This window comes from Mustela nivalis (genome assembly GCF_964662115.1).
Source record: "Mustela nivalis genome assembly, chromosome: 14".
In the NCBI taxonomy this organism is placed as follows: domain Eukaryota; kingdom Metazoa; phylum Chordata; class Mammalia; order Carnivora; family Mustelidae; genus Mustela; species Mustela nivalis.
The window spans coordinates 80,190,459-80,262,547 of NC_139033.1; the positions used below are offsets into that span (position 1 = coordinate 80,190,459).

At 39.8% G+C, this 72,089-nt stretch overlaps 1 protein-coding gene across 1 annotated transcript; it reads right to left on the reverse strand.

Moving 5' to 3' along the window:
- Positions 1-37,852: 37,852 nt before the first annotated feature.
- MC2R (melanocortin 2 receptor) lies at positions 37,853-38,746 on the reverse strand (the record flags this gene model as incomplete). Its single annotated transcript, XM_082698248.1, has 1 exon — positions 37,853-38,746. The coding sequence occupies one exon, from the start codon at positions 38,744-38,746 to the stop codon at positions 37,853-37,855; it is 894 nt and encodes a 297-aa protein (XP_082554374.1).
- Positions 38,747-72,089: the final 33,343 nt, after the last annotated feature.

A 72,089-nucleotide genomic window follows, 5' to 3' on the forward strand; every position in this document is an offset into this window, starting at 1 on the left:
GTGGATCTTGGAGCACCGAAAAAATAAAATTAAAAAAAGAAACAAATTATTGTAACTGTAGCTTTTTTTAATATTTCTGTCCTTTAACCTTTATACCAGAGTTAAGTGAGTACAGTACTGGTGTATTCTGCATTTGACTATATAGTTATTGCTACCAGTGCTTCTATATTTTCATATGAGTTTATATTACTAATTTGTGTTTTTTATTTAATTAAAAAACTCCTTTCAGCATTTCTTGTAAAGCAGGTCCAATTGTTACGAACTCCCCGAGCTTTGTTTGCCTTTATCTTTCCTTCATTTCCAATGTACAACTTTGTTGGATAAAGTATTCTTGGTTGGCAGCTTTTTTTTTTTTCTTTCAGTATTTCAAAAATATTATCTTGGTCTCTCCTGATCTACAAGTTTCTACAGAGAAATCTGCAGATAGCCTTATATGTAAGTATAACATTCTTTTTTCTCACTGCTTTTAAGACTCTGTCTTTGATTTTTGAGTTTTGCTATAAAAGGTCTTAGAAAAGATCTTTCTCAGTTGAAATTGGGGACCTCTGAGATTTGTGAATTTGGGTGTTCAATCTCTCCCAGATTTGGAAAGTTCTCAGCTATTATTTTTTTTAATTATTTTTTATTAACATATAATGTATGATTTGTCCCAAGGGTACAGGTCTGTGAATCATCAGGCTTACATATTTCACAGCACTTACCATAGCACATACCCTCCCCAATGTCCATAACCCAGCCACCCTATCCCTACACACCCTCCAGCAAACTTCAGTTTGTTTTGTGTGATTAAGAATCTCTTATGGTTTTTGCACCACACCCAGTGCTCTATGCAATCCGTGCCCTCTCTACTGTTATGCTGAAAATTAAAAAAAAAAAAAAAAGATATTGGCATAAAAGGAAAAAAAAGAAAGAAAGTGTTGGAAAGGACTGAAAATAGAGAAAAACAGATTACCATGAACATTGATAATAGAAATGAAGAAAATAAAATCACTTATGCTTAAAAAAAAAAAAATCTCTTATGGTTTGTCTCTCTCCCAATCCCATCTTGTTTCATTTTTTCCTTCCTATCCCCTATAACTCCCTACTCTGCCTTTCAAATTCCTCATATCAGAGAGATCATATGATAATTGTCTTTCTCTGATTGACTTATTTCATTCAGCATAATACCCTCTAGTTCCATCTGCATCATTGCAAGTGGCAAGATTTCATTTCTTTTGATGTCAGCCATTATTTCTTTAAATATCTTTTCTACCCCTTTCTCCATCTCTTTTCATTCCAAGACTCTAATAATGCATAAATTGTTTTTCTTAATGGTATCCCATAAGTCCTGTAGGCTTTCTCCATTCTTTTTTCTATTTCATCATCTGAATATTATTAAAAATTTTATTTTATTTTTATTTATTTTAGAAAGAGAGAGAGAGAGTGAGCGTGGAGTAGTGGCAGAAGGAGAGGGAGAGAGAGAATCTCAAGCAGACTCCATGCTGTATATGGAGTCCTAGGCGGGGTATGATCCCATGACCATGAGATCATGACATGAGCTGAAATAAGGATTTGGATGCTTAACTGACTGAACCACCCTGGAGCTCCTTGAATGGATAATTTTTTATAAAGATTTTATTTATGTATTTGATAGAGAGAGATCACAAGTAGGCAGAGAGGCAGGCAGAGTGAGAGAGAGAGAGAGGGAAGCAGGCCCCCTGCTGAGCAGAGAGCCCAATGCGGGACTTGATCCCAGGACCCTGAGATCATGACCTGAGCCGAAGGCAGAGGCTTAACCCACTGAGCCACCCAGGTGCCCCTGAATGGATAATTTTAAATGATCTGTCTTCAAGCTCACTGATTCTCTCCTTTTCTAGATCCAGTCTCCTGCTGAAGATCATTATTGAATTCCTCAGTTCAGTCATTATATTCTTTAGCTCTGAAATTTTTTGGTTATTTTCTTTTCTCTTTGTTGAACTTCTCATTTTGTTCTTGTATTGTTTTCCTGGTTTCTTTAAATGCTTTATCTGTGTTCTTTTGTATCTCTCTGAGCATCTTTAAAACAATTTAATTCTTTTTTGGAAGATTTTATTTATTTATTTATTTATGTGACAGGAGAGGTAGAGCCAGAGAGCACAAGTGGAGATGGGGATGGGAGCAGATGGCAAAGGAAGGAGAAGCAGACTTCTTGCTCAGGGAGCTTGATGCAGGGCTTGATCCCAGGATCCTGGGATCATGACTTGAGCCAAAGGCAGGCTTAAGTGACTGAGCACTCCAAAAACAATTTAATCATTTGTTATACAATTCAAATATGTCCACTTCTTTGGTCAGTTACTGAAAGGTTACTGTATTCCTTTGGTGGTGTCATGTTTCCCTGATTCTTCATGATCTCTCTAACCTTGTGTAGGTATCTGTGCATTTGAAGAAGTAGGCACTTCTACCCACGTTTATGGACTGAATTTGATAAGAAAAGAACTTCTGCTGGTAGTGGCATGCTGTGGCATGTTGTGATCCTGAGTGTAGTGGTATAGAGTGCCAAATGTGAAGGCATGTGGCAACTCTTATTCCAGGAGTGTGTGATACCTTATTAGTTTAAATTTCAGGGCCTTGCAATATTGACAAGTGTGTGATCCTTGGTGAGAGCTATGTGGATGGAAAATGTACAGTGGCTGCAAAAACAGCTGGAGACTTCACTGGTGGTACCAGGTCAAGTAGCTAGGGACCAGGGCAGCTAGTGGTGGTGGCCAGAACTAGTGGTGTGTGCAAATGCTTGCTTGTGGGGGTTGGCTGCTGGTGTCTGTATAGTGGAAGGACCAGCTGCCAATACACATATAGTAGCAAGGGCCAGGGCCAGCAACAGGGTTCATGGCCAACTCTTGGTGCACTGACAGCTACAACCCCTGACTATCAGTGATAACTCACGCAGCTGCAGAGTCTTCCTATAGGTGCATGCACAGAAGTGAAAGCTGGTGACAGGAGTTCGGGTGCAGATACATAGTTGCAAGGGTTAGCTGCAGGTGAGTTCAGCAGTGCAGTCCAATGAAAGGAGTTGGGACCCACAACAACTGTGAGGACCTTGGTTGTCAGCATGCATTCCTGTGGCTTCCATCTGCTTTTGTGTATAACTTAGTTGGAGGAAAGCAATTACGTGGAAGTGACCTATTTTTTCCTGTCAAAAAAAAAAAAATATATGTTCTACTCTTTAGATTGGGTGTCTGATTTGCCTCACCAGACAACCCCACTGAGCTAGAAATTGTGTGTTTATAGTCATGTATTAATTGTGTGCATGCTGATATCTGATCTGCAGACTAAGTAGACTTCTGGTTTGTCCTGTTGACCTATAAGCTGCCCACATTCTTTTGGCTTCTCCGCCGGGGCCAGCACAAAACAGAGACAAGGGTCACAATCAAACCTCTCAATTTTTCAACTCATGGGCCTCCCCTTTTTTAGATTGTTTCTGAAGTTTATTTCTATTGACTCTTGTTCAGGATAGCAGGTCACCCTGGTATGCCCAGATTATCCTGGTTTTAGCATTAAAATTCCATCATCCTGGGAAACCCCTCATTCCTGGACAAACCTGGACAACTGCTCATCCAGCTTTTATATTCCACTGCTATTGATAATAAAAAGTGGTCTATATACTTGATTCCTGGAAGTGAATTCCTACCTCGCCTGAGTTATAAACATGCTATATCCCTGACTCTTCCTCATATTTTGCAATTTATGCCATATTTTGTTTTTAACTAATGCTGAAATGTTGCTTACCTGTGGTTTTATCTTGGTGGCTGTTTGTATTTCTTTTAGTGTCCACCTGTGTCATTCTTTTTACTCTTGTTTTTATTTTTATTTTTTTACAAATTAGGGACAATCTTCTCTTACCTTACCTTTCATAACACCACATATGGATTGACTAATTCTTTTAGAGGAAAGCTTTATAAGATACATTTTGGGGTGGTATTATTTAGATAAGGGTTTCCTTTGGGAACTAAAAGTTTCACTTGGATGGTAAATTGCTCTGGGCAGCATAGACATTTTAACAATATTTGTTCTTCCAATCCATGAACATAGAATGTCTTTTCATCTCTTTGTGTCTTCTTCAATTTCTTTCAGAAGTGTTCTGTGTTTTCTGGAGCACAGATCCTTTTACTGTTTGGATAGGTTTATTTCTAGGTATTGTATGGTTTTTGGTGCTGTTGTAAATAAAATCGATTCCTTAATTTATCTTTCTTCAGTCTCATTGTTAGTGTATAGAATTCCAACTGATTTCTGTGCATTGATTTTTTTTTAAAATCCCACCATGTTGCTGAATTCCTGTATGAGTTCTAGAAATTTGGGGGTGAAGTCTTTTGGGATTTCCACATAAAGTATCATATCATCTGTGAAAAAAGAAAGTTGAATTTTTCTTTGACAATTTGGAAGCATTTTATTTCATTCTGTTGTCTGATTCTTGAGGCTAGGACTTTGGTACTACTTTCAATAATAATAGTGAGAGTGGGCATTTCTGTCATGTTCCTGACCTCACGAGAAAAGCTCTCAGTTTTTCTCCATTGAGAATAATATTTGCTGTGGGCTTTTTATAGATGGCTTTTTAAAAACTGTCAGTCACCATACAGTACATCATTAGTTTTTGATGTAATGTTCCAAGATTCATTGTTCATGTATAACACCCAGTGCTCCATGTAATACATGCACTCCTTAATACTGACCACCAGGCTCACCAACCCCACACGCCCTCCCTTCTAAAACTCTTAGTTTGTTCCTTGGAGTCCACAGTCTCTGATGGTTCATCTCCTCCTCCGATTTCCCACCCCACCCAGCCCTTCACTTTTCCTTTCCTTCTCCTAATGTCCTCCATGTTATTCCCTTTGTTCCACAAGTGAAACCATATGATGGCTTTTATGATATTGAGGTATGCTCCCTCTATCCTTAGACTTTGAAGACTTTTTAAAAATTTATTTCTTTATTTCTTAAATTTTTTTAATGTACCAGAATTCATTGTTTATGTACCACACCCAGTGTTCCATGCAATACATGCCCTCCATAATACCCATCACCAGACTCACCCAACCTCCCACCACCTACCCCTTCAAAACCCTCAGATTGTTTTTCAGAGTCCATAGTCTCTCATGGTTCTTCACCCTCTCCAATTTCCCACAACTCCCTTCTCCTTTCCATCTCCTACAGCAATTCAGTAACATGGCAGGATACAAAGTCAATGTACACAAATCAGTGGCTTTGTTATACACTAACAATGAAAATACAGAAAGGGAAATTAGAGAATTGATTCCATTTACTATAGCACCAAGAACCATAACATACCTGGGAATAAACCTAACCAAAGAGGTAAATGATCTGTACTTGAGGAACTACAGAACACTATGAAAGAAATTGAAGAAGACACAAAAAGATGGAAAACCATTCCATGCTCTTGGATCAGAAGAATAAACATTGTTAAAATGTCTATACTGCCTAGAGCAATCTATACTTTTAATGCCATTCTGATCAAAATTCCACCGGTATTCTTCAAAGAGCTGGAACAAATAATCCAAAAATTTGTATGGAATCAGAAGAGACCCCGAATCGCTAAGGAAATGTTGAAAAACAAAACTAAAATGGGGGGCATCATGTTACCTGATTTCAAGCTTTACTACAAAGCTGTTATCACCAAAACAGCATGGTACTGGCATAAAAACAGACACATAGACCAGTGGAACAAAGTAGAGACCCCAGATATGGACCCTCAACTCTATGGGCAAATAATCTTCGACAAAACAGGAAAAAATATACAGTGGAAAAAAGATAGTCTCTTCAATAAATGGTGTTGGGAAAACTGGACAGCTTTATGCAGAAGAATAAAACTCAACAATTCTCTTACACTGTACACAAAGATAAACTCAAAATGGATAAAAGACCTCAATGTGAGACAGAATCCATCAGAATCCTAGAGGAGAACATAGGCAGTAATCTCTTCGATATCAGCCACAGCAACTTCTTTCAAGATATGTCTCCAAAGGCAAAAGAAACAAAAGCCAAAATAAACTTTTGGGACTTCATCAAAATCAAAAGCTTCTGCACAGCAAAGGAAACAGTAAAAAAAAAACAAAGAGGCAACCCACGGAATGGGAGAAGATATTTGCAAATGACAGTACAGACAAAAGGTTGATATCCAGGATCTATAATGAACTCCTCAAACTCAACACACACGAAACAGGCAAACATATCAAAAAATGGGCAGAAGATATGAACAGACACTTCTCCAATCAAGACATCCAAATGGCTATCAGACACATGAAAAAATGTTCATCATCACTAGCCATCAGGGAGATTCAAATTAAAACTACATTGAGATATCACCTTACACCAGTTAGAATGGCCAAAATTAACAAAAGAGGAAATAACATGTGTTGGAGAGGATGTGGAGAAAGGGGAACCCTCTTCCACTGTTGGTGGGAATGCTAGTTGGTGCAGCCTCTTTGGAGAACAGTGTGAAGATTCCTCAAGAAACTAAAAATAGAACTTCCCTATGACCCTGCAATTGCACTCCTGGGTATTTACCCCAAAGATACAGATGTTGTGAAAAGAAGGGCCATCTGTATACCCCAATGTTTATAGCAGCAATGGCCACGGTCACCAAACTGTGGAAAGTACCAAGATGCCCTTCAATGGACGAATGGATAAGGAAGATGTGGTCCATATACACTATGGAGTATTATGCCTCCATCAGAAAGGATGAATACCCAACTTTTGTAGCAACATGGATGGGACTGGAAGAGATTAGGCTGAGTGAAATAAGTCAAGCAGAGAGAGTCAATTTTCATATGGTTTCACTTATTTGTGGAGCACAACAAATATCATGGAGGACAAGGAGTGTTAGAGAGGAGAAGGGAGTTGGGATAAATTGGAAGGGGAGGTGAATCATGAGAGACTATGGACTCTGAAAAACAATCTGAGGGGTTTGACGTGGTGGGGGGGTGGGAGGTTGGGGTACCAGGTGGTGGGTATTGTAGAGGGCACAAATTGCATGGAGCACTGGGTGTGGTGAAAAAATAATGAATACTGTTTTTCTAAAAATAAATAGATTGAAAAAAAAAAAGTGAGGGAAGAGGCAAGATGGCAGAATTGTAGGGGACCTGAAAGAAGGTCCCTACAATCCCACCACTTTCTCAACTAATGTATCTGTAATGTTTTATTGTCTTAGAAAATATAAAGCAGACATAGAAGAGGTTACAATTTGATAAGTCTGGGTGGCATCTATATCAGTTTTGTATTCTCTATCCTGTGTAGATTTGAGATATTTAATTAATAGATATATTAAATAAAAATAAATCAGCACCAGATTATGTCCCATAGTTGGAAAGATTTAATTCTGTACCTTTTACATTTCTGCCCCCCTAAAAATGTTATTTGCAGAAAAAGAATTTCATTATAGTCATGTCCAGAGAGAGATGGTAACTGAGTCTGAATATATGTGTATTGGAATGATAAGATAAAAGACATTGTTATGCTCAAGGGGTGAAAATTAATTTAATATTAGCTTTAGTACCAAATTAGTTAAGGCAGAAACTGGGTTATTGTTGGAATAAAATTGCACAACATATTTCAAGTCAAAAGAGATATGTATTATTTTGAATTATACATGCCATTGCTATTTCCATTTGAAGTACTTGGTATATCACTAAATCTTAAAATACTATTTGTGATAGGTTTCAGACTTTCATAGCAGAGAGGCACTCAATAGGATCATTTGGCAGAGTTTATCTCCTTTAAAAGGGAATGCATCAGTAGCATTTTAGCAAGAAAATCTTTATTTGGCAAAAAAGAATTAGAAATAATTTGAGCAGTAGATATATTAAAAATTTGCTTATTTGGGGGTAGATATCTGAATTTTAAAAGACTATATTTTGAATAGTTGCAATCTATTTTTATAAAATATCAGTTGTGATGTAAAGCAGTGGCTTGTCTGTGTCTCACCATGGGAGGTCTGAATGGACCAGAGCAGCACCAGGTACAGAAAGAAAACAGTGAGGGTGGTGCCAGAGCAACAGGATGCCCGGTACTTCTAAGATCTCACCACTATCCTGAAGACAAGTTGATGGGTAATTACAAAGTCTTACTAGAAATGCATCTAAATATTATTTGTCATATGTCATATATATTATATTAAGAATGTTAGATATTGACAAATGTTGACCTCTGTATTCTAATACAGAGGTTTGGATATGGCCATTTCTTCTCTGACTCTTGGGGGGGGGGTGTGTGGAAAGCCATGGGAGAAAGCTTCCAATCAACAAAAGCCCCCAAAAACAGATTGTCACTGAGCCCATCCCTCTCCAAGGGGGCAGGGTAACTGCCCAAACAGGGTTGCCTGAATAAAAGCACAGCAGACCTCTCCCCCAGAAGACATGATGGAAGAATAAGAGGCCAACAACCCTAAGGTCCCTATAAAACAAGTACATCCTGCTTGGGTTGTGGTCAATAATTTGGACTCTCTACATTCCCTCAATCACCCCTCAAGAGAATGACTAAGGGGAGGAACCTGCAACATAGGAAAAACTCAAAGACTGTGACCTCTGCCACAGAACTAATGGATATGGATATAAGCAAGGTGTCAGAAATAGACTTCAGGGTAAGAGTTATGCAGACAATAGCGAGGGTGGGGAAAACTAATAATGGTAACATAGATCCTCTAAGGGAAGAAATGAGAGCGGATCTGGCAGAACTTAAAAATGTTATCAATACAATCCAATCTAATCTAGATACTTTAACAGCTAAGGTAAACAAGGTAGAAGAACAAATTTGTGATTTAGAAGACAAACTGATAGAAAAAAAGGAACAGGAGGAGGCCTGGACCAAACAGCTTAAAATCCATGAAAACAAAATTGGAGAAATAAATGATGGCACAAAACATTCCAATGTCAGAATTATTGGGAACCCTGAGGGGGTGGAGAGAAAGAGAGGATAGAAGATATAGTTGAGCAAATTGTACCTGAGAACTTCCCTACTCTGGAGAATGAAACAAGCATTTGTGTACTTGAGGCAGAGGGCCCCCTCTCAAAATCAAGGTAAACAGACCAATGCCCTAGCATGTAACGGTAAATCTTGCAAAATCTTAGCACCAAGGAAGCCATACTAAGGGCAGTTAGAGGGAAGAGATTACTCATGTACAGAGGAACAACAGAATAACATCAAACCTGTCCACAGAGACCTGGCAAGCCAGAAAGGACTAGCAAGATATATTCGGGGCACTAAATGAGAAGAATGCACAGCCAAGAATACTTTATCTGGAAAAGCTGTCATTCACAATGGATGTATAGACAAGGAACTTCCAGAACTGGCAGAAACTGAAAGAATATGTGACCGCTAAGCCAATCGGGTAAGAAATAATAAGGAAGGTTCTGTAAACGGAGGAAGACCCCAAGAGTGATACAGAACAGAAATATGCAGAGAAAATCTGTAAAAACAAGGACTTCACAGCCAACACGATGACAATAAAATCATATCTTTCAATAATCACTCTTAATGTGAATGGCCTAAATGCTCCCATAAAATGGCACAGGGTGGTAGAATGGATAAAACGACAGGATTCATCCATCTGCTGTCTATAAGAGACTCATTTTGAACCTAAAGACACATCTAGATGGAAAGCAAAAGGTAAGCTGAGGTAGCAACTCTTATATCAGATGAACTAGATTTTAAGTTAAGGCTGTAGTTAGGGGGAGGTGCCTGGGTGGCTCAGTGGGTTAAAGCCTCTGCCTTCAGCTCAGGTCATGATCCCAGGGTCCTGGGATCGAGCCCCACATCGGGCTCTCTGCTCGGTGGGGAGCCTGCTTACTCCTCCCCTCTCTATCTGCCTGCCTTTCTGCCTACTTGTGATCTCTGTCTGTCAAATAAATAAATAAAATCTCTAAACAAAAATGCATTGACATACCACCTTACACCAATTAGAATGGCAAAAATTGAGAAGGCAAGAAACAACAAATGTTGGAGAGGTTGTAGAGAAAGTAGAGCCCTCTTACACTGTTGGTAGAAATGCAGTTGCTACAATCACTTTGGAAAATAGTGTGGAGGTTCCTCAAAAAAGTTCAAACAGAAGATGGTAGAGAAGTAGCAGGCTGAGATGACATCAGGTAGATAGCTTATCAAACTATTCCAAACACCTACAAATCCAACAGGGGATCAAAGAGAAGAAGAGCAGCAATTCTAGAAACAAAATTGACCACTTTCTGAAAGGTAGGACTGGTGGAGAAGTGAATCCAAAGTGACAGGAAGATCAACTGTGAGGGGAGGGGCTGGCTCCCAGCAAGCACAAAATCAGGACTTTTAAAAGTCTGCTCCACTGAGGGACATCACTCCAGAGGCTAAACTGGAGTGAAGCCCCCACACGGACAGCATGGCCTCAGGTCCCGCAGGGTCACAGAGGTTGCAGGTATTAAAGTGGGGAAGCCCGGTACAGAGACAGAGCCAAGGAGTGAGCTCTCAGCTCAGGGTTACCTTGAACTCTAATCCATGGCATAGGCCACTGCTCTGTGAGTGGGGTCCCCACAAAATCTAGGGTGGGGAAGAGCGCAGGGATCTGTGGGGTTCAGAGACTCCAGGAGAAACTGTGTGCCAGAGACAGAAATGCTTGGTCACAGGCTGGGTGACCTCGGAGCACAGCCGGAGGCCAGGGAGACAGGAGTGATTGAGCGCTTTTCTCCAAGTACGGCCAGAGGCCGGAGAGACAGGATTCATTGAGAGCTTTTCTCTGAGGGTGCACTGAGGAGTGGGACCCCGAGCTCTCGGCTCCTCTGGGCTGGAGATTGGGAGGCTGCCATTTTCATTCCTGTCCTCCGGAACTCTACAGAAAGTGTTTGGGGAACAAAAGCTCCCAAAAGCGGATGCAGCAAGCAGATTACTTAGCCCGGCCCCTGGTAAGGGCAGGGCAATTCAGCCTCAGGCAAAGACACTTGAGAATCACTAGGAACAAGCCCCTCGCTCAGAAAATCAACAAGAAATCCAGCCAAGACCATGTTCACTTACCAAAGAGAACAGTGGAATTCCAGAGGAGGAGAAAACAAAGCATGGAATTCATGGCTTTCTCCCCATGATTCCTTAGTCTTGCAAAGTTAATTACTTTTTTTAATTTTATTTTTTTTCTGCTAAATTCTTTTTAACTTTTACCCTTTCCTCTTTTAACATTTTTTAACTAGTGTATCTTAACAATACCTTTCACAAAAAAAATAATAATTTTTTGAACTTTCGTTATTATAGTCATATTTTATCCTTCATTGTATCTAACTTTATTATTTGTATACACATAGGGTTTTTTTCTTCTAAAAAATTTGGGGTACAACTTTGTCTAATAAATCAAAATACACCCTAAATCTAGCACCGGGCTTGTTCTAGTCTCCAGCCCAAGCAAATTCTCTCCACCTTCTTTTTCTTTATTCTCCCAAACAACTTTCCTTATCAACTCCTTTTTTAGAAATGAAAAAAAAATTTTCATCTTTTTAGTCATATTCCATCCTTCATTGTGTTTACCCTTATATATATTTTTCATTATTTAAAATTTGGGAGGTAGTTTCTTCTAAAAGACCAAAATATTACCCAAATTAAGTAGGTGACCCTGTTCTAGTCACCAGTCTAATATATATGTATATATATTTTCTTTATTATAATTTTCTTTATTTGTTATCTTTAAAAAAAAATTTTTTTTCTGAACTTCTTTTTACCCACTTTCTCCCTACCAAGATTTGGGATCTCTTCTGATTTGGTTAAAGCACATTTTCCTGGGGTCTTTGCCACCCTTTTAGTATTTTGTTTGCTCCTTCATATATTCTTATCTGGAAAAAATGACAAGGTGGAAAAATCACCACAAAAAAAAGAACAAAAGGGAGTACCAAAGGCTAGAGACCTAATCAATAAGGACATGGGTAATACATCAGATCTAGAGTTCAGAATGATGATTCTCAAGGTTCTAGCCAGGTTCAAAAAAGGCATGGAAGATATTAGAGAAACCCTGTCCAGAGAAAAAAAAGCCCTGTCTGGAAAAATAAAGAACTAAGATCTAACCAAGCTGAAATTTAAAAAGCTATTAATGAGATACCATAAAAATGGAGGCTCTTACAGCTAGGATATATAAGGCAGAATAAAGAATTAGTAATATAGAAGACTAAATGACAGAGAATAAAGAAGCTGAGCAAAAGAGAGACAAACAACTACTGGACCACAAGAAAAGAATTCAAGAGATAAGTGATACCACAAGACCAAACAACATTAGAATAATTGGGATTCCGGAAGAAGAAGAAAAAGAGAGGGGAGCAGAAGGAGAGAGAATATTGGAGAGAATTATTGTAGAGAATTTCCCTAATATGGCAAAGAGAACAAGCATCTAAATCCAGGAGGTGCAGAGAACCCTCCTCAAAATCAGTAAGAATAGGTCCACACCCCATCATCTAATGGTAAAATCTACAAGTCTTAGCGACAAAGAGAAAATCCTGATAGCAGCCCAGGACAAGAGTCTGTAATGTACAATGGTAAAAATATTAGATTGGCAGTGGACTTACCACAGAGACCTGTCAGGCCAGAAAGAACTGGCATAATATATTCAGAGCACCAAACGAGAAAAACACGCAGCCAAGAATACTATATCCAGCTAGGCTATCATTGAAAATAGAAGGAGAGATAAAAAGCATCCAGGACAAACAAAAGTGAAAGAATTTGCAAATGCCAAACCAGCTCTACAGGAAATATTGAAAAGGGTTTTCTAAGCAAGGAGACACCCTAAAAGTAGTAGACCAGAAAGGATCAGAGACAATATACAGTAATAGTCACCTTACAGGCAATACAATGGCACTAAATTCATATCTCTCAATAGTTACCCTGAATGTAAATGGGCTAAATGCCCCAATCAAAAGACATGGGGGTATCAGAAAGGATAAAAAAACAAAACCCATCAATATGCTGCCTACAAGAAACTCATTTTAGACCCGAAGACACCTCCAGATTTAAATTGAAGGGGTGGAAAACAATTTATCATGCTAATGAACATCAAAAGAAAGCTGGGGTGGAAATCCTTATATCAGATTAATTAGATTTTAAGCCAAAGACTATAATAAGAGATGAGGAAGGACACTATATCATGATCAAAGGGTCTGTCCAACAAGAAGATCTAACAAACTGAGGGGTATGAAGCAGCGAGGGGTGAGAGGTTGGGGGAACCAGGTGGTGGGTATTAGAGAGGGCACAGATTGCATGGAGCACTGGGTGTGGTGCAAAAACAATGAATACTGTTATACTGAAAACTAATTAATTAATTAATTAATTTTAAAAAGATCTAACAATTTTAAATATCTATGCCCCTAACATGGGAGCAGCCAACTATATAAACCAATTAATAACAAAATCAAAGAAACACATCAACAATAATAAAATAATAGTAGGGGACTTTAACAACTCTCACTGAAATGGACAGATCATCCAAGCAAGAGATCAACAAGGAAATAAAGGCCTTAAATGACACACTTGCCCAGATGGACATCACAGATATATTCAGAACATTCAATCCCAAAGCAACAGATCTCTAGCGCACAAGAAACATTCTCCAGAATAGACCACATCCTGGGTCATAAATCAGGTCTCAACTGGTATCAAAAGTTTGGGATCATTCCCTGCATATTTTCAGACCACAATGCTCTGAAGCTAGAACTCAATCACAAGAGGAAATTTGGAAAGAACCCAAATACATGGAACTAAAGAGCATCCTTCTAAAGAATGAATGGTTCAACCAGGAAATTAAAGAAGAATTGAAAAAATCCATGGAAACAAATGATAATGAAAACAGAATGGTTCAAAATCTTTGGGACACAGCAAAGGCATTCCTGAGAGGAAAATATATAGTGATGTTTCTTGTTCCTCAAGAAACAAAATGGTCTCAAATACACGTGTAACACTACACCTAAAGGAGCTGGAGTAAGAACAACAAAGGAAGCCTAAACCCAGAAGGAGAAGAGAAATAATAAAGATCAGAGCAGAAATCAATAAAATAGAAACCAAAAGGGAAAGAGTCAAGATGGCGGAGAAGTAGCAAGCTGAGACTGCTTCAGCTAGCCGGAGATCAGCTAGATAGCTTATCTAAAGATTGCAAACACCTGAAAATCCATCGGCAGACCGAAGAGAAGAAGAACAGCAATTCTGGAAACAGAAAAACAACCACTTTCTGAAAGGTAGGACCGGTGGAGAAGTGAATCCAAAGGGACGGGAAGATAGACCCCGGGGGGAGGGGCCGGCTCCCGGCAAGCGGCGGAGCAACCGCGCACAAAATCAGGACTTTTAAAAGTCTGTTCCGCTGAGGGACATCAGTCCAGAGGCTAAACCGGGGCGAAGCCCACGCGGGGTCAGCGTGGCCTCAGGTCCCGCAGGGTCACAGAAGGATCGGGGGTGTCTGAGTGTCGCAGAGCTTGCGGGTATTGGAACGGGAAAGCCGGCTACAGAAACAGAGCCGACAGTAAGCTCACAGCTCGGTGTTACCTTGAACCGATCGCAGGCTCGGTGAGCTCGGAGCGCGGCCAGAGGTCAGGCAGACGGGAGTAACTGGGCGCTGTTCTCTGAGGGCGCACTGAGGAGTGGGGCCCTGGGCTCTCGGCTCCTCCGGGCCGGAGACCAGGAGGCCGCCATTTGTATTCCCGTCCTCCGGAACTCTATGGAAAGCGCTCAGGGAACAAAAGCTCCTGAAAGCAAACCCGAGCGGATTACTCACCCCGGCCCCGGGTAAGGGCGGTGTAATTCCGCCTGGGGCAAAGACACTTGAGAATCACTACAACAGGCCCCTCCCCCAGAAGATCAACAAGAAATCCAGCCGAGACCAAGTTCACCTACCAAGGAGTGCGGTTTCAATACCAAGGAGAGCAGCAGAATTCCAGAGGAGGAGAAAGCCAAGCACGGAACTCATGGCTTTTTTCCTGTGATTTTTTTTTAGTCTTGCAGTTAATTTAATTTTTTCTTTTTCATTTTTTTTTTCTTTTTTTCTTTTTCTTCTCGCCTTCGGGTAAAATTTTTTTTTTTAACTGTTACCTTTTTCTTTTTTAACGATTTTTTACTAGTTTATCTAATATATATATTTTTTCTTTTTTACATTTTTCTCAGGTGTTTTCTTTTTTTAAAAAAATTTTTTTTTCTTTTCTTTTTTTTTCTTTCTTCCTTTTTGAACCTCTTTTTATCCCCTTTCTCCCCACTCACGATTTTGGATCTCTTCTAATTTAGTTAAAGCATATTTTCCTGGGGTTGTTGCCACCCTTTTAGTATTTTACTTGCCCCTTCATTTACTCTTATCTGGCCAAAATGACAAGACGTAAAAATTCAACGCAAAAAAAAGAACAAGAGGCAGTACCAAAGGCTAGGGACCTAATCAATACAAACATCGGTAATATGTCAGATCTAGAGTTCAGAATGACAATTCTCAAGGTTCTAGCCGGGCTCGAAAAAGGCATGGAAGATATTAGAGAAACCCTCTCGAGAGATATAAAAGCCCTTTCTGGAGAAATAAAAGAACTAAAATCTAACCAAGTTGAAATCAAAAAAGCTATTAATGAGGTGCAATCAAAAATGGAGGCTCTCACTGCTAGGATAAATGAGGCAGAAGAAAGAATTAGTGATATAGAAGACCAAATGACAGAGAATAAAGAAGCTGAGCAAAAGAGGGACAAACAGCTACTGGACCACGAGGGGAGAATTCGAGAATTAAGTGACACCATAAGACGAAACAACATTAGAATAATTGGGATTCCAGAAGAAGAAGAAAGAGAGAGGGGAGCAGAAGGTATACTGGAGAGAATTATTGGGGAGAATTTCCCCAATATGGCAAAGGGAACGAGCATCAAAATTCAGGAGGTTCAGAGAACGCCCCTCAAAATCAATAAGAATAGGCCCACACCCCGTCACCTAATAGTAAAATTTACAAGTCTCAGTGACAAAGAGAAAATCCTGAAAGCAGCCCGGGAAAAGAAGTCTGTAACATACAATGGTAAAAATATTAGATTGGCAGCTGACTTATCCACAGAGACCTGGCAGGCCAGAAAGAGCTGGCATGATAATTTTAGAGCACTAAACGAGAAAAACATGCAGCCCAGAATACTATATCCAGCTAGGCTATCATTGAAAATAGAAGGAGAGATTAAAAGCTTCCAGGACAAACAACAACTGAAAGAATTTGCAAATACCAAACCAGCTCTACAGGAAATATTGAAAGGGGTCCTCTAGGCAAAGAGAGAGCCTACAAGTGGTAGATCAGAAAGGAACAGAGACCATATACAATAACAGTCACCTTACAGGCAATACAATGGCACTAAATTCATATGTCTCAATAGTTACCCTGAATGTGAATGGGCTAAATGCCCCTGTCAAAAGACACAGGGTATCAGAATGGATAAAAAAACAAAACCCATCTATATGTTGCCTCCAAGAAACTCATTTTAAACCCGAAGACACCTCCAGATTTAAAGTGAGGGGGTGGAAAAGAATTTACCATGCTAATGGACATCAGAAGAAAGCAGGAGTGGCAATCCTTATATCAGATCAATTAGATTTTAAGCCAAAGACTATAATAAGAGATGAGGAAGGACACTATATCATACTCAAAGGGTCTGTCCAACAAGAAGATTTAACAATTTTAAATATCTATGCCCCCAACGTGGGAGCAGCCAACTATATAAACCAATTAATAACAAAATCAAAGAAACACATCAACAACAATACAATAATAGTAGGGGACTTTAACACTCCCCTCACTGAAATGGACAGGTCATCCAAGCAAAAGATCAGCAAGGAAATAAAGGCCTTAAACGACACACTGGACCAGATGGACATCACAGATATATTCAGAATATTTCATCCCAAAGCAACAGAATACACATTCTTCTCTAGTGCACATGGAACATTCTCCAGAATAGATCACATCCTCGGTCCTAAATCAGGACTCAACCGGTATCAAAAGATTGGGATCATTCCCTGCATATTTTCAGACCACAATGCTCTAAAGCTAGAACTCAACCACAAAAGGAAGTTTGGAAAGAACCCAAATACATGGAGACTAAACAGCATCCTTCTAAAGAATGAATGGGTCAACCGGGAAATTAAAGAAGAATTGAAAAAAATCATGGAAACAAATGATAATGAAAATACAACGGTTCAAAATCTGTGGGACACAACAAAGGCAGTCCTGAGAGGAAAATATATAGCGGTACAAGCCTTTCTCAAGAAACAAGAAAGGTCTCAGGTACACAACCTAACCCTACACCTAAAGGAGCTGGAGAAAGAACAAGAAAGAAACCCTAAGCCCAGCAGGAGAAGAGAAATCATAAAGATTAGAGCAGAAATCAATGAAATAGAAACCAAAAAAACAATAGAAAAAATCAACGAAAGTAGGAGCTGGTTCTTTGAAAGAATTAATAAAATTGATAAACCCCTGGCCCGACTTATCAAAAAGAAAAGAGAAAGGACCCAAATAAATAAAATCATGAATGAAAGAGGAGAGATCACAACTAACACCAAAGAAATACAAACTATTATAAGAACATACTATGAGCAACTCTACGGCAATAAATTTGACAATCTGGAAGAAATGGATGCATTCCTAGAAACATATAAACTACCACAACTGAACCAGGAAGAAATAGAAAGCCTGAACAGACCCATAACCAGTAAGGAGATTGAAACAGTCATTAAAAATCTCCAAACAAACAAAAGCCCAGGGCCAGATGGCTTCCCGGGGGAATTCTACCAAACATTTAAAGAAGAACTAATTCCTATTCTCCTGAAACTGTTCCAAAAAATAGAAATGGAAGGAAAACTTCCAAACTCATTTTATAAGGCCAGCATCACCTTGATCCCAAAACCAGACAAGGATCCCACCAAAAAAGAGAGCTATAGACCGATATCCTTGATGAACACAGATGCAAAAATACTCAACAAAATACTAGCCAATAGGATTCAACAGTACATTAAAAAGATTATTCACCACGACCAAGTGGGATTTATTCCAGGGCTGCAAGGTTGGTTCAACATCCGCAAATCAGTCAATGTGATACAACACATCAATAAAAGAAAGAACAAGAACCATATGATACTTTCAATAGATGCTGAAAAAGCATTTGACAAAGTACAGCATCCCTTCCTGATCAAAACTCTTCAAAGTGTAGGGATAGAGGGCACATACCTCAATATCATCAAAACCATCTATGAAAAACCCACCGCAAATATCATTCTCAATGGAGAAAAACTGAAAGCTTTTCCACTAAGGTCAGGAACACGGCAGGGATGTCCATTATCACCACTGCTATTCAACATAGTACTAGAGGTCCTAGCCTCAGCAATCAGACAACAAAAGGAAATTAAAGGCATCCAAATCGGCAAAGAAGAAGTCAAATTATCACTCTTCGCAGATGATATGATACTATATGTGGAAAACCCAAAAGACTCCACTCCAAAACTGCTAGAACTTATACAGGAATTCAGTAAAGTGTCAGGATATAAAATCAATGCACAGAAATCAGTTGCATTTCTCTACACCAACAGCAAGACAGAAGAAAGAGATATTAAGGAGTCAATCCCATTTACAATTGCATCCAAAACCATAAGATACCTAGGAATAAACCTAACCAAAGAGACACAGAATCTATACTCAGAAAACTATAAAGTACTCATGAAAGAAATTGAGGAAGACACAAAGAAATGGAAAAATGTTCCATGCTCCTGGATTGGAAGAATAAATATTGTGAAAATGTCTATGCTACCTAAAGCAATCTACACATTTAATGCAATTCCTATCAAAGTACCATCCATCTTTTTCAAAGAAATGGAACAAATAATGCTAAAATTTATATGGAACCAGAAAAGACCTCGAATAGCCAAAGGGATATTGAAAAAGAAAGCCAACGTTGGTGGCATCACAATTCCGGACTTCAAGCTCTATTACAAAGCTGTCATCATCAAGACAGCATGGTACTGGCACAAAAACAGACACATAGATCAATGGAACAGAATAGAGAGCCCAGAAATAGACCCTCAAATCTATGTCAACTCATCTTCGACAAAGCAGGAAAGAATGTCCAATGGAAAAAAGACAGCCTCTTCAATAAATGGTGCTGGGAAAATTGGACAGCCACATGCAGAAAAATGAAATTGGACCATTTCCTTACACCACACACAAAAATAGACTCAAAATGGATGAAGGACCTCAATGTGCGAAAGGAATCCATCAAAATCCTTGAGGAGAACACAGGCAGCAACCTCTTCGACCTCTGCCGCAGCAACATCTTCCTAGGAACAACGCAAAAGGCAAGGGAAGCAAGGGAAAAAATGAACTATTGGGATTTCATCAAGATCAAAAGCTTTTGCACAGCAAAGGAAACAGTTAACAAAATCAAAAGACAACTGACAGAATGGGAGAAGATATTTGCAAACGACATATCAGATAAAGGACTAGTGTCCAGAATCTATAAAGAACTTAGCAAACTCAACAGCCAAAGAACAAATAATCCAATCAAGAAATGGGCAGAGGACATGAACAGACATTTCTGCAAAGAAGACATCCAGATGGCCAACAGACACATGAAAAAGTGCTCCATATCACTCGGCATCAGGGAAATACAAATCAAAACCACAATGAGATATCACCTCACACCAGTCAGAATGGCTAAAATCAACAAGTCAGGAAATGACAGATGCTGGCGAGGATGTGGAGAAAGGGGAACCCTCCTACACTGTTGGTGGGAATGCAAGCTGGTGCAGCCACTCTGGAAAACAGCATGGAGGTTCCTCAGAATGTTGAAAATAGAACTGCCCTATGACCCAGCAATTGCACTATTGGGTATTTACCCTAAAGATACAAATGTAGTGATCCAAAGGGGCACATGCACCCGAATGTTTATAGCAGCAATGTCCACAATAGCCAAACTATGGAAAGAACCTAGATGTCCATCCACAGATGAATGGATCAAGAAGATGTGGTATATATACACAATGGAATACTATGCAGCCATCAAAAGAAATGAAGTCTTGCCATTTGCGACAACATGGATGGAACTAGAGCGTATCATGCTTAGCGAAATTAGTCAAGCAGAGAAAGACAACTATCATATGATCTCCCTGATATGAGGAAGTGGTGATTCAACATGGAGGCTTAAGTGGGTAGGAGAAGAATAAATGAAACAAGATGGGATTGGGAGGGAGACAAACCATAAGTGACTCTTAATCTCACAAAACAAACTGAGGGTTGCTGGGGGGAGGGGGTTTGGGAGAAGGGGGTGGTATTATGGACATTGGGGAGGGTATGTGCTTTGGTGAGTGCTGTGAAGTGTGTAAACCTGGTGATTCACAGACCTGTACCCCTGGGGATAAAAATATATGTTTATAAAAAAAAAAAAAAAGAAAGGACCAATACCCAACTTTTGTAGCAACATGGACGGGACTGGAAGAGATTATTATGCTGAGTGAAATAAGTCAAGCAGAGAAAGTCAATTATCATATGGTTTCACTTATTTGTGGAGCATAACAAATAGCATGGAGGACATGGGGAGTTAGAGAGGAGAAGGGAGTTGGGGGAAATTGGAAGGGGAGGTGAACCATGAGAGACTATGGACTCTGAAAAACAATCTGAGGGTTTTGAAGGGGTGGGGGGTGAGAGGTTGGGGTACTAGGTGGTGGGTATTATAAAGGGCACGAATTGCATGGAGCACTGGGTGTGGTGAAAAATAATGAATAATGTTATGCTGAAAATAAAAAATAAATTAAAAAAAAAATAGAAACAAACAAACAAACAAAAAACAATAGAACAAATCAACAAAACTAGAAACTGGTTCTTTGAAAGAATTAATAAGATTGATAAACCCCTGGCCAGACTTATCAAAATGAAAAGAGAAAGGACCCAAATAAATAAAATCATGAATGAAAGAGGAGAGATCACAACCAACACCAAAGAAATACAAACAATTATAAGAACATATTATAAGTAACTCTATGCTAGCAAATTTGACAATCTGGAAGAAATGGATGCATTCCTAGAGACATATAAACTACTACAGCTGAACCAGGAAGAAAGAGAAAACCTGAACAGACCCATAACCAGTAAGGAGATTGAAACAGTCATCAAAAAGCTCCAAACAAACAAGAGCTGAGGGCCAGATGGCTTCCCAGGGGAATTCTACCAAACATTTAAAGAAGAATTAATTCCTATTCTCCTGAAACTGTTCCAAAAAATAGAAATGGAAGGAAAACTTCCAAACTCATTTTATAAGGCCAGCATCACCTTGATCCCAAAACCAGACAAGAATCCCATCAGAAAAGAGAATTACAGACCCATATCTTTGATGAACACAGATGTGAAAATTCTCATCAAAATACTAGCCAATAGGATCCAACAGTATATTAAAAGGATTATTCACCACTACCAAGTGGGATTTATTCCAGGGATGCAAGGTTGGTTCAACAGCCGCAAATCAATCAATGTGATACAATACATTACTAAAAGAAAGAACAAGAACCATATGATACTCTCAGTAGATGCTGAAAAAGCATTTGACAAAGTACAGCATCCCTTCCTGATCAAAACTCTTCAAAGTGTAGGGATAGAAGGCACATACCTCAATATTATCAAAGCCATCTATGAAAAACCCACCGCAAATAACATTCTCAATAGAGAAAAACTGAGAGCTTTTCCACTAAGGTCAGGAACATGGCAGGGATGTTCATTATCACCACTCCTATTCAACATAGTATTAGAAATCCTAGCCTCAGCAATCAGAAAACAAAAGAAAATTAAAGGCGTCCAAATCGGCAAAGAAGAAGTCAAACTATCACTCTTCGCAGATGATATGATACTATATGTGGAAAACCCAAAAGAGTTCATTCCAAATCTGCTAGAACTTGTACAGAAATTCAGTAAACTGTCAGGATATTAAATCAATGCACAGAAATCTGTTGCATTTCTTTACACCAACAACAAGACAGAAGAAAGAGAAATTAAGGAGTCAATCCCATTTACAATTACACCCCAAACCATAAGATACCTAGGAATAAACCTAACCAAAGAAGCAAAGAATCTATACTCAGAAAACTATAAAGTGTTGATGAAAGAAATTGAGGAAGACACAAAGAAATGGAAAAATGTTCCATGCTCATGGATTAGAAGAACAAATATTGTGAAAATGTCTATGCTGCCTACAGCGATCTAAACATTTAATGCAATCCCTATCAAAATACCATCCATATTTTCACAGAAATGGAACAAATAACCCTAAAATATATATGGAACCAGAAAAGACCTCAAATAGCCAAAGGAATATTAAAAAAAGAAAGCCATGTGTCACTAGTCATTAGGGAGACTCAAATTAAAACCACATTGAGATACCACCTTACACCAGTTAGAATGGCCAAAATTAACAAGACAGGAAACAACGTGTGTTGGAGAGGATGTGGAGAAAGGGGAACCCTCTTACACTGTTGGTGGGAATGCAAGTTGGTGCAGCCACTTTGGAAAACAGTGTGGAGATTCCTCAAGAAATTAAAAATAGAGCTTCCCTATGACCCTGCATACCCCAAAGATACAGATGGAGTGAAAAGGAGGGCCATCTGTACCCCAGGGTTTATAGCAGCAATGGCCATGGTCACCAAACTGTGGAAAGAACCAAGATGCCCTTTAATGGATGAATGGATAAGGAAGATGTGGTCCATATACACTATGGAGTATTATGCCTCCATCAGAAAGGATGAATACCCACCTTTTGTAGCAACATGGACGGGCCTGGAAGAGATTATGCTGAGTGAAATAAGTCAAGCAGAGAGAGTCAATTATCATATGGGTTCACCTATTTGTGGTGCATAACAAATAACATGGAGGACATGGGGAGATGGAGAGGAGAAGGGAGTTGGGGGGAAATTGGAAGGGGAGGGGAACCATGAGAGGCTATGGACTCTGAAAAGCGATCTGAGGGTTTTGAAGGGGCCAGCAGTGGGAGGTTGGGGGAGCCAGGTGTTTGGTATTAAGGAGGGCACATATTGCATGGAGCACTGGGTGTGATGCAAAAACAATAAATACTGTTACGCTGAAAAAAAATTTTTTTTAAATGCAAAAAAAAAAAAAAATCCGAAATAAATAAATAAATAAGAAAGAAAAATAGAGCCAAAGTTGGTGGCATCACAATTCCGGACTTCAAGCTCTATCACAAAGCTATCATCATCAAGACAGTATGGTACTGGCACAAAAACAGACACATAGATCAATGGAACAGAATAGAGAGCCCAGAAATAAACCCTCAACTCTATGGTCAACTAATCTACAAAGCAGGGAAGAATGTCCAATGGAAAAAAGACAGCCTCTACAACAAATGGTGTTAGGAAAATTGGACAGCCACATGCAGAAAAATGAATTTGGACCATTTCCTTACACCACACATGAAAATAGACTCAAAATGGATGAAGGACCTCAATGTGAGAAAGCAACCCATCAAAATCCTTGAGGAGAACACAGGCAGCAACCTCTTCAACCTCAGCCGCAGCAACTTCTTCCTAGGAACATCGCCAAAGGCAAGGGAAGAAAAGACAAAAATAATTGGGACCTCATCAAGATCCAAAGCTTTTGCATAGCAGAGGAAACAGTTAACAAAACCAAAAGACCACTGACAGAATGGGAGAAGATATTTGCAAATGACATATCAGATAAAGGGCTAGTATCAAAAATCTATAAAGGACTTATCAAACTCAACACCCAAAGAACAAATAATCCAATCAAGAAATGGGCAGAATACATTTCTGCAAAGAAGATATCCAGATGGCCAATAGAGACATGAAAAAGTGCTCCACATCACTCAGCATCAGGGAAACACAAGTCAAAACCACAATGAGATACCACCTCACAACGGTCAGAATGGCTAAAATTAACACGTCAGGAAATGACAGATGCTGGCAAGGATGTGGAGAAAGGGGAACCCTCCTACACTATTGGTGGGAATACAAGCCTGTGCAACCACTCTGTAAAACAGCATGGAGGCTCCTCCAAAAATTGAAAATAGAGCTACCTTACAACCCAGAAATTGCAGTAGTGGGTATTTACCCTAAAGATACAAACGTAGTGATCCGAAGGGGCACGTACACCTGAATGTTTATAGAAGCAATGTCCACAATAGCCAAACTATGGAAAGAACCTAGATGTCCACCAACAGATGAATGGATCAAGAAGATGTGGTATATACAATGGAATAATATGCAGCCATCAAAAGAAATGAGATCTTGCCATTTGTGACAACGTGGCTGGAACTAGAGGGTATTATGCTTCGCGAAATAAGTCAATGGGAGAAAGACAGCTATCATATGATCTCCCTGATATGAGGAAGTGGAGATGCAACATGCGGGGTTGGGGGGGTAGGAAAAGAATAAATGAAACAAGATGGTATTGGGAGGGAGACAAACCATAAGGGACTCTTCATGTCACTAAACAAACTGAGGGTGGGCAGGGGAGGGGGTAGGGAGAGGGTAGTGGGGTTATGGACATTGGGGAGAGTATGTGATATGGTGAGTGCTGTGAAGTATGTAAACTTGGTGATTCACAGACCTGTACCCCTGGGGCTAGTAATACATTATATGTTTATTAAAAAATTAAAAAAGAAAAGAAAGAAAAGTTCAAACAGAGCTACACTATGACCTGGCAATTGCACTACTGGGTATTTACCCCAAAGATAGAGATGTAGTGAAAAGAAGGGGCACATGCACCCCAATGTTCATAGCAGCAATGTCTATAATAGCCAAACTAGAAATAGCTGAGATGCCTTTCAAAAGACAAATGGATAAGAGAAATGTGGTCCATATATACAATGGAATATTACTCAGCCATCAGTAAGGATGAATACTCAACGTTTGCATTAATATGGAGGGGACTTGAGGGGATTATGCTAAGTGTAATAAGTCAAGCAGAGAAAGTCAATTATCACATGGCTTCACTTACTTGTGGAGCATAAGGAATAGCATGGAGGACATCAGGAGAAGAAAGGAAAAATGAAGTGGTGGGTATTGGAGGGGAAGATAAAGCATAAGAGACTATAGACTATGAGAAACAGAGGATTTTAGAGGGGAGGGGAGTGGAGGGATGGGTTAGCCCATGATAGGTATTAAGGAGGGCATGTATTGCATGGAGCACTGGATGTTATATACAAATAATGAATCATGGAACACTACATCGCATACTAATTAGGTACTGTACGGTGAATAATATAATGTAATTTTAAAAATTAAAATAAAAAGATGGTGCTCAAACAGGTCCATTTTGCATGGGATATTCCATAGTATTTACACAAATAATTTTACTTTATATATGTTTTCTTACATCCACATATATAAATACTATAAGTAAATTAATACAAGCATCTTTCTGAGATCTCAAATTTACCTTCCCTGCATTCAGAATATTTTTGTGGAACAAATATGTTATGCTGGTCTTGAATGAATTAAATCCTGTTAATTTTATCCCCTTTGAGTCTAAGTTGAGATAACTTTAACTCAAAGGAATAAAATAAATATTATGTGCTTCTGAAATTGTAACTTTCTGTTGTTCTCTAAAGGTCAAAATTAGACATGTTTAAATTTCTAATTTAAAATGTCTTTAAATTCACCTAACTTGCTGGGACGCCTGGGTGGCTCAGTTGGTTGAGCAGCTGCCTTCGGCTCAGTTCATGATCCCAGTGTCTTGCGATCGAGTCCCATATCGGGCTCCTTGCTCCGCAGGGAGCCTGCTTCTCCCTCTGATTCTGTCTTCCACTCTGTCTGCCTGTGCTCGCTCTCACTCTCTCTCTCTCACAAATAAATAAATAAATAATAAAATCTAAAAAAAAAATTCACCTAACTTGCTTACTACACTTACTTATACCAGTGTGTAGACTATTAGTCCAGTTGGCTTGAGTCTTGCGCCAAGGACACAAAATTTGTAGTTGTTTTCTCTCCAAAAGCAATAAGGCTTTGCTTGGGTTTGTGGTGCAGGACCCTAGAAAGTCGTGCACAATGTCCATAAGCATATACTTTGGTTGCTGGAGAAGCATCATTATTTTTGAATGGGAAACATGCAACATAGAGAAAAATGAATGAGTACTTAAGTAGTATCTCCTCTATATAGTCTGAATATCTGAAAACCTCTCTGTGCATCTGCATCACCATGTGGAAAGCTGCTGGCCAAGTCTGCAGGCATGCGCACTGCCTGAAGCTGACAGCTGGGTAACATTGTCTTCATTTTTGCTGTTGCAGGCACTTTGTGCTTCATAAACCTGCGCTGGGGAAGACCTGCACAATTCTTGTCATGTAAACCTGATACTGGAAGATTGCAACTGTCAGTCAGTCTTCTTGTGATGTTGCCATTTCCAAGAGCCATTAAAATATCTCTGTTGGGGACGCCTGGGTGGCTCAGTTGGTTAAGCAGCTGCCTTCGGCTCAGGTCATGATCCCAGCGTCCTGGGATCGAGTCCCGCATCGGGCTCCTTGCTCCGCAGGGAGCCTGCTTCTCCCTCTGACTCTGCCTTCCACTCTGTCTGCCTGTGCTCGCTCTCGCTCGCTCGCTCTCTGACAAATAAATAAATAAAGTCTTTTTTAAAAATAAATAAATAAATAGATAGATAGATAGATAGATAGATAAAAAATAAAATAAAATATCTCTGTTGCCTTTATACATGGAGACTCTGCTTGAGTTCAACAAAGGAGGACATTATAAGGGACAAATGATACTAAAATCTAACTGTACTTGGGAAGCTTTGATTTTTCTGTCTACTTGCTTCTAACATTGATGTTGAGATGTATTGGACTTCTCTATTTCTTGGTATCTTATCATAAAAATAATGGTAATTATACCTAAGAATATTGGGAAAAGATTAATCAAGTTCTTCAGAACTGTAGGTGTCTCATTGGTCACAGACCAAATAGCTTTTAGTGCCTCTCCATGAGGCTGCCTATTCTGAATAGCATGGGTGATAAGTCCAGGCCATTCCTGCTCAGGGCCTTGTCACTCCCTGGTCCCTGGGGGCTTTCAGTACACCACCTAAAATTTTGAAAACCACTGGCCTCATCCAACTCTCTAATTACAACAAGTATTAGTAAAAATGAGGAAATTATAATAGGACATAATATAATCATAATATAATATAATCATAATAGGACAGGAATCTAGATCTCCTGCTCCAGCCAAATGGTATTCCCTACTGCACCACAATTCATCCTATAAAATGAGGAAAGGCTTAATTTGTTGTTCCTGTCTTGGATGAAAATTCTACTCAGTGCCCCATGTGCCTCATGAGGTTATGGGATGACAATGATGAAAGCAGTGTAGGGTGTTGTATTTCTTATCAAAGAAGATTTAACATGCAGAGCAACATATCAGAGATGAACCCAGAATTGGGCCCTCTGTGGATAGGTGGGCCAGGGGATACCTGGGAATATGGCATTCTCATTACTTACTGTTCTCAAGGTCTTCTCTTTTGGTTTGAATGAGAAGGTGGAATTTTTTTATTCATAAGAATCTGAAAGAAATAGGAAACGGTGAAAAAAGGAAATGGGATGACATAGGCCTCTTCTCCAGGCCTGATATTAGGTTCTCACGGAGAGAAGGTTTAGAGAGGGAAATGCAGAGAGAACTGTTTGCAAAGGTGGCTTTGTGAGACTCTGAGCATAAGATGTGAGAAGCAAGGGGACTTGGGTGGCTCAGTCTTTAAGCATCTGCCTTCAGTTCAGGTCATGGTCCTAGAGTCCTGGGATCAAACCCCATGTCAAGGTCCCCACTCAGTGGGGGGTCTACTCCTCCCCCTGCTCATGCTCTCTCTCTCTCTGTCTCTCTCTCTCTCTCTCACTTTCTCATAAGGAAAAAGAAATAAAGAAAGAGAGAAAGAAAGAAAAGGACGGAAGGAAAAGAAAGAAAGAAGGGAAGAATCTTTAAAAGGAAGAAGAAGAAAAGGAGGAGGAGGAGGAAGAAGAAGAAGAAGAGGAAGAAGAAAAAGAAGAAGGAGAAGAAAAAGAAGAAGAAGGAGATGTAGTGAGAGGCAGAGCCCAGTATCAGCTTACTCTGCAGAGACAGAAGTTTCATCAGCCCCAAACACAGGCAGCTTTGGAAGCTTTTCTATGGATCTAGTAGTTTTCCAAGCTTGGTTCCAGAACCTGATTACCTGCACACTCCCCCTCGATGTGCCACTTCACTTATGTGCCTTTCGTTACCAGCCACTCTGCTATCAACTCCCAAATCAATGTTGGTTAGGCCTAACCTTGTGCTCCCCACTCAAAATGCCCACTGCCTCATTGATATCTATGCTATTTCCTGGACACTTCACCCTCAGCACACTTCTCTTACATCCCCCATCTCTAAATGCCCTCCCTGAGCCCAGTCAGACTCAAAGGCATTTCTAGTTCCTTTCTATCTCCTTTCCTTCCATATCTAAGCTTTGGGCATATCTGTTCATTTACTTCTAAACGGGATATCCTGCAGCCCCTGCTCCCCATCAGTGATCCAAACCACTATCCTCTCTTGTCCAAAGAACAAAAACAGTATCTGGGTGACCCTGCTTTGGGTTGTCTAAATAGTGACCTATATTGTGTCAGAGAGGTTTCTAAAGTGAAACTTTTGTTATGCTACTCATTCCCTGGATAAAAACTCTTCAAATGCACACTATTACCCTTTAGATGAACCACAACTTTGAATGGTTGGAAGGCTGTTGGTTATCACTGTCTTTTGCCTGCTGTACTTTGTCTCCACCTCTGTATTCTTTCTTCTGGTGTCCAAACTTTTTTGGTCTTGAAACTTTCTAAATAAAATAATTTTCTCTATGTTTTTGCCACTCATAATTTTGAGTATGTATTTACTAACTATATATAAATCTTATTGTGAATCCTATTTTTAAATCAGGAAAGCATAGCTTTTTAATAGATGTAATAGAAACCTCAGTAGATGTGCTAGTACTTCTGTCCTCTAGCAGGTTTTCTTGTTCGTCCCTGCGGTGGGGTGGGGTTCCCCTCTGTGGAGACTTCTGCTCTGGCAGTGTGGGGTATCCTTTAGACCTCTGCACATGATCTTTCATCTGCCTAGATCACTCTCTCCTAAACTTTATTTAGGTACTCCTACTCATAGACAAATTTGGGTGTTTATGAAGCCAGTAGGCACTGAAAAGCCACTACTGCTAGGAGGAAATGAGCCAATGTAAGCTCAGTAATTAAGAGTTATATTAATAATCTTTAAGTAGGTGTTAGATTTTGCTAGTACTGAGAGCCAAAACATATGGTTTAAAATACTTCAGCCCTAATCTCTTGTCAAATAAACCTGAGGCTGAAGGCTTGGACATTACCAAGCAAAGTCTTTCTTGTGATTTTACAATTTTCAAGAGCCATGTCTGCTAATTGCCCTGTCCTTCATCACTTCCTTGGCGGCTATGGATAGTGTATACTTTCACTGGATATTTCCTGGGACCATGCACCAGCTCAAAGCAGGTGAAAAGTCAGCTTCTGTGCTGGCCCCTCAAGATAGGTGTGTTGGTGTCCATCAGAGAGGTCAAAATGCACAGCCTAATATTTTTAGTATTTTATTTTATTTTCAATGTTCCAAAATTCATTGTTTATGCACCACACCCAGTGCTCCATGCAATACGTGCCCTCCTTAATACCCACCCCCAGCCTCACCCAACTCCCAAACTCTCCTCCCCTCCAAAACCCTCAGTTTGCTTCTCAGAGTCCACAGTCTCTCATGGTTTGTCTCCCCCTCCGATTTCCCCCAACTCACTTCTCCTCTCCATCTCCCAATGTCCTCTGTGTTATTCCTTATGCTCCACAAGTAAGTGAAACCATATGATAATTGACTCTCTCTGTTTGACTTATTTCACTCAGCAAAATCTCTTCCAGTCCCATCCATATTGATACAAAAGTTGGGTATTCAACAGACATGGATAAAGAAGATATGGCCCATATATACAATGGAGTGTTATGCCTCCATCAGAGAGGACGAACACATCCTAATTTTTTGAGAACAAGGTCTATATCTCCTCCCAGCACCAACAAACCACATCAGGAGGCAGGGCTTCCATTTCCATGGCCACTAGCAAACTGGAAGTTGGGGGAAGGTAGGCAAGTAATAAAAATGCCACTATGGGGAGGGAGAATTGGATGAAGGTGCTCAAAACATGTAAAATTCCAGTTAAAGATAAATAAGTCTATGTGCCTGTTTCTATGCCAGTACCATGCTGTCTTGGTGATCACAGCTTTGTAGTAAAGCTTGGAATCAGGTAATGTGATGCCCCCAGTTTTATTTTTGTTTTTCAACATTTCCTTAGCGATTCAGGGTCTCTTCTGATTCCATACAAATTTTTGGATTATTTGCTCCAGCTCTTTGAAAAATACTGGTGGGATTTTTATCAGAATGGCATTAAAAGTATAGATTACTCTAGGCAGTATAGACATTTTAACAATGTTTATTCTTCAGATCTAAGATAGAGCTTCCCTATGACCCTGCAATTGCACTACTGGGTATTTACCCCAAAGATACAGATGTAGTGAAAAGAAGGGCAATCTGTACCCCAATGTTTATAGCAGCAATGGCCACGTTCGCCAAACTCTGGAAAGAACCACGATGCCCTTCAATGGACAAATGGATAAGGAAGATGTGGTCCATATACACTATGGAGTATTATGCCTCCATCAGAAAGGATGAATACCCACCTTTTGTAGCAACATGGACAGGACTGGAAGAGATTATGCTGAGTGAAATAAGTCAAGCAGAGAGAGTCAATTATCATATGGTTTCATTTATTTGTGGAGCATAACATATAGCATGGAGGACAAGAGGAGATGGAGAGGAGAAGGGAGCTGGGGGAAATTGGAAGGGGAGGTGAACCATAAGAGACTATGGACTCTGAAGAACAATATGAGGGTTTTGAAGGGGTCGGGGGTGGGAGGTTGGGGAAACCAGGTGGTGGGTATTAGAGAGGGCACGGATTGCAGGGAGCACTGGGTGTGGTGCAAAAACAATGAATACTGTTACGCTGAAAAAAATAAATAAATTAAAAAAAAAACAAAAAAGATAAATAAGTATTGGATGCACTAAGTGCATTGGATGCAGTATTGGATGACTATAGTTAACACTGCTATATAGTATATTTGAAAGTAACTAAAAGAGTAACTCCTGAAAGTTCTCATCACAAGGAAAACAATTTTTTATAACTGTAGGAGGTGTTGGATGTTGACAAAACTTATGCGATGATCATGCTGCAACATACTTATGTCAGATCATTCTGTTGTACCTCTTGATCTTATAGAGTGCTGCATGTCAAATATATGTTAACAAAACTGACAAAAAATGTACCCCCATGCTCTCTTACAGAAATTTGCATGCCTTCTTCTTCAGTAAACACTTCCGTGGTTGCTGTGTTTGATTGGATTTTAAAGCTCAGAAAATTTTATTTAAACAATTTGTGCTTCAGTGGAGGAAATATTTTTGGAGCTCACTGCTTCATTATTTATGTGGTATCACTACTGCATGCCCTTTTAATTGTCCAGTTATTATACTTTAATCTCTGCAATTTTTTAAATAATTTCTATCTCTTTATCGATAGTCTTTTTTGAAGTGACATTCCCATCACAACTTCTCTTCTTTAATCATGGTTTTCTTTAAATTTTTGTGCGTGTTTATAATAGCTACTGTGACATCATTGTTAAATTAGACATCTGATTGCTCTCACAGACAGTTTCTATTGCTAGCTATTTTCCCCTAGGCATATGGGTCATTCCTTTGCATGGCTTTTATTTCTTTCCTAGAAACTGTACATTTTAGATAATATAATGTGCAACTTTGGGTACTGGTTCCCCTGGTTCCCTTCCCCCTTCTGGGGCTTGTTACTCTTAGTTGCTTATTTATTTGTTTTATGACTGGCTGAATAATTTCAGTGAGGTCTACCCCCAACCCACCCTGCAATATTATACCTCTGATATTCTCTTTAGGTGGATGTAGTATTGACTTTGCCTTGAAATAATGATGATTTGGACATGGCTCTGTTTGGTGTCTCTTTCCTTGACTACATCCAGCTGTTAAGCACCACTAATTTCTGCCTCTCTTGTTTTCAGCAATGTCCTGATGCATAAATTGCTCCAAAGATGTATCTAAGCAAATTTGGGATCCCTTGTACAGAAAGTTCCCAAGGTCAGTGATTGAGATTTGTTCTGACCCCAGGATATATATTCACCTATATCTTCAATGCAACTATTGTTCTACCAATTGCTTTTTGCAAAATCTCTGTTGGTTTTGAAAGTGCTGGAATTTATCCACCACTGTTGAAAATGAAGTCAGTTACTTTGAAAAGAGATTACAAGCTATTTGTTCTATAGTCTGCTTCTACCTTTGGGCAAAATCTCTGAGCCAGGGGCTCTGGATGTGGGTGAAAACAATGGTGTCCTTCTTTCAGAATGACATCCACAGTTTAGGGGTTAAGTGCTCAGCAAGGTGGGCAGTAGCTTCAGGTGTTCTCAGGTTGCTGTCCTGATGTAGGATGAGACAAAGTGAACAGTCACTCTGCCATGGTACAGCCACTTGTGCAGGACTTCATAGCATTACAGAGCTCTGGGGCCAGATGGAGTTGGCTTTTGACACTCTTGAGTTGGGTAAATATATTCATTTTCCATAGCTGCATAATAAATTTCCACAAAATTACCTTAAAACAATACACGTGTGTTATCTTCCAGTTTCCATGGCTTGTAAGCCTGGACATGACTTGGCTATATCTTCTGCTCTGGGTCTCACAAGGCTGAAATCAAGTTGTAGGAGGGGCTACATTCTCATCTGATGCTCAGGGGCTGCTTTCAGACTCAAGTGGCTGTCAGCAGCATTCAGGGCTCAGAACTTCTGATTTTTTGCCCAGCTTCCAGAGGCTGCCTGTAACTCCTATGTGGGATTTCCAGAATGCAACTTACTTGGTTAAGCCAGGAAGCAGAGACTCTAATAAGTTTGTAGTAAGATGGTATTTTATATAATGTAATGTAATCATGAGAGTGATTGTCCCATCACATCTGCCACATTTTATGAATTAGGAACAAATCACAGTCTTACCCACACTCAAGGACAGGGATTATGCAAAGATGGGGAACACCAGGAGGCAGGGATCAGAAGGATTACTTCATCTGTTGTTGCAAAATGTACTTAATATCCCAGAACCTCAGCTTATTCACTAAAAACAAAAAAATGAGGGTATAGTAGTACTTACTCTTAGGGTTGTTGTGAGGATTAAGGCACACAAAGCTTTTAATATACTACCTGGTTTATTATAATTTTTCAGGAATATGCTATTGTCACTGATTTTATTACTAAATCTTCCCACAGCTCAGGAAACATCAGCTCTGACAATTGTTTCTAATTTGTTTATGGATTTGCTCATGTTTCTTGGTAGAACTTAACCAGATGGTCTGGGGTTGCTCTTTGGCTACTCTCAGCCCCTTTCCGCCCTCAGCCCAGTGAATGTGTGGATGAAGGACTGGGGTGTTTATTGAATTACCTCCTTTCCTGTCTGTTAATGACTAGACGGGTGTCTTAGTTTTTGCAGGTTGCTATAACAAAATGCTATCGATTATGTGGCTTATGAACAACAGAAATTTATTCCTTACAGTTCTGAATGTTGGAAGTCTGAGATCAGAATGCCAACATAGTCAGGTTCTGGTGGGATCTCTTCCAGGTTCAAAGCTGGTGACTTGCTGTGTTCTCATGTGGTAGAAAGGAGGAAGGATCTCTCTGGGGTCTCTTTGATAAGGACACTAATTGCATTCATGAGGGCTCTACATTAATGACTTAATCACTTCCCAAAGCCTCCACCTTCAAATACCACCACCTTTGGGGATAAATATTTCAACATATGAATCTTGGTGAAAAACAAGCATTCAGAACACAGTAATGGGAAATGAGTTGGGTAAATATATTCATTTTCCATAGCTGTATAATAAAGATAACACACGTGTATTGTTTATTAGAGAAGGCTCAGAAGTACTGCACTCCTGCATGATCTTAGAGTATTATGCTAAGTGAAACAAATCAGACAGAGAATGACAAACACCATATGATTTCACTTATTTGTAGATTCTAACAAAACAAATGAACAAACAAAAACCAAAATAGACTCTTAAATACAGAGAACAAACTGGTGGTTGCCAGAGGGGAGGTAGGTGGAGGAATGAACGAAATAAAAAAAGGGGATTAAGAAATATGAACTTCCAGTTGTAAAATAAATAAGCCACAGAGATGAAAAGTATAGCATAGGGAATATACTCAATAATATTGTAATAAAGTTGTTTGGTGTCGGAAGGGGACTACACTTACCTTAGTAAGCACTGAATAATGTATAGAATTGCTAAATCATTATGTTGTACTTGTGAAATGAATATGACATTGTGTGTTAATTATACTTCAATATAAAAATAAACTAAAATTAAAAATAACAACAAGAAAGCAAAGAGAGGGAGAAAAAAAAGAGGACATATAGTCATTTATAGTACTTCATCCTTTGTCTAATTTCAACTATCTGATCCAAGGCTGTATTATCAATAAAACTGTTAGGTGGTTTGGAGTGGTGAGGTTCAGAGTCACTGGCCAAGAAAGAATTCTTGAAATGTTTTTAGTGCAAAGAGGGTGTTTTATTATGGCATGGGAACAGGACCCATAGGCAGAAAGAGCTGCACTGGGGTTGTGAGGAGTGACTGATTATATAAGATGTTTTTATCATATGGAGGGGACAGTGACATTTGGATTCCAGGAAATTGAGTCTATAGGGTTCTGGAGATTGTTTTTTTCTTGTAAATCATTAAAGCAGTTACAAACTGATGGAGACTCAAGTCCTACACGACTGTGATCTCTATCAGCTAACCATTTTTTTTTCCTTTCCTTTGTTCTTGGACAGCTATGAGTGTCTGAGGAATGTCACACATATCTCACCTGGGGAGTAAATTTCATTGTATTACTCAGCCATCAGAAAGGATGATTACTTACAATTTACATCGATTTGGATGGAACTGCTGAGTATTATACTGAGCAAAATAAGTCAATTAGAGAAAGACAATTATTATGTGGTTTCACTCATGTGGAATATAAGAAACAGCACAGACTCCTTCTATCAGGCCAACATTATCCTGATCCCAAGGGGGAATCAATCATAGGGGAAGGGAGGGAAAACTGGATGGCAAGAAATCAGAAAGGGAGACAAGCCATGTGAGACTCTTAACTATAGGAAACAAACTGAGGGCTGCTGGTGGGGAGGTGGGTGGGAGGATGGTGTAACTGAGTGATGGACATTAAGGGTGGCACATGAAGTGATGAGCACTGGGTATTATATGCAACCAATTAATTATTGAACTCTACATCTGGAACTAATGATGTACTATATGTTGGCTAATTAAATTTTTTTAAAATCATCTGGGAGGAGGATTGTGGGGTGTAGCTTATGCTTCATCCTCAGCTTTCCTTTTGTTCCCTCATTGATGGCATCAGCAAAACAGTTTAAAAATTTGATCAAAATTAAAAAATTGAAGTGGTCATCATGGGAAAAATCTGAGCCATGTTGCAGTTTGATACCATTTTTATTTGAATTACATATGAAGGTAGAGGTAGGAAACCACACTTTTTTTTCAGTAATTATAAGTATTAAAGACCTTGAACTGATTTGAATTGACCTAGAATTGAAAATGTCTCTGAGCTGGCACTCCGCCTTTATTTTTGCCTTATACACTATTAGAATAGGTGCTTTGATTTTGTTTCTCAGATTAAATATAACACATGAAAGGCATTGAGAAGTGAAGAAATTTCTAGGTCATTTCTTCTGACAACAGATGTGACAGTTAAGAGCTTGGGAGTGATAAGGGGATGGCAAAGCTACTAACAAAGCCAGAATTCAACAAGCACAGCAGTTTTGGACCATCTATGACAGGTGTTAAATTGCACCACCCCCTCTATATTATCATAGCATAACACAAGATCAAAGAAAGGTTACATTTTATTGAGAATACTCAATTTAATCACAGAGAAAAGTTCTATACATTATTCTTTTAATGGTAGAAATAACATTTAAAAATCATTTATAGGCTTACTTCTTTTTAGGGTCTGGTTATTCTTTATGGGTCATAGATGACTGTCATTAAAAAAAAAGTACCCCCCCACACACACCAAAACCTAGGGCAGGGTGGTCTTGTTTGTTCCCGTATCTCTTGTTTCCTTACACCTCCACATTTTGGGGATTTCTGTGAGCCTAACCACATAGCTCTGTACCTACTCTCCCAACCTAGCACCGCCTATCCCTTACCCACCACTACCAGACTAACAGTCCTATTTGTGACTGTCTTCTCCTCTTGGCAGCTCAGGGAAAACTCCCCAGAGAGTCAAGTATTCCCTCTTCCAGAAGATGCAGCCACTCTGGGTGGGTCCCAAGCAGCCTTGCTCTGTGGATTCAAAGAGCTTACTTCTTTCTTCTTTCTCACTCATCCTTTAAGTTACTCTCTAACTTCACAAGGACTTATGGTCAGAATTTCCATCTTTTTAAGGCTTTATCTTTAGCTATTAAAATGGATGAACTCACCAATTTTATTTCTATATTGTCATGGAGGTGCCACTTTTCAATATCTGGCATTTTTCCTGTGGCTGACAGTAGAACGAAATTTTTCAGGAACTACATCTGCCTCTTAGACTCATCTGTGGAAGGAGTTACAATGTTCTTCATCAGTCCATGGCTTGGGTCTCAATAATAGCACTGTTCTTGAAGTGGCATTGTGGTTTTGGTTTCCCCCATAGTCCCAAAGCATGGTAAACACACACACACATGCACATACACACTCTAACTATTCTACAAATTATATATTGGGGCTTGGGGTCTCTTTTATTTTACCCCTACATTCATACAAATACACAAAGAATGGTTAAACTTTCTTCAGATAGTCACATTTTTCCTCTGGCCTTCATTTATTTCCATGTAGAAACCAAATGTATTAAATTTTTATTTCCTCTTCTGAAATTTATGCTTCTAAAGCATGAGAGTTTTAACCAGGAAAGGATTTTAAGGATAGTGGAGTGCTACAGGAGAAAAGACTAACAATCAAGTTTCCTTTATTATTGGAAATGTAAAGCTGCTTATTTGACATTTATAATTTATACCCTACCTGCTTCTAAAAAGATTTGAGATGGGCTCTTGGGTGACACAGTCTGTTGTGTATCCAACTCCTGATGTCAGCTCAGGTTTTGATCTCAGAGACGTGAGTTCAAGCCCCATGCCCAGTGTGGAGCCCACTTAAAAAAAAAAAAAAGACTGAAAAACAGATTCGAGATAGCATACAGGAAGGAGAGAGGGAGAGCAGGGATTCTGTGTGGTAGTCCAGGATAGGAAATTCAGTTGCAGTAATTTATGGCACCTTTAGCTTGCTTACAAAGACATTGTAGTTTGTGCCCTGAGTACTTGTCCTGGCATTTTAACTTCTAGAGATTGATTACAATGGCCTCAAGCTTGGAAAGGCAACCCCAGCAATAGGCTTATTAGATATCTATAGAAGAACAAAATTTTACCTTAGCACAAAGCTCTCAAACCTATCAAACCTCAAACCACAAAGCTCTCAAACCTCACAAACAGCAAACTTGTTGTCTGTGTTTTGTATTCTGTAATTCTTTTTAATACATTATTTTGTCTTTCTAACTTATAACAGTTGTACCTACAGCAAGACTGTTCACACAGGATTAAGCATTACAAACACTAGTTAGTGGAATAATCCTTGTGCACATTAAGGAAGGAAAAGGATGGTTGGAAAGCATTAGTTTTGTTGGTGTGTCATGTTCTTCTGTCACCTGACAGCATTTATCCATGGTTTTAAAAATCAGGGACCAATAATTCTACTGGTACCTGCTACAGAAGATCATCTTTTTAAATGCATCCCTGAGTTCTGGACTCCGGAAGGCATATATAAATGGGTCAATGACTGCATTACACATGATCAACATGCCATTCACCTGGAAGAGTGACATGTAGCAGGCACAGTAAGGGTTATTTGGGCAAAATGTCATTAAAAGAACATGAAGAACAAAGGGGGCCCAACAGAAGATGAAGACCCCAAGCAGGATGGTCAGCGTGATGGCCCCTTTCATGTTGGCCCTGGGAAGGGTCAAGGTCTTCCTGGCATGTGAACGAGCAAGCAAGAACATGTGCACATAAAGGCACAGGATAAAGACCAACATCAGAGGGAACAGCGACGTGAAGGTGATCACTGTGGGGATGTGATGAGAGAAGATCACCATGGTAATGGCACTGCCCATGCACCCGGTCCAAGTGACCATCAGGACAATAATGGCACGGCGCATGGTCACAATGCTGTGGTATTGCAGAGCATGGAAAATTGTAAGGTAGCGGTCAGCTGCGATCATGGACAGGCTGAAAATGGAGCCGAGGAGGGAGAGGATGAACAGGCAGTCGATAATATCATCTGCTGTGGTTTCAAAATTGCCACGAGGCTTGAGATAACCCATGTTTCTTAACATGATCAGGATATTTTCCAAGATCTTATATAGGCTGCCCAACATATCAGAAATAGCCAAGCTACAAATGAAAAAGTACATGGGTGACTGGAGATTCTTATTCTTGATCACTGCCAGAAGGACTATTAGATTTTCCAAAACCCCAATGATGGATATTATAAAAAATATCTCTTCTGGCAAAATCACATCAGGACAGTCTGAATTATTTCTTGCTGTATCATTGATGTTTTCATATAAATTGATAATGTGCTTCATTTCTCCTGCTAAGACAGGGTTGTTACTTTGACTTGACAGAAAGCTGGATTGATTCTTCAGAATCTTTTCTTCTTTGTATTACTTGCTGGAGGTCTGAGGGGAAAAATCACCAGGCCACCTAAAGAAAAAAGAGCAACATCAAAGATATTTTTAAAGAGGGAAGGGGCAATATGGCAGAGGAGCTGGGGACTCCGTTTTAACTGGTCCCCTGAATTTAGCTGGATATCTACCAAGCCATTCTGAACATCCATGAAATCACACTGGGATGTAAGATTATATGCCTGGATCTTTACAGGGGTAGAAGATAATTAGTCAGGAGGTACAAAGGATGGAGTTGTGACTATGTGGACAGATACCAGAGGGTAAACAGAAGGGTAAGGGAGCCACCAGAAGTTAGCCACTGGGAGTTTGCACTGGAAACCAGTGCAAAAGCATCCTGCACCTGGGGGCCAGCGATAGTTTGCAGAGTGGTGGTGGTGTGTTGGGAAGGGCCTGATAACAGCACTCAGACATGATATAGGAGCTGAAGGGCCATACACTGGGACCAGGGCAGCTGCTCATGCAGACCTGACCACCACCACTGCTGGCATCCATGGGGCCCAACCATACCTGCACATGCTGGGATCCCTTATGGTTTTGGAAGCACAGGGGGCAGAGACAAGTGGGGGTCTGCATGGACCCCTGAGAGTGTTGCTGGGGGTATGCACTGCCTCTGGGAGGCTTTGGTTTTCAGCAGCACTTACAGAAAGGGAGACTGTGTGTTTTGGAGGATTCAGAGAGGAGTAGACTGTGGCTTCTCTCCCCTGGGGCAGAGATCTGGGTGCAGACCTTTTCCTTTGCTCTGATCTTCCAAAAAGGCACAAAAAGCTGCCAGAGAACAAAAGTCCCCAAAACTGGTTTCCACAGAACCCAGACCCTTGATAGGCAGCAGCGTTGCCTGAAAAACAATGAGGCAGGCTCCCTCTCCCAGAAGGCAGGCTGGAAGAATGAGAGGACAACAATAGTAGGGTATCCATAAAAACAACAAAACCCCAACACTAGGGGAAAATAGTACATTGAGCTCCTGAAATTGCCTTATGGCCTGTGTATTTCTTAGATACAACTTTTTTTAAATTCTTTCTCATGTTTCTTCTCTGCTTTTTCTTTTAACCTACTTATTTCAACTAGATGTTTAATACAACATATTCCATAGTAGCTTTTAAACTTGTACTTTTCACACCTATATATTTTTTCTTTTCTTAAGCTTCAATGTAGTCCTTTTCCCCCCTATTCAATACTACCTTTATATATATATATATATATATATATATATATATATATATATATATATGAGTTTAAATTTCCCTGTAGCTCTGGGAAGTAGTATTCTCCAACAAAGAAAACAAAATACACCTTGGAAGAACTGAAACACCCTACTTCACCTACACTGAGCAATTATAGTCCCCACCTCCACTCAACCCCCACCTTTTCTTTGAACTTTGTAAATCTTATTCTTGGGTTTCATTTTGGCTAGGATTTTCTTTGCGGGGGGAGAAAAAACCCCTTTCCCCCTCCCCCTTTGAGGGCAGCAGTAGCTTACCACTGCTCTGAACTTACCCAGGGTACATCTTGCCTGGATTGTGGTTGATATTTTTGACTCTGTCTATCGCATCAACCACTGCCCAACAGAATGATTAGGAGGAAGAACACCCAACAACAACAACAACAAAAAGAACCAGAGACAATGGCCTTTCCCACAGAACTAAAAGATATAGATATAAGCAAGATGTCAGAAATAGACTTCAGGGTAACAATTGTGAAGAAAATAGCTAGGCTTGACAAAACCATTAATGGCAACATAGAATCTCTAAAGGCAGAAATGAAAGCTAATCATGCTGAATTTTAAAATGCTATGAATGAGATGGAGTCTAAACTAGATACTTGAACAGCTAGGGTAAATGAAACAGAAGAATGAATTAGTGATATAGAAGATAAACTAATGGAAAGGAAGGAATAGAAGGAGGCTTGGAACAAATAGCTTAAAATCCATGAGAACAGATTCAGAGAAATGAACAATGCCATGAAATGTCCCAATGTCAGAATTTTTGGGATCTCTAAGGGATTGGAGAGAGAGAGGACTAGAAGATATATTTAAGCAAATTGTAGCCAAAAACTTCCCTAATCTGGGGAATGAAACAAGCATTTGTGTCCAAGAAGCAAAGAGGCTCCTCCCAAGATCAAGGAGAACAGACAAATACCCCAGCATGTAATAGTAAAACTCACAAACTTAGAGCCAACAAAGCCATACTAAGGGCAGTTATGGGGAAGAGATTCCTTATGTACAAATGGAGGAACAAAAAAATAACATCAGTCTTGTCCACAGAGACATGGCAAGACCAAAAGGTCTGGAAAGACATATTCAGGGTACTAAATTAGAAGAACATGCATCCAAGAATACATTATCGGGCAAGGCTGTCATTCAGAATGGATGAAGAGACAGGGATATCTTCCAAGACTGGCAGAAACTGAAAGAATATGTGAACACTAAGCCAGCCCTGCAAAAAACATTGTTTGATTCTATAAACAAAGACCCCAAAAGTAATACAGACCAGAAAGTTACAAAGACAACCTACAGAAACAGGGACTTTACAGGTAATATGATAAAGCTAAATTCATACCTTTCAATAGTTAATCTCAATGTGAATGACATAAATTGTCCTATCAAATGGCACAAGGTTGCAGATTGGATAAAAAGACAGGATCCATCCACATGTTGTCTGTGAGAGATTCATGTTGTAATCTAAAGATACACCCAGATTAAAAGTGAGTGGATGGGGCACCTTGGTGGCTCAGATGGTTGAGCATCTGCCTTCAACTCAGGTCATGATATACGGGCCTTGGGATTGAGCCCCATGGCAGGGTCCTGGCTCAGTGGGGAGTCTGCTTCTGCCTCTGCCTCTGTCTCTCTCCCTCTGTCTCTCTCCCTGCTTGTGCTATCTCTCTGTCTCTGTATCTCTCTCATATGAATAAATAAAATCTTTTTAAAAAGTGAGTGAATGGAGAACAATTTATCACACCAATGGACCTCAAAATAAAGCTGGGTAGCAATTCTCATATCAGACAAATTAGATTTTAAACCAAAGATGATAACAAGAGATGTGGAGGGACAATACAACATACTTCAAGGCCTATCCAACAATAAGAGCTAAGAATTTTAAATATCTATGTCCCCAGCATGGGAGAAACCAACTACATAAGCCAACAGTTAACCAAAATAAAAAGTCATGTTGGTAATAATACATTATTAGTAGAGGAGCTCAACAATCCACTCTCAGCAATGGACAGACCATCTAAGCAGAAGTCAACAAAGAAGGAAGAACTTTGAATGACACATTGAACCAGATGGACTTTGTACATAAATACAGAATATTTCATCTTAAAACAACAGAATACTCATTCTTTTCAAATAAACATGGAACTTTCTCAACCAATACCAAGAGATTGAAATTATTCCCTGCATATTTTCAAACCACAATGCTTTGATACTGGATTTCAACCACAAGAAGAAATTGGGAAGGGATTCAAACACATGAAAGTTAAAGAGCACTCTGCTAAAGAGTGATTGGGTCAACCAGGAAATTAAAGAACTTACAAAATTCATGGAAACTAATGAGAATGAAAGCATATCAGCCCAAAATCTATGGTACACTGCATAAGTGGTCCTAAGAGAAAAAACATAGCCTTCCAAGCCACTCTCAAAAAATTTTAAAAATCCCAAATGCACAAGCTAACCTTACACCTAAATAACCTGTAGCAAGAAGAGCAAGTAAGGCCTAAGCCAAGCAGGAAAAGAAAAATAATAAAAATTAGAGCAGAAATCAATGAAATAGAAACCAGAAAAACAGATCAATGAACTAGAAGATGGCTCTTTGAAAGTATTAATAAGATTGATAAACTTCTGGCCAGTCTTGTCCAAAAGAAAAGAGAAGGACCCAAATCAATAAAATGATGAATGAAAGGGGAGAGATCATGACCAACACTGAGTAAATAGAAAGAATTATTAAAAATTATTGCCAGCAACTATATGCCAACACATTTAGCGACCTGGAAGAAATGGGCACATTCTTGGAAATTTATAAACTACCAAGACTGAAACAGGAAGAAATAGGCAATCTAAACAGAAATAACCACTAAGGAAATTGAAGCATAACCAAAAACCTCCCAAAACACAGGAGTTCAGGGCCATATAGCTTCCCAGGCGATTCTGGGGGAGAGGGTGGGAGGTTGGGGTACCAGATGGTGGGTATTATAGAGGGCACGGATTGCATGGAGCACTGGGTGTGGTGAAAAAATAATGAATACTGTTATGCTGAAAATAAATAAATTAATATAAAAAAGTAAAACAACTACTCTAAAAAAATTTAAAGAAATAATATCTATTCAACTGAAGCTGTTGCAAAAAATCAGAAACAGAAGAAAATGTCCAAACTCATTCTATCAGGCTAACATTATCTTGATCCCAAGAGCAGAGAAAGGCTTCATCAAAAAGGAGAATTACAGATTAATATCTCTGAGGAAGGTGGATGCCAAAGTACTCACCATGATCCTAGCCAATAGGATCCAACAGTACATTAAAAGGATTATTCACCATGGCCACAAGGGATTTATTCTTGGGATGCAAGAATGGTTCAACATTCACAAATTAATCAACATGAATAATCACATTAATAAAAGAGAAAACAAGAACCATACGATCCTCTCAATTGATGTAGAAGAAGCATTTGATAAAATAAAGCATCCTTTCCTGATTAAAACTCTTCAAAGTACAGGGATACACAAAACATACCTGAATATCATCAAAGCCATGTATTAAAAGCCTGCAGTGAATATCATTCTAAATGGGGAAAAACTGAGAGTTTTTCCCTTAAAGTGAGAACACGGTGAGGATGCCCAATCTCACCACTACAGCTCAACATATTATTTGAAGGCCTAGCCTCAGCAATCACATAACAAAAAGAAAGAAAATGCATTGGAATTGGCAAAGAAGTCAAACTCTCACTTTTTGCAGAAGACAAAGTACTTTATGTGGAAAATGCAAAAGACTTCACCCAAAAATTGCTTGACCTCATACTGGAATCCAGCCCCATGGTGGGATACAAAATCAATGCACAGAAATCAGTTACATTTCTATGCACTAACAATGTGACTAGAGAAAGAGAAATTAAAGAATCAAACCCATTTTCAATAACACCAAAAACCATAAGATACTTAGGAATAAACCTAACCAAAGAGGCAAAGGATCTGTACTCTAAAACCACAGAACACTTATGAAAGAAATAGAGGAAGACACAAAGAGGTGGACAAATACTCCATGCTCATGGATTGGAAGAATAAACATTGTGAAAATGCTTATGCTGCCCAGAGCAATCTACAATTTCAGTGCAATCCTTATCAAAATACCATCAACATTTTTCACAGAACTGGAACAAACAATCCTAAAATTAATATGGAATCACAAAAAAAAAAAAAACAGGGTAATTTTTAAAAAGAAAATGAAAGCTGGGGTCATCATGATGCCCGACTTCAAGCTCTATTACAAAGCTGTGGTCCTCAAGACAGCATGGTACTGGAGCAGGGACAAGATGGCGGGGAAGTAGGAGGAGGCGCCTTTTCAGCTGGTACCCCAAAGTGAGCTGATTACCTACCAAAAAACTCCATTCACCCATAAAATCAGCCTGAGATCAGAATCATACACATCTGGATCTCTACAGGGGCAGAAGACGCCAGTGGGCAAGTAAAGGGGAATGGTGGACTGATACTGGAAGATAAATGAAAGGGGGAGGGAGCCACCAGAGGCGACCGGTTGGAAAGTAATACCCCAATAGGAGCGAGAGTGCCCTGCGTCTGGGGACCAGCATTAACTTGGAGACTGGTTGAAAGCACTCCAAAAGAGCAAAGGATCTGGGGGGGTGGAGGAGGAATTGTGGGAATCAGGGCGGCTAGGGACAGGGGCTTAAGTCCCTGGTCCCAGGACAGCTGAGGCAGAGAGAGTGCAGCGGAGAAACCAGCTCTTGGTCCCTAAGCCGCCAGTGCGCCCGAGAATGCGTGGGTTCTAGTTCCTGTGAGGGGATGGGAGCCACGCAGGTTGGCAGAACGCGCGAGCCCTACTACAAAGCCTGAGATTCGCGCGCACATCCCTCCTGCTCCCCTGAGAGAGTTACAAAGGCCTGGCCGGCACTCTTTGACCCGCGCCATTGCTTCAAAGCCTAAGCCGCGCGCCCCAAACTCTCTCCTGACAGAGGTGCGCAAAAGCCCAGCCTGGTGCTCTGGGACCTGCACCCCGTTCTCAGTGCCCGAGACCCGCTGCCCGACCCATAGCCACCCCTGAAAGAGGCGCGTGCAAGCCGGGCACTCTTAGACCCAGCAAGACCAGGCACTCCCAGCCTGGGCCAGCAGCAAAATCTCAGTGTGCTATTGCTGCTTGGAACCTCTCTGGCGGTCGGGAGCTCCCAGACAGCCACCACTGCCTTGGCTTTGGGTACAAACAAAAGATCCTGCGTCCCCAGGGTCTGCAACTTGGAACCTGCTCTGCCAGCAGCCCAGGGGGAACTTATTTAGGCTCTGCACCCAGACTGAGGCTTCTCTCTGGGAGGGAGATCAGGGTGCGGTTTGTTTTCCTCTAAAACTACAAAAACCATCAAAGACGGTCAAGGTGAAAGAAAAAAAAGTGAACAAACATAAAAACCGCCAGAGAACAAAAGCCTGAAAAAAACCAGTTTCCTCAGAGCCCACCCCCTTGAGGGGGGCGGGAGGACTTAACTCAGGAAACTTCATTGACTGACAACCCACGTGGCAGGTCCCTCCCCTAGAAAACAAACCAAGAAAGAAAAAAAAAAAAAAAAAAGAGGAAAAATTTTTTAAAAAAGGACTACAAGAGAACAACCATTACTTCATAGGAGAACTTTTACTGTTCACTCGTTCCCACTATTCTGGTTCATTTATTTTTATTTATTTATTTATTTATTTATTTATTTATTTCACATAGGTAATTCTTTTAACCTATTTACCATCACAGCGAGCTGTACAGTAGTACATCAAATTCCATAATACCCTTCTAACCTGAACTTTTTGATACATACACCTATGTTTTTCTTTTGCATTTTTATTTTTTGAATTCCTTTTTTTAAATTTTAGTTTAGTTTAGTCTAGTTTATTCCTTTTTATTTTTATCCTCTAATATTCATATAGAGTTAAACTTCAAAGTAATCCCCTTTCCCCAATCAATACTACCCCTAAAGGTAAACCAATTTTTAATCCCCTTTATCTTAGGAAAGTTGAGTCCTTTGACAAAGATATCAAGATACATCCAGGAAGAATCAAAACAACCTTCCTCGCACACACTGAGAATTTATAAGAACTCTCCCATCTTCTTCTTCCACCAGTGTTTCTGTGTTTTTGTGATTGTCCTGATAGCATATAAATCTTACACTTGGGGTTCTTTTTGATGAGGTTCTTCTTTTATTTGCATATATATATTTTTTTCTCTTGTCATATACTTGTATCAGTCTTCTTGTCTCTTTTTGTTTGTCTACTTCATAAATCTTACCTTGGGGCCCATCTGGGCTGATCCTTCTCTTTCATCTTCCCTTTCTTTCCTGTCTCTCTCTCTCTCTCTCTTTTTCTTTTTCTTTTCTTTTGTCTCTCATTTGGGTGGGGAATCCTGATTGCTCAGAAGTGTTCCAGGGTGCACCTTGACTGCACCACACTTGATACATCCAGCTACATCTGTTCAGTCATCTCCCACCAAAATGACTAGGAGGAGGAATGCCCAACAGAAGAAAAATACAGAGGATGGACCTTCTGCAACAGAGCTAATGGCTATCAACATAGACAATGTGTCAGAAAGAGAATTCAAGCTAACAATTATCCAGGCAATAGCTAGGTTGGAGAAAGCCATGGATGGCCGAACGGAATTGATTAGGGCTGAACTGAAAGCGACCAGACAGGATGTTCACAATGTTAGGGCGGAGCTTAAAGCTACCAGGGAGGAGGTTCACAATGCTCTCAATGAGTTCCAGTCTAATCTAAACTCTCTCAAAGCTAGGGTAACTGAGACAGAAGATAGAATTAGTGATCTGGAGGACAAATAGATAGAGAGAAAAGATCAGGAGGAAGCCTGGAGCAAACAGCTTAGAAACCACGAAAACAGAATCAGGGAAATAAACGATGCCATGAAGTGTTCCAACGTCAGAATTATTGGAATCCCTGAAGGGGAGGAGAAAGAAAGAAGTCTAGAAGATATAGTGGAACAAGTCCTTCATGAAAATTTTCCCAATCTCGTGAATGGAACCAGCGTTCATGTACTAGAGGCTGCACGGTCTCCACCCAAGATTATACATTCCAAAAAAAAAAATCACGACACCTGATAGTCAAATTGAGGAATTATAATTGTAGGTATAATCTCTTGAAAGCCACCAGGGCAAAGAGGCTCCTTACTTACAGAGGGAAGCCCATCAGAATAATGTCAGACCTGTCCACAGAGACCTGGCAAGCCAGAAAACGCTGGCAAGATATATTCAGGGCACTAAATGAGAAGAACATGCAGCCAAGAATACTTTATCCAGCAAGACTGACATTCAAAATGGATGGAGAGATAAAGAGTTTCCAAGACCAGCAAGGCTTAAAAGACTATGCAACCACCAAGCCGACACTGTAGGAAATATTAAGGGGGGTTCTATAAAAGAGAAAAAATCCCAAGAATAGCATTGAACAGAAATATAGAGACAGTCTACAGAAAGAAAGACTTCAAAGGTAACTCGATGTCAATAAAAACGTATCTATCAATAATCACTCTCAATGTGAATGGCCTAACTGCACCCATAAAATGGCACAGGGATGCAGATTGGATAAAACGACAGGACCCATCCATATGTTGTCTACAAGAGACCCATTTTGAACCTAAAGATACACCCAGACTGAAAGTGAAGGGATGGAGAAGCATCTTTCATGCCAATGGGCCTCAAAAGAAGGCTGGGGTAGCGATTCTCATATCAGATAAATTAGACTTTAAACTAAAGACTGTAGTCAGAGATACAGAAGGACACTACATAATCCTTAAAGGGACTATCCACCAAGATGATCTAACAATTGTAAATATCTATGCTCCCAATATTGGAGCAGCCAATTACTTAAGAAAACTGTTAATCAAGATAAAGAGTCTTATTGATATGAATACACTAATCATAGGAGATCTTAACACGCCTCTCCCAGAAATAGACAGACCATCAAAGCAGAAAATCAATAAAGAAACAAGAGCATTGAATGACACATTAGACCAGATGGACCTCATAGATATATACAGAACATTCCACCCTAAAACAACAGAATACTCATTCTTCTAAAGTGCACACAGAACCTTCTTCAGAATAGATCACATCCTGGGTCACAAATCAGGACTCAACTGATACCAAAAGACTGAGATTATTCCCTGCATATTCTCAGATCACAATGCTTTGAAACTGGAGCTCAATCACAAGGTAAAGTTCAGAAGGAACTCAAACACCTGGAAGCTAAAGACCACCTTGCTTAAGAATGCTTGGATTAACCAGGAAATCAAAGAGGAACTGAAACAATTCATGGAAACAAATGAGAATGAAGACACTTCGGTCCAAAACCTATGGGATACAGCAAAGGCGGTCCTAAGGGAGAAATACATAGCCATCCAAGCCTCCCTCAAAAAAATAGAAAAATCCAGAATACACCAGCTGTCTCTACACCTTAAGGAACTGGAGAATCAACAACAAATCAAACCAACTCCAAACATAAGAAGGGAAATCATCAAGATTAAAGCTGAGATCAATGAGGTAGAAACCAGAGAAACAGTAGAACGTATCAATGAAACTAGAAGCTGGTTCTTTGAAAGAATCAATAAGATCGATAAACCATTGGTCACACTAATCCAAAAGAAAAGAGACAAAGCCCAAATTCATAAAATTATGAAAGAAATGGGAGAGATCACAACTAACACCAAGGAAGTAGAAACAATCATCAGAAGTTATTAACAACAGTTAAATTCCAATAAGCTTAGCAACCTGGATGAAATGGATGCATTCCTGGAAAACTATAAACTCCCAAAATTGAACCAGGAAGAAATCCACAACCTGAATAGACTAATATCTAATAACGAGATTGAAGCAGTGATCAAAAACCTCCCAAAAAACAAGAGCCCAGGACCTGACAAATTCCCTGGGGAATTCTACCAAACTTTCAAAGAAGAAATAACACCTATTCTCCTGAAACTGTTTCAAAAAATTGAAGCAGAAGGAAAACTTCCAGAATCTTTCTATGAAGCCAGCATTACCCTGATCCCCAAACCAGGCAAAGACCCGACCAAAAAGGAGATTTTCAGACCAATATCACTGATGAATATGGATGCTAAGATTCTCAACAACATCCTAGCCAACAGGATCCAATAGCACATTAAAAAGATTATCCATCATGATCAGTTGGGATTCATCCCTGGGCTACAAGGATGGTTCAACACTCACAAACCAATCAATGTAATACAACAAATTAATATGAGAAGAGAGAAGAACCACATGGTCCTCTCAATTGATGCAGAAAAAGCATTTGACAAAATCCAGCATCCGTTCCTGATTAAAATGCTTCAAAGTATAGGGATAGAGGGAACATTCCTGAATCTCATCAAATCTATCTATGAAAGACCCACAGCAAATATCCTCAATGGGAAAAAGCTTGCAGCCTTCCCGTTGAGATCAGGAACAAGACAAGGATGCCCACTTTCACCACTCTTGTTCAACATAGTATTAGAAGTCCTAGCAACAGCAATCAGACAACAAAGAGAAATAAAAGGTATCCAAATTGGCAATGAAGAAGTCAAACTCTCTCTCTTCGCAGATAACATGATTCTTTATATGGAAAACCCAAAAGACTCCACCCCCAAACTACTAAACTCATACAGCAATTCAGCAACGTGGCAGGATACAAAGTCAATGTGCAGAAATCAGTGGCTTTCTTATACACTAACAATGAAAATACAGAATGGGAAATTAGAGAATCGATTTCATTTACTATAGCACCAAGAACCATAAGATACCTGGGAATAAACCTAACCAAAGAGGTAAAGGATCTGTATTTGAGGAACTACAGAACACTCATGAAGGAAATTGAAAAAGACACAAAAAGATGGAAGACCATTCCATGTTCTTGGATCGGAAGAATAAACATTGTTAAAATGTCTATACTGCCTAGAGAAATCTATACTTTATACAAAATTCCACCGGTATGCTTCAAAGAGCTGGAGCAAATAATCCAAAAATTTGTATGGAATCAGAAGAGACCCCGAATCGCTAAGGAAATGTTGAAAAACAAAAATAAAACGGGGGGCATCACGTTACCTGACTTCAAGCTTTACTACAAAGCTGTGATCACAAAGACAGCATGGTACTGGCACAAAAACAGACACATAGACCACTGGAACAGAGTAGAGAGCCCAGATATGGACCCTCAACTCTATGGTCAAATAATCTTTGACAAAACAGGAAAAAATATACAGTGGAAAAAAGACAGTCTCTTCAATAAATGGTGCTGGGGAAACTGGGCAGCTATATGTAGAAGAATGAAACTCGACCATTCTCTTACACCGTACACAAAGATAAACTCAAAATGGATAAAAGACCTCAATGTGAGACAGGAATCCATCAGAATCCTAGAGGAGAACATAGGCAGTAATCTCTTCGATATCAGCCACAGCAACTTCTTTCAAGATATGTCTCCAAAGGCAAAGGAAACAAAAGCGAAGATGAACTTTTGGGACTTCATCAAAATCAAAAGCTTCTGCACAGCAAAGGAATCAGTCAAAAAAACAAAGAGGGAACCCACGGAATGGGAGAAGATATTTGCAAATGACAGTACAGACAAAAGGTTGATATCCAGGATCTATAATGAACTCCTCAAACTCAACACACACGAAACAGGCAAACATATCAAAAAATGGGCAGAAGATATGAACGGACACTTCTCCAATAAAGACATACAAATGGTTATCAGACACATGAAAAAATGTTCATCATCACTAGCCATCAGGGAGATTCAAATTCAAACCACATTGAGATATCACCTTACACCAGCTAGAATGGCCAAAATTAACAAAACAGGAATCAACATGTGTTGGAGAGGATGTGGAGAAAGGGAGCCCTCTTGCACTGTTGGGAATGCAAGTTGGTGCAACCTCTTTGGAGAACAGTGTGGAGATTCCTCAAGAAATTAAAAATAGAACTTCCCTATGACCCTGCAATTGCACTCCTGGGTATTTACCCCAAAGATACAGATGTCATTAAAAGAAGGGCCATCTGTACCCCAATGTTTATAGCAGCAGTGGCCACAGTCGCCAAACTGTGCAGAAGCTTTTGATGATCACATGCTGTCTTGGTGATCACAGCTTTGTAGTAAAGCTTGAAATCAGGTAACGTGATGCCCCCCGTTTTATTTTTGTTTTTCAACATTTCCTTAGCAATTCAGGGTCTCTTCTGATTCCATACAAATTTTAGGATTATTTGCTCCAGCTATTTTCAATGTAACAGAAATCATTGTTTATGCACCACACCCAGTGCTCCATGCAGTACGTACCCTTCTTGATACCCATCACTGGGCCAACCCATTCCTCCACCTCCTTCCCCTTTAAAACCCTCGGTTTGTTTCTCAGAGTCCATACTCTCTCATAGTTCATCTTCCCCTCTGATTCCCCCATGCCAATTTTTCCCTTCCTTCTCCTAATGTTCTCCATGCTATTCCTTATGTTTTACAAGTAAGTGAAACCACATGATAATTGACTTTCTCTGCTTGACTTATTTCATTCAGATAATCTCCTCCAGTCCCATCCATGCTGATGCAAAGTTTGGGTATTCATCCTTTCTGATGGCTGAGTAGTATTCCATTGTGTATATGGACCACTTCTTCTTTACCCATTTGTCTGTTCAAGGTCATGTCTACTCTTTCCACAGTTTGGTTATTGTGGCCATTGCTGCTATGGAAACTGGGGTGCATATGGCTCTTCATTTCACTACATCTGTATCTTTGGGGTAAATACTCAGTATTGCAATTGCTGGGTCATAGGGTAGCTCTATTTTTAATTCTTTGAGGAACATCCACACTGTTTTCCAAAGTAACTGTATGAACTTACATTCCCACCAACAGTGTAAAAGCTTCCCCTTTCTCCACATCCTCTCCAACATTTGTTGTTTCTTGCCTTGTCAATTTTTGCCATTCTAATGGGTATAAGGTGGTATCTCCATGATTTTGATTTGAATTTCCCTGATGGCTAGTGATGCTGATAAATTTTTCCATGTGTCTTGTTGGCCTTTTGTATGTCTTCTTTGGAGACGTGTCTGTTTGGGTCTTCTTCCCACTCTTTGACTTGATTATTTGTCCTTTGGGGTTGAGTTTGAGGAGTTCTTTATAGATCTTGGATATACCCTCTTTGTCTCTACTGTCATTTGAAAATATCTTCTCTCATTCTGTGGCTTGCCTCTTTGTTTTGTTGACTGTTTCTTTTGCTGTGCATAAGCTTTTTATCTTGATGAAGTCCTGAATGTTCATTTTCATTTTTGTTTCCCTTGCCTTTGGAGAAGTGTCTTGAAAGAAGTTGCTGTGGCCAATATCATCTCCTCAGGATTTGGATGGAATCCTGTCTCACATTGATGTCAGTCATCCTTTTTGAGTTTATCTTTGTGTATGGTGTAAGAGAATGGTCAAATTTCATTCTTCTCTCTATAGCTTTCCAATTTTCCCAGCACCATTTATTGAAGAGACTGTCTTTTTTCCATTGGATATTTTTTCCTGCTTTGTCAAACATTAGTTGACCATAGTGTTGAGGGTCCATTTCTGGCTCTCTACTCTGTTCCATTGGCCTATATGTCTGTTTTTGTGCCAGTATCATGCTGTTTTGGTGACCACAGCTTTGTAATATAGCTTGAAATCAGCCAATGGGATGCCCCAGCTTTGTTTTTCTTTTTCAACATTTCCTTCATGATTTGGGGTCTTTTCTGGTTCTGTACAAATTTTAAGATTATTTTCTCCTGCACTTTGAAAAATGCCTTTGGTGTTTTGATCGGGATGTCATTGAAAACAGATTGTTCTGGGCAGCATAAACATTTTCACAATGTTTATTCTTCTGATCCATGAGTACGGATTGTTTTTCATCTTTTTATGTCTTCTTCAATTTCTTTCATGAGTGTTCTGGAGTTCCTAAGGTATAGATCTTTTAACTGTTTCTTTATGCCCACTCTCATCACTGTTGTTCAACATAGTACTAGAAGTCCTAGCTAAGCAATCAGATAACAAAAAGAAATAAAAGTACTCAAATGGGCAAAGAAGAGGTCAAACTTTCTCTTTGCAGATGACATGATACTTTATATGGAAACCCAAAAGACTCCATCTCCAAATTACTAGAACTCATACAGCAATTCAGTAATGTGGCAGGATACAAAATCAATGCACAGAAATCAGTTGCTCTCTTATACACTAACAATGAAACAGTAGGAAGATGTGTTTTGTAAATGAAAATATGCTCAGTGAAATAAGTCAATTAGAAGAAAACAACCATGGTTTCATTCATGTGTGTAATATAAGAAATAGTGCAGAGGATCATAAGGAAGTGAGGAAAACTGAATGGGAAGTCATTAGAGAGGGGACAAACCATGAAAGACTTTTGATTTTGGGAAACAAACCAAGGGTGATGGAAGTATAGGTGGTGGGGGGAATGGGGAAATTGGGTGGTGGGCATTAAAGAGGATATGTGCAACTTATGAGTTATTGAACAGTAATCTGGAGCTTAGGATGTACTATATGTTTTATTTTTTTATTTTTATTAACATATAATGTATTTTTTGTGTCTGGGGTGCAGGTCTGTGAATCTTACACAATTCATAGCACTCACCATAGCACATACCCTCTCCAACGTCCACAGCCCAGCCACCATATCCCTCCTCCCCCTGTCCCCAGCAACCCCAGTTTGTTTCCTGAGATTAAGAGTCTCATGTTTTATTTTTAAGAGTCTCTTGTTTTATTTTTCCCTCCCTTCCCCTCACAGCCCCCTCACCTGGTCTCTCAAATTCCTTGTATCAGAGAAATCACGTGATAATTGTCTTTCTCTGATTGACTTATTTTGCTTAGCATAATACACTCTAGTTCCATTCACATCATTGCAAATGAATAAAATTATGAATTAAAGGGGAGAGGTCATGACTAACACCGAGGAAATAGAAACAATCATTAGAAATTATTATCTACAACTATATGTCAATAAATTTAGCAACCTGTAAGAAATGGATGCATTTTGGGAAGCCTATAAACTACCAAGACTGAAACGGGCAGAAATTGACACTCTGAGTAGACTAATAACCAGTAGTGAGATTGAAACAGTGATCAGAATCCCCCCAAAAAAGGGCCCAGGACCTGATGGATTCCATGGGGAATTCTAGCAAACATTCAAAGAAGAAATAATACCTATTCTACTGAACCCCTTTCAAAAAACAGAAACAGAAGGAAAACTTCCAAACTCATTCCATGAGGCCAGCATTACCTTGATCGAAAACCAGGCAAAGAACCCATTACAAAAGAGAATTTTATCATGAGAGACTGTGGATTCTGAAAAACAATCTGAGGGGTTTGAAGTAGCGGGGGGGTGGGAGGTTGGGGTACCAGGTGGTGAGTATTGTAGAGGGCACGGATTGCATGGAGCACTGGGTGTGGTGAAAAAATCATGAATACTGTTTTTCTGAAAATAAATAAATTAATTTTTTAAAAAAGAGAGAATTTTAGACCAACATCCTTGATGATCACAGATGCAAAAATTCTCACCAAAATACTAGCCAGTATGATCCAACAGTACATTAAAAGGATTATTCACCACCACCAAGTGGGATTTATTCCTGATCTGTAAGGTTGGTTCAACATCCGAAAATCAATCAATGTGATACAAAATATTAATAAAAGAAAGAACAAGTGCCTTGAAGTCTCTTTCAAATCATCTCTGCTTCTCATTATAAGAGAGGCTGCCTCCAATCATCTCAGTCTTAGCATGGGGGGATTTCTGTATAGTTCCAGGTATCTCCAACTATCTTGCATAAAACCAGCCTACCACCCCCATCCTGGTACTTTCCTTCAGGTGAAAGTATCATCTCCAGAAATACTTTCTTTTTCAATCTTTTATGATTTATACCTTAGACAATGTTGACACAAATTTACTCAATCCCATTATTTATGATTTTTTTTTTAACTTTTTATTTTTTATAAACATATATTTTTATCCCCAGGGGTACAGGTCTGTGAATCACCAGGCTTACACACTTCACAGCACTCACCAAAGCACATACCCTCCCCAATGTCCATAATACCACCCCCTTCTCCCAAACCCCCTCCCCCCAGCAACCCTCAGTTTGTTTTGTGAGATTAAGAGTCACTTATGGTTTGTCTCCCTCCCAATCCCATCTTGTTTCATTTATTCTTCTCCTACCCACTTAAGCCTCCATGTTGCATCACCACTTCCTCATATCAGGGAGATCATATGATAGTTGTCTTTCTCTGCTTGACTTATTTCGCTAAGCATGATATGCTCTAGTTCCATCCATGTTGTCGCAAATGGCAAGACTTCATTTCTTTTGATGGCTGCATAGTATTCCATTGTGTATATATACCACATCTTCTTGATCCATTCATCTGTGGATGGACATCTAGGTTCTTTCCATAGTTTGGCTATTGTGGACATTGCTGCTATAAACATTCGGGTGCATGTGCCCCTTTGGATCACTACATTTGTATCTTTAGGGTAAATACCCAATAGTGCAATTGCTGGGTCATAGGGCAGTTCTATTTTCAACATTCTGAGGAACCTCCATGCTGTTTTCCAGAGTGGCTGCACCAGCTTGCATTCCCACCAACAGTGTAGGAGGGTTCCCCTTTCTCCACATCCTCGCCAGCATCTGTCATTTCCTGACTTGTTGATTTTAGCCATTCTGACTGGTGTGAGGTGATATCTCATTGTAGTTTTGATTTGTATTTCCCTGATGCCGAGTGATATGGAGCACTTTTTCATGTGTCTGTTGGCCATCTGGATGTCTTCTTTGCAGAAATGTCTGTTCATGTCCTCTGCCCATTTCTTGATTGGATTATTTGTTCTTTGGGTGTTGAGTTTGCTAAGTTCTTTATAGATTCTGGACACTAGTCCTTTATCTGATATGTCGTTTGCAAATATCTTCTCCCATTCTGTCAGTTGTCTTTTGATTTTGTTAACTGTTTCCTTTGCTGTGCAAAAGCTTTTGATCTTGATGAAATCCCAATAGTTCATTTTTTCCCTTGCTTCCCTTGCCTTTTGCGTTGTTCCTAGGAAGATGTTGCTGCGGCAGAGGTCGAAGAGGTTGCTGCCTGTGTTCTCCTCAAGGATTTTGATGGATTCCTTTCGCACATTGAGGTCCTTCATCCATTTTGAGTCTATTTTTGTGTGTGGTGTAAGGAAATGGTCCAATTTCATTTTTCTACATGTGGCTGTCCAATTTTCCCAGCACCATTTATTGAAGAGGCTGTCTTTTTTCCATTGGACATTCTTTCCTGCTTTGTCGAAGATGAGTTGACCATAGATTTGAGGGTCTATTTCTGGGCTCTCTATTCTGTTCCATTGATCTATGTGTCTGTTTTTGTGCCAGTACCATGCTGTCTTGATGATGACAGCTTTGTAATAGAGCTTGAAGTCCGGAATTGTGATGCCACCAACGTTGGCTTTCTTTTTCAATATCCCTTTGGCTATTCGAGGTCTTTTCTGGTTCCATATAAATTTTAGCATTATTTGTTCCATTTCTTTGAAAAAGATGGATGGTACTTTGATAGGAATTGCATTAAATGTGTAGATTGCTTTAGGTAGCATAGACATTTTCACAATATTTATTCTTCCAATCCAGGAGCATGGAACATTTTTCCATTTCTTTGTGTCTTCCTCAATTTCTTTCATGAGTACTTTATAGTTTTCTGAGTATAGATTCTGTGTCTCTTTGGTTAGGTTTATTCCTAGGTATCTTATGGTTTTGGATGCAATTGTAAATGGGATTGACTCCTTAATATCTCTTTCTTCTGTCTTGCTGTTGGTGTAGAGAAATGCAACTGATTTCTGTGCATTGATTTTATATCCTGACACTTTACTGAATTTCTGTATAAGTTCTAGCAGTTTTGGAGTGGAGTCTTTTGGGTTTTCCACATATAGTATCATATCATCTGCGAAGAGTGATAATTTGACTTCTTCTTTGCCGATTTGGATGCCTTTAATTTCCTTTTGTTGTCTGATTGCTGAGGCTAGGACCTCTAGTACTATGTTGAATAGCAGTGGTGATAATGGACATCCCTGCCGTGTTCCTGACCTTAGTGGAAAAGCTTTCAGTTTTTCTCCATTGAGAATGATATTTGCGGTGGGTTTTTCATAGATGGCTTTGATGATATTGAGGTATGTGCCCTCTATCCCTACACTTTGAAGAGTTTTGATCAGGAAGGGATGCTGTACTTTGTCAAATGCTTTTTCAGCATCTATTGAGAGTATCATATGGTTCTTGTTCTTTCTTTTATTGATGTGTTGTATCACATTGACTGATTTGCGGATGTTGAACCAACCTTGCAGCCCTGGAATAAATCCCACTTGGTCGTGGTGAATAATCTTTTTAATGTACTGTTGAATCCTATTGGCTAGTATTTTGTTGAGTATTTTCGCATCTGTGTTCATCAAGGATATCGGTCGATAGCTCTCTTTTTTGGTGGGATCCTTGTCTGGTTTTGGGATCAAGGTGATGCTGGCCTCATAAAATGAGTTTGGAAGTTTTCCTTCCATTTCTATTTTTTGGAACAGTTTCAGGAGAATAGGAATTAGTTCTTCTTTAAATGTTTGGTAGAATTCCCCCGGGAAGCCATCTGGCCCTGGGCTTTTGTTTGTTTGGAGATTTTTAATGACTGTTTCAATCTCCTTACTGGTTATGGGTCTGTTCAGGCTTTCTATTTCTTCCTGGTTCAGTTGTGGTAGTTTATATGTTTCTAGGAATGCATCCATTTCTTCCAGATTGTCAAATTTATTGCCGTAGAGTTGCTCATAGTATGTTCTTATAATAGTTTGTATTTCTTTGGTGTTAGTTGTGATCTCTCCTCTTTCATTCATGATTTTATTTATTTGGGTCCTTTCTCTTTTCTTTTTGATAAGTCGGGCCAGGGGTTTATCAATTTTATTAATTCTTTCAAAGAACCAGCTCCTACTTTCGTTGATTTTTTCTATTGTTTTTTTGGTTTCTATTTCATTGATTTCTGCTCTGATCTTTATGATTTCTCTTCTCCTGCTGGGCTTAGGGTTTCTTTCTTGTTTTTTCTCCAGCTCTTTTAGGTGTAGGGTTAGGTTGTGTACCTGAGACCTTTCTTGTTTCTTGAGAAAGGCTTGTACCGCTATATATTTTCCTCTCAGGACTGCCTTTATTGTGTCCCACAGATTTTGAACTGTTGTATTTTCATTATCATTTGTTTCCATGATTTTTTTCAATTCTTCTTTAATTTCCCGGTTGACCCATTCATTCTTTAGAAGGATGCTGTTTAGTCTCCATGTATTTGGGTTCTTTCCAAACTTCCTTTTGTGGTTGAGTTCTAGCTTTAGAGCATTGTGGTCTGAAAATATGCAGGGAATGATCCCAATCTTTTGATACCGGTTGAGTCCTGATTTAGGACCGAGGATGTGATCTATTCTGGAGAATGTTCCATGTGCACTAGAGAAGAATGTGTATTCTGTTGCTTTGGGATGAAATATTCTGAATAAATCTGTGATGTCCATCTGGTCCAGTGTGTCGTTTAAGGCCTTTATTTCCTTGCTGATCTTTTGCTTGGATGACCTGTCCATTTCAGTGAGGGGAGTGTTAAAGTCCCCTACTATTATTGTATTGTTGTTGATGTGTTTCTTTGATTTTGTTATTAATTGGTTTATATAGTTGGCTGCTCCCACGTTGGGGGCATAGATATTTAAAATTGTTAAATCTTCTTGTTGGACAGACCCTTTGAGTATGATATAGTGTCCTTCCTCATCTCTTATTATAGTCTTTGGCTTAAAATCTAATTGATCTGATATAAGGATTGCCACTCCTGCTTTCTTCTGATGTCCATTAGCATGGTAAATTCTTTTCCACCCCCTCACTTTAAATCTGGAGGTGTCTTCGGGCTTAAAATGAGTTTCTTGGAGGCAACATATAGATGGGTTTTGTTTTTTTATCCATTCTGATACCCTGTGTCTTTTGACAGGGGCATTTAGCCCATTCACATTCAGGGTAACTATTGAGAGATATGAATTTAGTGCCATTGTATTGCCTGTAAGGTGACTGTTATTGTATATGGTCTCTGTTCCTTTCTGATCTACCACTTGTAGGCTCTCTCTTTGCTTAGAGGACCCCTTTCAATATTTCCTGTAGAGCTGGTTTGGTATTTGCAAATTCTTTCAGTTGTTGTTTGTCCTGGAAGCTTTTAATCTCTCCTTCTATTTTCAATGATAGCCTAGCTGGATATAGTATTCTGGGCTGCATGTTTTTCTCGTTTAGTGCTCTAAAAATATCATGCCAGCTCTTTCTGGCCTGCCAGGTCTCTGTGGATAAGTCAGCTGCCAATCTAATATTTTTACCATTGTATGTTACAGACTTCTTTTCCCGGGCTGCTTTCAGGATTTTCTCTTTGTCACTGAGACTTGTAAATTTTACTATTAGGTGACGGGGTGTGGGCCTATTCTTATTGATTTTGAGGGGCGTTCTCTGAACCTCCTGAATTTTGATGCTCGTTCCCTTTGCCATATTGGGGAAATTCTCCCCAATAATTCTCTCCAGTATACCTTCTGCTCCCCTCTCTCTTTCTTCTTCTTCTGGAATCCCAATTATTCTAATGTTGTTTCGTCTTATGGTGTCACTTAATTCTCGAATTCTCCCCTCGTGGTCCAGTAGCTGTTTGTCCCTCTTTTGCTCAGCTTCTTTATTCTCTGCCATTTGGTCTTCTATATCACTAATTCTTTCTTCTGCCTCATTTATCCTAGCAGTGAGAGCCTCCATTTTTGATTGCACCTCATTAATAGCTTTTTTGATTTCAACTTGGTTAGATTTTAGTTCTTTTATTTCTCCAGAAAGGGCTTTTATATCTCTCGAGAGGGTTTCTCTAATATCTTCCATGCCTTTTTCGAGCCCGGCTAGAACCTTGAGAATTGTCATTCTGAACTCTAGATCTGACATATTACCAATGTCTGTATTGATTAGGTCCCTAGCCTTCGGTACTGCCTCTTGTTCTTTTTTTTGCATTGAATTTTTACGTCTTGTCATTTTGGCCAGATAAGAGTAAATGAAGAGGCAAGTAAAATACTAAAAGGGTGGCAACAACCCCAGAAAAATATGCTTTAACTAAATTAGAAGAGATCCAAAATCGTGAGTGGGGAGAAAGGGGATAAAAAGAGGTTCAAAAAGAAAGAAAGAAAAAAAAAAGAAAAGAAAAAAAAATTTTTTTAAAAAAAGAAAACACCTGAGAAAAATGTAAAAAAGAAAAAATATATATATTAGATAAACTAGTAAAAAATCGTTAAAAAAGAAAAAGGTAACAGTTAAAAAAAAAAAAATTTACCCGAAGGCGAGAAGAAAAAGAAAAAAAAAAAAATGAAAAAGAAAAAATTAAATTAACTGCAAGACTAAAAAAAAAATCACAGGAAAAAAGCCATGAGTTCCGTGCTTGGCTTTCTCCTCCTCTGGGATTCTGCTGCTCTCCTTGGTATTGAAACCGCACTCCTTGGTAGGTGAACTTGGTCTTGGCTGGATTTCTTGTTGATCTTCTGGGGGAGGGGCCTGTTGTAGTGATTCTCACGTGTCTTTGCCCCAGGCGGAATTACACCTCCCTTACCTGGGGCCGGGGTGAGTAATCCGCTCGGGTTTGCTTTCAGGAGCTTTTGTTCCCTGAGCGCTTTCCGTAGAGTTCCGGAGGACGGGAACACAAATGGCGGCCTCCTGGTCTCCGGCCCGGAGGAGCCGAGAGCCCAGGGCCCCACCCCTCAGTGCGCCCTCAGAGAACAGCGCCCAGTTATTCCCGTCTGCCTGACCTCCGGCCGCGCTCCGCGCTCACCGAGCCTGCGATCGGTTCAAGGTAACACCGAGCTGTGAGCTTACTGTCGGCTCTGTTTCTGTAGCCGGCTTTCCCGTTCCAATACCCGCAAGCTCTGCGACACTCAGACACCCCCGATCCTTCTGTGTCCCTGCGGGACCTGAGGCCACGCTGACCCCGCGTGGGCTTCGCCCCGGTTTAGCCTCTGGAGCGATGTCCCTCAGCGGAACAGACTTTTAAAAGTCCTGATTTCGTGCGCGGTTGCTCCGCCGCTTGCCGGGAGCCGGCCCCTCCCCCCGGGGTCTATCTTCCCGTCGCTTTGGATTCACTTCTCCGCCGGACCTACCTTTCAGAAAGCGGTTGTTTTTCTGTTTCCAGAATTGCTGTTCTTCTTCTCTTCAGTCTGCCGATGGATTTTCAGGTGTTTGCAATCTTTAGATAAGCTATCTAGCTGATCTCCGGCTAGCTGAAGCAGTCTCAGCTTGCTACTTCTCCGCCATCTTGACTCCCCTTCCATTATTTATGATTTATAGAGAGTGGTCAGATAACTCAGAAGGGAATATGAGCAGGTGTAGTTGACTTTGGTGAGAGTGTGAAGTAAGAAGACCCCAGAGTTTGTCACTTTTAGGAAAGGAGACATGTTACAGTATTGGGGACCAAGAATACATGCACATAAGGGGTGCTGAGGTCCCTTGGCAGGGTTGGGTGTATCAAGGAGCAACATTAGCGGCATCCAACCTCTCCTAGAACTTCATCTTTATCAAATGAAGTTACTGCATCAAACACCTGTTGCAGTTCTCCTTAAAAATTATTACTAAATTCTTTACTGCACAGTTCCATTTCTATTCCCATTCCTGAAATAGCTCCAGATTGCCCCTCCTTTCCAAAAGCATGAAGTGATTTCTAACTGGTTTAGTCAGCTGAACAAATAAAACAATACTAAACTGTTTTCCTCTTTCAGATGAAGAGTTTTAAACTCTTCATATCTTCGGATGTGTTCCTTGAAGCCTTCTTTGCCTCACCTGGCTCCTCTTACCACAACATTTGGGAAGTGTGCAGATTCCAGCCTAAATGGACCCCAAGACTGCCATGAGCACAACAAGCAGCTTAGGTCTTTGGATCTTGCTTTGGAATTTTGAGGAATTAGTGGTCACTGGCTCTTTTTCATGCACTCCACAGTGGGTCTTAGTCCCAGAGGACAAGGGGGTGTTAATTGGGGGCAGTTAATATTCAAGGGGAGTGTTAAGATTGTGTGTATGGGAGGGTCAGGAAGAGAGGAAAGCTTCAGTATTTTTTTTTTTTTACTTTAATCCAAGTAGTCAAATAAAGAATTGGTATTTGTGAATACCTTCTAGGATCCAATTTCAGGTTATATGTGGTTGAGAGTAAAAAGATAGGAAACACCATGCGGTCCACCAAAATCTAACTGGGGAGATGTGACATGCACACCCAAGAAAAAGAACAGGTAAGTCTATATTAACTTGCTAATCTGAGTTATGGCTTCCACGTGGTGTACATGATATGAAAAAGAATAGGTATTCAAGAGCTGTAGGTAATTCATCATATATTTTGTAGGGCCCAAAATGTGTGTTGAGCAATTTTAATTAATACTTTTAACAGATAAAAGAGTAAATTCCCAGTACCTCCACATATCATTAAAATTCTGTACTTTAAGGGCAATTTGATTTTGCACGGCTTCTCTTACAATGGTCTCTATGTTAAAGGTCACAAAGGGTGCATAGTAAAAGATATCTCTAATGCTCCAATTAAATATAAGAGGTACTATTCCTATTCTCTGCTTTCCCATCCATTCCATAGATAAGAAAACAGCCTCAGAGAGGTTAAGTAATTTGCTCAAGGTCAGCCAGCTACTAAATCTGCCTTGCTCCAAGGCCTATCTTCTTTCTTTTATTCCATACAACCTCTGGAGGTTGAACATAAGTGGAAGCAGCAGTATTTCAAACCACAAGGCTAGTCTGACTAGGTAATAATAGTGACCCTCCAAGCATGTGAACATTTAAGGAGTGTGCAAGTTTAGGCCTGGAGTGGTTGGAGGAGTTGGAGGCTGCGGGCTCCTACTATAAGGCTATTTGGGTGCTAAATAGGATAGGATAAAATAGGATAGGACAGAAAAACAGAACAGACTAACATCATAATAAGACTTATGGATATTATTAATCAGCACTCTGTTGAAAGAACAAGGAAAAAAGGAATTCCAATAATAGATGAATTTTTGATTCATTTATTGATCCTGGGCTGTTCCAACAGCTTTTTGTGGCATCAAATTACCACTACCAGCTAATGTCAACTTTCCTAATTTGACTGAAGAGAAGCATATGTAACTCTAAACATTGGATTTTCACATGGCAGTGCTATTTAATGATAAACACTGGCTCAACTGAATCCAGTGCACACTCTTTGAATTCCATCTAGGATCACTTATAAGAGAACTCCCAGTAACCCTAAAAGAATGAGGCAGCCTCATTCTTTTTTTTCCCAATGCTTGGTATAGGCAGAAGCACTGTCAGTGTAAGCATCCAGCTGGCAATGGTACCTGTAGGTGGCCAGTGTCTAGATATTACAACATTTTAAAGAGTTCTGCTCTTACAGTCTAATGTCTTATTTGATATTCACAAGGAGACTGGAATTACACAGCAATGAAAATGCTACCACATTTTAAGACAAGGAAATGAAGGTCCCGAGAAGTGAGGTTTTGCCCACGTTTACAGAGCTGGGGCACCTCTCTCCATGTGTGGGTTATCTCCACCCTTTTTCTCCCCTCTTCACCCTGATCTGTGACCTTCCACTGACTCCAGGACTCCCCTTGTTAAAGTTCTATACTAGTCCTACACATTCTTCCAATACCCTTCTTGCATGTGTCTCCATGTTTACCTTTCTCTGAGGCTGATTTTTGTAACAGCTTCAAAAATACTTGTTGGCACTATACTTTAACACTTGAACACATACTAGGTCATTTAAGTCTCTATTGTTTGCATATATTTTGTTTTCCCACCAAGTCTGTGTCCATAAAAGTTCCATATGTGTTCCTGGTGTAGTGCTTGGAACCCTAAGTTGCTCTGAGTCAGTGAGAGGGCAATTGCTACTGGAGCAAATCTCTATCTCTACCATAAGAGATATGGGGTCCCCCAGAGAGTGAAGATTGTTGATGAAATGTCTATTGCATTCTCTAATAGGGGCCCTGCCTCCCCCTCCACCCTGAGCTGGGGTTCCCGAAAGGCAGAGTTAGGCTTTCTGCTCTGTGCTTCCCCAGCTATGTGTGTTCTCAGGTAGAAGGTAGTGTGAGATGTCTCACACCTGTGTCATCGGCCCCTAGAGCTTCTGGAGTTTTGCAGCAGGCAACCTGACTGTGGTTTTGCAACAAGGCCTGGCACCTAAGTATCAGTGGACATTTTTGATCAGTACATAAATGAGTGAGCACAGCTTATAGGCATCTCTTTTGCACTCCTGGTCAGGGTGCACTGAAAGGAATTCTCCGTTTCTTTGTCTTGCTCAGGTCCTTACTCTTAGCATCCCTCTTATTCTATTACCATTTTTATACTTCCTGGGTTTTTTTCTGTGGCATATGTATATATTTCTCTATATATGTGTACATATGTGTATATGTGTGTATATACATGTATTTGGGGGGAGGATGAGTGGTGGAGTTGTCTCAAGGTAGCCCAAAGAGACAAAAATATGAAGAACAGTGTTTTTATGAAAGGGCTGGGACCTCCACTCTGGAGAATGCATGTCCCCCATGACAGCATGACAGAGCCAAACAAGCAAAGAGAGAAAGTCTGCAGTGACTACATGACTTTCTAAGTGAGAATCACTTTGAAGGAGTATGTGATAATGAATGTATTTTTAATTCTTGTTTATACTACATACTGTATTACTGCCTAGAAAACCAGAGGACTACTGATCTTAAAGGCAGAGAGAGTATACATTGTTCCAGAACTAGGAATAATCCACATACAAATGTTGATGGTAAAGTTGCTTAAACACTCTTGCCAGAGGCACAGGAAAGCAACCACATGCCAGCATCCCTAATCACCAGCAACAAAACTATAGTGCTTGTAAAAACAGAAAAGCTAATCAGGTAAAAGGGTGACTCTCATGGAGGAATGAAAAACAGACAAACAAACAAAAAGAGCATGAGGATGGACCTGGCCCTAGTCCTTGCAGCAAGCTTGCTGATACTTTAAAGAATACAAGTATAAAGAAGCTAGCGAAATCATTAATAAGGAAGTCTGCTATTATTTATTTAAACAAATAATAGATTTTATTGTTATAACTTAATTAGAAAGATAACAAAATCCCTCAAGAAAGGTGAATGACCATACTTAAAAGGAAATTCTGAAATTTAACCTTTTCCCAGATTTGTTCTTGACTTAGCTCCATTTATGATCCAAACGCACTTAAGAACTAAAGAAATAGTAGGAAGTGTATTTACCTTCAGTTCTGAAGCAGGAACTTCTTGGCTGAGATGACTGAGAATGAAAGAGGTTTGAAAGAAAGGCAAGCAAGTGGGCCTTGGGCCGGAAAACACCAGAACATATGCATCACTGGGAGAGACAGTTAGTTTGTTATCATAACCTTGAAAAAATGTCATTATGAAGTGAACTGCATATTTCTGGTAATGTGAAGTTAGAGAAATGGAAAGAAACAATTAGATGAGTACATAATTTCCATGGCCTCAGCTAGACAAGGTCACTTCCAATGTTTATGACAAGGTTTATGGCATATTATGGAATTGAGACCTTCCTCCTTTTTTAACATCATTTAGAATACACTTAATTTTCAAATTAGTGAGTTCAATAAATAGGTTTTGAGGAAATGATTTTGGAAGAATTCGTTCGAAAATCTCCATCAAACTTCTCAAGACATCTTGTGAACATTGGCTTCATTCATCTCATTAAGAAGACGAAAATAACCTTATTGTTCATATTTCACAAGTTCAAACAATGAGACCAGGGAATTGTGTGTTCAAGGACACCTCATGGAGCATGAGCCAAGATGAGGAAAAACACTCATGTTCTGCCAATTCTTCTCTGTCATAAAACTGCACAGAACCCATCATCAATCATTTCATTATTCAAAGCAAGATTATTTAGCTACAATAAATTAGATTTTTGGTTTTCTGTTTGCCAAAACTTTCAGGGCAGGAATACTGTTGGTATCAGGCACATGACAACCTGCATGTTTAAATGAAGCCTGGGGCCAAGTTTTGGGATGTACTAGGGCTTTGGAATAGAGTCCAAACCAGTGGCCATTTCTGAAAATACAAGCTCCAGCCCCAAGCTGAAAGATGTTCTGAAAGATATTCATATGTAGGTAGTCTGGAAAGTGCTGAGGACAGAGGGTCTGAATTTGGTTTTCTCAGCCCAGAAGTATATTTTATAAAGCAACTTTCCTCTGGCTTGTCCCTGAAGCAAAGCATGTTCTCTCTGGATGCTGCCTGACCCAAGGTCATTCCAGACTTAGGCTTGTTAGTGAGCAGTTATATGCTCTAGCAACATGCCCTGGGGCTCAAATGAAGGTATTTCACAGACCTCTTTTCTCCCATCAGAATCATATAATTGAGACAGTACATAAAAGCTGGGCAGTGCCTTCAGAAAGCCACTGTTTATGTTACAAGGAGAAGAGACAACTTGTACTCAACTTTCAGAGTTGCAGCATTATGGAACCTTTGTCAAAGATCTGCAGATGCGATTAGCTAGTTGGGAAAGCTGGTGGCAGGATCCAGGGAGAAAGCCGCAGGCAGGTTGGCAGATGGAGTGGGTGTTGGAGCACAGGATGCTCTTGGGAGAAGGCAAGCCTCAGCAGCTGCCATCTGTGTGCACTCCTGGGCAGCTCAGTTTAGGAGAGATGAAAGAAATGTCAAGGATGGGCAAGATTACCTAAGGGTTTGACTAAGCCCTAGGAAAGAACATAGGCTTTGCTATTTTAGTTCTTCCCTTTTTTGCAGGGGTGGGAGGGCTGATCTCCCTCCAATTACATATGAAAATAGGGCAAAAATCTCTTGGAAGGAGAAGAGTAGAAATGATATGAGATTTAGAGCCAGAAGGCATGGGTGAGAGTTCTGACTTTGCTGGGTCTCTGGGTCTCCAGTGTCCTGTGTTAAGTGAGTTGTTGTGGGGATCAAATGTAATTAGGTCTTTTTTTTTTTTTCTTACTATAATATAATTTTTATTTTTTATAAACATATATTTTTATCCCCAGGGGTACAGGTCTGTGAATCACCAGGTTTACACACTTCACAGCACTCACCAAAACACATACCCTCCCAATGTCCAAAAAATGTAATTAGGTCTTTGAAACTACTTAGAGAACTGTCCAATCAATAAAACACCAATCCCTGTAGTTCTCCTTATAGCCAGGACCAAAACATGATTGAAAGGTGGTTTTTGTTTTTGTTTTTAGAGTGACCTTAGCTAGAGAGAAACACATTCAGCTGGTTGAACAATAAAAAGCAAACTTGCAAACTGAGATGCTGGCCAACAACTCCAATGATGGGTGCTGCAAGTGCACTGCATGCCACACCAGCCCACCTCTTTTCCTCTGAGAGGGTGGAAAAGAAGATTGCAGGAAGCATGCATGGAACTCTCTCTCTCTCTTCTTATACAACTCAGAAGCTCAGACACTTCTGCTCTACACACCTCCACCACCACCCTCAGAGTTATGCTGCCTTTGTGGAAAAGAAAAGCGGTGGGGAAGACAGAGAAAGAGTGGGGAGAGGTAAGAAACAGAAAGAGAGAGGGGGAAAAAAGAAAAGGGGAGAGAGATTAGAGAGAAAGAGAAAAAGGGGGAAGGACAGAGAGAGAGGGAAAGGCAGAAAGAGAGAGAGAGAGAGAGAGAGAGAAGGAGCAAGCCAGAGAGAGAGGGTGGGAGAGAAGGAAAGAGAAAGAGAGGAAGAGACAGTGGGGGGTGTACTAAGTAAAGAGATAGAATCTGGGGAGGGATGTGGAATGGAAAGCAAGAAGACACAAGGGCAGGTATCCTTCATATATGCAGGGATGTGCCATTTGCACAACACATAAAATACTAGGGGTTGAAAAGTAGCTCTGTAAAGAATACATGCTCCTCTTGTATTTCTCTTTTACCTACATGCTCACAATACTTCTAATGCCAGGTGTGTGTGTGTGGTTTTTCACACATCAAACAATGGTCTTACACCAGCTGATGCCTTACAATTGAATTCAGTTCTGATACTATCTATCTTGAGAGAGTATTAGGGCCTATAGAATAAGGGCTCATATCCCAAAAAACTGCTCCCCCCTTCAGATGCCAGTTGCAAATCCCAGGTTGTCACTTGTGCTTCTGAATTATAAATCTAGGTTCCCACAGCCCCTTTCTTGAGTTGTGTAATCTGCTAGAATTACTCACAAAACTCAGAGAAATACTTGGAGTCCTGATTTATTATAAAGAATATATAAAGGATACCAATGAACAGCCAATGAAAATGTAGATGTGTTCAGCAACCCAGAAACTCTTCAAACTCTGTACTTTGGGGTGTTTGTGGAGGCTTAATGACATAGGCATGATCTCAGAGTTGTCTCATTAGGAGAAAAGACACCCATATCACCCAGGACCATCCAAGGGACTTAGGAGCTCTATATCAGAAACCAAGATCAAAGACCAAATAGTAGAACAAAAGATGCCCCTAGCACACTTACTACTTAGGAAATTACAGGAATTTTAGTAACTCTGTGCCAGGAACTGAGAACAGAGGTCAATATATATATTTTTTCTATTGATTCACACATATTTTCTGAAATATGCTGTTGAAGCAATAATAAAAGTTTACAATGGAGGACAGAAAAGATGACAGAGGAGTAGGGGACCATATTTCAATTTGTTAAACTTAGCTGGATATCTATCAAAAAATTCTGAACAACCATGAAATCAGTCTGAGATATAAGAATATATATCTGTATCTCCACAAACAGAATACCTCTGATGGTCTTGAGGTATGAAGCAGGGAGCCATGATTCTGCACACAGATATTAGAAGATAAACAGAAGGCAGAGGGAGCCATCATAAGCCGGCACTGGGAAGGTGATATAAGACTGGAGCACAAAAGTGTCCTATGTTGGGGATATGGCACAGACTCCCAGACTGAAAGTGGTGGGGAAAGGACTTCAGTACAGCCCCCTGACAGGATCCAGGAGCTGCGGTTATGCACACAGGAACTGGCAGCTCAGGGTTTTCAAAGCACAAAGGGCAGAGAGGAGCCCAGCCCTGAGTTCCACTGTTGGGTGTATTGCTGAGGGCGCACAACCAAGGAGGCTGCAGTTTCTAGCAGTGCAAACAGAAACAGAGACAGTGTGCTCTGGAGAGCTCAGTGAAGAACAGACTACAATTTCTCTGTTCTAAGACAGAGGTTTAGATGCAGTCACTTCTGCTCTGACTCTCAGAAGGGACACAGAAAGCCACCAAGAAAAGCTCTCAAAGAACAAAATCACCCCCAAACCAGTTTTCACTGAGCCCATCCCCTCCCCCCAACAGGGGGCAGGACAACTCTGCCCAAGCAGGGTTGCCTGAGTAATAGTGCAGCAGGTCCTTCCCCAAGAAGAGAGGCTGGAAGAATAAGAGGACAACTACTCTAGGTCCCTATGAAACAGATGCATCTTGCTTGGGTCATGGTTAATATTTTGAACTCTGTATGTTCCCTTAACCACTCCACCAAAAGAATGACTAAGAAGAGGAACCCCCAACAAAGAAAAGAACCAGGGACTGTGGCTTTTGCCACCAACCTAATGGATATGGATATAAGCAGGATGTCAGAAATGGACTTCAGAGTAACAATTATGAAGTCGATATCTAGGCTTGAGAAAAATATCAGTGACAATATAGAATCTCTAAGGGCAGAAATGAGATCTAATCAGCCCAAACTTAAAAATGCTATGAATGAAATGTAGTCTCAATTGGATACTCTGACTGCCAGGGTAAACAGGGCAGAAGAATGAATTAGTGAGCTAGAAGATAAGAGAAGAGAAGAGAAAAGAAAGAAACCAAGGAGGCCTGGGAAAAACAAATTAAAGCACAAGAGATCAGACTGAGCTAGATTTATGATGCCATGAAAAGTTCTAATGTCAGAATTATTGAAATCCCTGAGAGGGTGGAGAGAGAGAGAGAGAGAGAGAGAGAGAGAGAGAACCAGAAGATATATTTAAGCAAACTGTAGCTGAGAACTTTCCTAATCTGGGGACTGAAACAATTCATGTCCAAGAGGCATAGAGGACCCCTCCCAAGATCAAGGAGAACAGAACAATGCCCTGGCATAAAATAGTATAATTTGCAAATCTTAGATCCAAGGAAACAATCTTGAAAGTGCCAAGGGGGAGAGATTTCTTATGTACAGAGGGAAAAACAACAGAATAACATCAGACCTATCCACAGAGACTTGCAGCCCAGAAAGGGCTGGCAAGAAATGTTCAGGGTACTAAATGAGAATAACATGCAGCCAAAGATACTTTACCTGGCAATGCTGTCATTCAGAATGGATGGAGAGACAAGAAGTTTCCAGGACCACAGAAACTGAAAGAATATGTGACCACCAAGCTGGCCCAGCAAGACATATTAAAGTGTGGTTTATAAAAGAAGAAGGAACCCAAGAGTAATATAGACCAGAAATTTACAGAGATAATCTATAGAAACAAGGACTTCACAGGCAACATGACATCAATACAATAATATCTTTCAATAATCACTGTCAACATGAATGGCCTAGATGCTCCAATAAAACAGCACAGGGTTGCAGATTGGATAAAAAAGATAGGACCTGTCCATATGCTGTCTACATGAGACTCATTTTGAACCTAAAGATACACCCAGACTGAAAGTGAAAGAATGGAGAAGCTTTTTTCCTGCCAACAGACCTCAAGAGAAAGCTAGGGTAGCAATTCTCATATCAGACAAGTTATATTTTAAGTTAAAGACTGTGTAAGAGATACAGAAGTACACTGTGTCATTCTTAAAGGGTCTACCCAATGAGAAGATATAACAATTGTAAATATCTATGCCCCCAACATGGTAGCAGCCAACTACATAAGCCAACTGTTAACCAAAATAAAGAATCATATTGATAATAATACATTAATAGTATGAGAGCTCAACATTCCACTCTCAGCAATAGACAGATCATCTAAGCAGAAAATCAACAAAGAAATAAGAAATTTGAATGACACACTGGACCACACAGACCTCATAGATGTATACAGAACATTCCACCCTAAAACAATAGAATACTCATTCTTCTTGAATGCCCATGGAACTTTCTCCTGAACAGACAAAATACTGAGTCGCAAATCAGGTCTCAACTGATACCAAAAGACTGATATTATTCCTTACATATGTTCAGACCACAGTGCTTTGAAACTGGAACTCAACTACAAAAAGAAATTTGGAAGGAACTCAAACACGTGGAAGTTAAAGAGCATCTTGATAAAGAATGATTGGGTCAACTAAGAAATTAAAAGAGAACTTAAACAATTCACGGAAACCAATGAGAATGAAAACACATCAATACAAAACCTATAGGATACTGCAAAGGCAGTAATAAGGGGAAAATATATAGCCATCCAAGTGTCTCTCAAAAAAAATTACAACAATCCCAAATGCACAAGCTAACCTTACACCTAAAGACCTGGAGGAAGTAGAGCAAATAAGACCTAACCCAAGCAGGAGAAGAGAAATAAGAAAGATTAGAGATGAAATCAATGAAATAGAAATCATAGAAACATTGAACAGATCAATGAAACTAGAAGCTGGTTCTTTGAAAGAATTGATAAGATCAATAAACCACTGGCCAGACTTATTCAAAAGAAAAGTGAGAGGACTCAAACCAATACAGTCATGAATGAAAGGAGGAGAGATCACGATTAACACCAAGGAAATAGAAACAATTATTAGAAATTATTACCAGCAACTATATGCCAACAAATTAAGCAATCTAGAAGAAACAGGCTCATTCCTGGAAACTTATAAACTACCAAAACTGAAATAGAAATAGATGATCTGAACAAACCCATAACCAGCAAGGAAATTGAAGCAGTAATCAAAAACTTCCAAACAAACAAAAACACAGGAGTCCTGGGCCTGATGGATTACCAGAGGAATTCTACCATACATTTAAGGAAGAAATAATACCTATTCTATTGAATCTGTTTCCAAAAAAAGTAGAAATAGAAGGAAAACTTCCAAACTTGTTTTATGA